This window comes from Myotis lucifugus, unplaced genomic scaffold (assembly GCF_000147115.1).
Source record: "Myotis lucifugus unplaced genomic scaffold, Myoluc2.0 scaffold_101, whole genome shotgun sequence".
Classification (NCBI taxonomy): domain Eukaryota; kingdom Metazoa; phylum Chordata; class Mammalia; order Chiroptera; family Vespertilionidae; genus Myotis; species Myotis lucifugus.
This window is the reverse complement of record NW_005871149.1, coordinates 1,412,433-1,477,934: the sequence shown is the minus strand read 5'-3', so window position 1 is coordinate 1,477,934 and position 65,502 is coordinate 1,412,433. Positions and strand designations below refer to the sequence as shown.

General features: G+C 43.1%; 1 protein-coding gene across 2 annotated transcripts; it reads left to right on the top strand.

Moving 5' to 3' along the window:
• Positions 1-7,873: 7,873 nt before the first annotated feature.
• LRIG2 (leucine rich repeats and immunoglobulin like domains 2) lies at positions 7,874-52,169 on the top strand. 2 transcript variants are annotated; one of them, XM_006092509.3, is made up of 18 exons: positions 8,014-8,304; positions 26,970-27,035; positions 28,944-29,018; positions 29,195-29,329; positions 29,852-29,995; positions 30,114-30,257; positions 30,765-30,908; positions 31,114-31,257; positions 32,355-32,435; positions 33,346-33,417; positions 33,555-33,623; positions 39,126-39,289; positions 39,749-40,069; positions 41,054-41,335; positions 42,660-43,109; positions 43,732-43,881; positions 45,447-45,737; positions 47,159-52,169. In XM_006092509.3, exons 1-18 carry the CDS (start codon positions 8,069-8,071, stop codon positions 47,383-47,385), a joined length of 3,195 nt encoding a protein of 1,064 aa, XP_006092571.1. In that variant the 5' UTR covers positions 8,014-8,068; the 3' UTR covers positions 47,386-52,169. The 2 variants fall into 2 exon arrangements, with proteins under 2 accessions (XP_023612822.1, XP_006092571.1); XM_023757054.1 differs by lacking the exon at positions 29,195-29,329 and having other exon boundaries at positions 7,874-8,304.
• Positions 52,170-65,502: the final 13,333 nt, after the last annotated feature.

Sequence of the window (65,502 nt, the reverse complement as noted above, 5' to 3'; positions counted from 1 at the left end):
AGCCGAAACCCGGTTTGGCTCAGTGGATAGAGCGTCAGCCTGCGGACTGAAAGGTCCGAGGTTCGATTCCCGGTCAAGGGCATGTACCTGGGTTGCGGGCACATCCCCAGTAGGAGATGTGCAGGAGGCAGCTGATCGATGTTTCTCTCTCATCGATGTTTCTAACTCTCTATCTCTCTCCCTTCCTCTCTGTAAAAAATCAATAAAATATATTAAAAAAAAATAGCCAGTTTAAAATAATCGCTATCCCAAAGAGGCTTCTTTTGGGATGGCAAACTCTCTTCCTCCTTAGTCCTAAATTAAACTGTGCCTTAACACAAATGGTTAAGAGTCAGGATATGCATTTAAAAATATTTTTAGTGTCATGTGGAAAATATGGCTCTAGGCTAGGGGGTATAATTAGGACAAAAATGTTGATCGGTATCAGCAAAGACTTGATACATAGAACTGTCCCAGAATGGACTGAGCTGCTTAGGAAAAGAGTGTGTGTGCATGTGTCCAGGCTCTGCGTGCTGGGATGTGGCGGTGACCAAAGTCCCCGCCCTCAGGGAGTTTCTTGACAGTGTTTCAGAGTTTCTTACAAAGTGTATTTAAGGTAGCTGGTGACTCACTCTGGATTCCTCCCAGGAGTGATGACATTTGAGTTGGGTCTGTACTAGGTGGAAACTTGGACTGGTGAATTCTATGATTCTTCTTTGTAAAAAGTTAGATAATTTGATGTTTTAAGGTTTTATGCAAATGTTAGCTCACATTGTTACCACTATCACTCTAGCCACATTCCCTCTTTAGTCATTCACAGATGTTGCTGTTTTTGTTTAACAGTTATTCAAATAAGATTGGCCTATATGTCTACATGATCTTTTTTAAAGATTATTTATTTATGTATTTGTTATCCTTTTTATTGAATTTATTGGGGTGACGCTGGTCAACAAAATTATAAAGGTTTAGGTGCATAACTCCACAACACATCATCTGTACACTGTGTAGTGTGTTCACCTCCCTAAGTCAAATCTTCTTCCATCACCTTTATCCCCCCTATGCATACCTCCCCCACCTCCCCCACCTCCCCTACATAGTCTTGTACACAAACATTCAGAGCAGTTGTATTTGTAATCGACAAAAACTGGAAATGCTCAAATGTCCATCAATGATAAATAAACATATTGAGGTATATCCCATACCATGGAATATTACTCAGCAATAAAAAGGAATGAAATATTGATGCACACAATAGCATGATGGACCGCAAAATAATTATATCACATGAGAGAAGCCAGATTAAAAAAAAGTACATGTTGTGCTATTTAATTTACATAAAACTCTAGACTATGTAAACTAATCTATAGTGACAGAAGGCAGATCAGAGGTTGCCTGTGGACAGAGTTGGTGGGTGTTGGGAATGGATTACAAGGAGCACAAGGACACTTTGGGGAGTAAGGAAAAGTACATTATCTTTTTAAAAAATGTATATTTTTATTGATTTTAGAGAGAGGAAGGGAGATGCAACATCGACGAGTGAAACATCCATCAGCTGCCTCCTGCACGCGTCCTACTGGGGATTGAGTCCTAACCTTCTGGTTCATGGGCCAATGCTCAACCATGGAGCCACACTGGCTGGGCAGTACATTATCTTGATCATGGTTATGGTTTCACAGGTGTATATGCATGTGTCAAAACTCACCCAGTTGTAAACTTTAAATATGTAGGCAGTTAATGATATGTCAATTACATCTCAATAAAGGAAATTTAAAAAGGAAAATGTGGGAAGGGACAATATAGGACACTGTAAGCAGCAATGACCTCTGAAGTTAGGACTGGGGAAAGAATTCCTTAATTTTCCCTTTTTATGCTGTTTAAATTTTTATGGGAAAAATAAGTAAAAAATGAAAAGTTTAAAAATAAAACTATTTACACAAGCAAAAATAAATAAATAAAAATCAGGCTGTTTGGAGCCCAGAAGTTAATGGATTTGGAAAAACTTCAAAATGGTTGCATGTAGAACAGAAAAGCTGCTATAAGATCTGTTCAGAGATGACCTAGTTACCGAGACTGCAAAGGCTGAGCTGGAAGCTCTTTCAAAGGTCTCCTCTCGGTCCTCTTCCCTTGGAGCAAAATCTTTGGGACTTAGCTGCAATGAGAGAATAGCCGCCTGCCTCTCTGGGATTGCGTTAGAGGTTTGGGGGTTAAGAAACCTGGTCATTGTTCAAGTTCAACAATGAGTAATTAGCACTTAGAACTTAGAGAATCATTCATCAGCTGCAGGAGATGAGAGAGAATCATTGATTGGCTGCCTCCTGCACACCCCACACTGGGGATAGAGCCTGAAACCTGGGTATGTGCCCTTGACTGGAATCAAACCCAGGACCCTTCAGTCGGCTCTAGCCACTGAGCCAAACCAGCTAGGGCTTAATATATTTGTATTGATTTCAGAGGGAAGGGAAGGGAAGGGAGAGAGAGGGAGAGAGAGAAAGATCAATGATGAGAGAGAGCCACTGATCGGCTGCCTTCTGCACACCCCACACTAGGGAACAAGCCTGCAACATGGGCATGTTCCCTGACTGGGAATCGAACTGTGACCTCCTGGTTCATAGGTCGATGCTCAATCACTGAGCCACACCGGCCAGGCTCATTGGTTCTTAGTAGCCCCCAAACTTCACACTCATGGCAGCCTCTATTTAATCCTGTGATTCTCAGCTCCTCAGAGATTGTGATTTCAGTGGCCTAGACTTCAGTGTTCTGATTTCAGCTCACCCGATGATTCCAGTGGGCAGCTGGGCTGAGGACCGTTGCTTTACTCTCATTATTGCCACTTCTTCAGTCATAGTTACGAGTTTATGTAGCTGAACTATGTTGAATGTAAACAAATAGGAAGAATTTGGCCAACATATTGAAGGGACCAAAGTTCTGCCACCTAAGGCTGCTTTGGGGAACATTGATTTATGCTGTTTATTAAGAAATGAGACTCAGAAAGAACCTTTGACCCTCTCCCCTTTCCTGCCCAAGAGATTTGGAAAGAGAAACTGCTTCAGGAAGGAGATCTTAGGATGTCAACTCAGCTTAATTTGAACTGAGTTTGGTAAATAGAGGGCTTCAGAAGGGGGCCCATTAGCTAGACACCCCTTGTGTCCCATTGTTCCTGAGTCACCCAGCAGGGATTTTCCTGCCCTGTGTGCTCTTCCTCTACTTCCTCTGAATCGCACATTCTCACTTCTGAAATCTAATACCCTCATTCCCTTCCTCTTCCTCCTTTGTCCAAAACTGTCTTATATACCCAGTGTTATCTCACTGTCTTTGGAATTTTCATTCCCATGTGAATTCCCCATGCACATGTATTAAAACTTTGATTTTCTCCTGTTAATCTGTTAATTTGATTATCAGTCCAGCCAGAATTTAGAAGGTGGGAGGGAAAATATTAATATTTTTTTATCCCCCACAATATACTTAAAATTAACAGTAACAACACTTATGGAGACATATATATTCCAGGCACATTGCAAGGTGTTTTACATGCATTATCTCATTTCATCCATTCAGCAATCTTATGATGTAGAGAATATTATCTTTTTCACAGGTAAGAAAACTGAGGCCCAAAGAACTTAATTTAATTGTCCAAGGTCATGGATCTAGTGTGTGCCTAAGATAGGACTCGAACCCAGGTGTTTCTGACTCCCAAATCCCTTGCACTTAATTCATTTTACACAGTGTATGTCCCAGAATCATAACTATAAGAGATTAATTTATAGTTCATTTCCCAATCCTTTCTGGTCTCTGACACTTTTGTAAGGGATCTGTCAGGGCCTGCAAGGTGACATTCACTGAGGTTTTGTTTTTAAACGACCTCTTAGAGTCTCCTGCACCATCTACCACCTTTTATACACACTGTATTGTACTCAAGGTAATCACGACTAGTATTTATCTATAGGTAGAAAATGGGGTGTGATCCAAGTATGCGTTCACAAATTACACTTAGCGTTTATATCTATACACACCCCCTGTATTTAAATACATATAAAAGTTATGGATGTAGTACAAGGGACAGAACGTTGATTTAGAGTTCCGCTTTTGACTAGCACTGTGACCTTAGACAGACACCCATATTTGTTAGTCTGCTTTTTATCATCTCTAAAATGGGGAGACAATGCTTGCTTTTTCTAACTGTGACTATCTGAGGTTTGAATGAGATCCCAAACCTAGCAAGGAGTCTCGACCATACATTTTTTTTTGCCGGCTAATGAGCTGTCCATGTGAACTCTAGTAAATGTGGATGACGTGTCTTCCTCACCTTTTATAGATAACGTTGCATCTCTGTGCATCCCAGTTGATGAGCCATAAATTTCCCTCCCCTTGTTTACGGACAAACCTCTGGAGTTCTGTGTAATGTGTGTGGGTCAGGCGTTGCGAGTTTAAATAGAAAGCAGGGAAAAGAACAGAAGGAAAGAGTGGGAGAGGCATTTTTACAACTTACAGACTAGCATTTTTATTTTTAATTTTTATTTTTTACTACAAAACAAGTCACTGTTGGCTGGGATGGGAGAAATGGGCCCTTTATACACTGTTGGTGGGAGTGTTCATTGGTCTACACTTTTGGAGAGCTCGTTATCAAATTAAAGACCAACATATCAATCCCATTTGTACTAGATAATAAAAAATTAAAAAGTGTAAACTCATATTTAAACCAAGATTTAGTAGAGAAAAAGGTATGAGAAGATAGACAACAGATAGTTAACTGTGGCTAACCCTGGGAGAAGTTCCACTTCTTACTTTATATTCTTCTGCCCAGTTTGAACTTGCAGACAAGCATTTATTATTATTATTTTTTGCAAAAAGACAAAAGAAGCCCGGAGCAGAGCCCAGTGGATGTGCGCAGATCAGCTGTGCTCCGGTGTCCTTACTCCCTGGCCCACAGTCCCAGGAGGGCGCTGACCCCTGCGGGCAGGCCCTCCGCGTGCTGTTTTGCAGCCCATTACCAGCTGCTTAAGCAGCAGGTTCCCGGTGGCTGGTCAGCTGGAACCGGCTCCTGGAAGACAAACAGGAAGGACGCAGCTGTCAGTGCCCTCACTGACAGGAAAATAATTTAAATCTTAAAACATTGAGGAAAACTTCCTGCCTCTGCCTGGAGACGGGAGTGAGCCAGACAGAGGAGGCCCTGAAGGAAGCCTTGCATGTGCGGGTATGACCAGCTTCCAGCCTCGGGTCCTCCGCACGTAGTGAGGCTGCGGGTCCACAGGTGAAGTCTCACTGGGTCCTGATCCCTGAGGTTTAACTGGAGATCTCTCCTCTTATGCAAGACCAGAGGCCCGGTGCAGCTCTCTGCTCTTATGCAAGAGGCCTGCAGGACCTCAGGGCAAAGAGAGATTAGGGGAGGCAATACAATAGCGTAAGACTCAGGTAGGTGGACAGCAGATCCTTGCTCTGACACTTTCTAACTGGGTGGCCTTAGGCAAATTATTTCACCTCTCTGAACCTACATTTCCTTACCTATAAGATAGGGAAAACCAGCGGACTTGTATTATAGGGTTGGAGGTGCTGCTACCTCTAAAGGGCTTAGCTCTCTCTGCCTGATATAGAAGATACTCAATTAATGGCAGTTATGTTTGCTTGGAGCCTCATTTCCTACCACTCCCCTCAGTGGCTGTGATTAAGAATTTGGGCTCTGTTATTTATTACAAGTGTGACTTTGGACGGACCCCTTTGGGCCTCAGGTTTCTCATGGGCAATATGAGCGTAAGGATTCCCATCTCATGGCCCTTGTGAAGATTAACGGAGATGGGCACATATAACAGTGAAATGCCTGGAACACAGGCTGTTAGAATTTGCTGATGAAATATTAGCATGTTTCCTATAAAAAATACAAGTTTCATAAAACCATCTTCCAAATCCCTGCCTGCCCTGGCCCCAGACTCTCAGAAAACGAGCTGCTGGTTCCAGTCTGAAGGTGTCTTGAGCTCCTGTGTTTCAGGATGTTCCGGTCTCAACCGCTTCCTTCTCACTCCTCCGGCTTCTCTTTCCCTCCCTGCCAGGAGGCCTCTCATTAGTCCAATTAATAAACCGCTACTGTCATCTCCGTTTGGTCCCAAGAGCAGGGTCCCTTGGGGATGTGCATTATGCTGGGGAAGTGAGGTGGGGGAGCTGCAGGGACACCCTCATTTCCACTGGGGAGTGGAACCAGGAACCAGGATTGGCAGCAGATGGGCCTCCCTGGGGGCGGGCGGGGTCTCCTGGGACATCATCAGGATAATCAGTGAGAGCTTCATCATTCAGAATGAGAGTCTGGCAGAGCACCAGGGTCCCTTTCAGGGACCGGAAGGTTCTGCCCCGGAGATAATGACAACCCTGAGGCCTCTGGCCTTCAGCTCTCTCTTGGGCAGGCGCATACACACATGTGCATGTGCCGGCATGTGCGCCAGCTCCCTGGGCTTTCACTCAGCTAGAGAGTTTGTGGGTACATTCCAGGCCTGGAAGGTGGCAAACAGGGTGAGCTTGGAGGGCCCAGAAATGCACGCACGACTGCTCCTGCTGATGCTGAGAATATCAAACCCCGAGGTTCCCAAGGAGCTATAAACCGTCACAATGCCTCATCCAGAGTGCCAGCTCGTCTCTCCCAGTCTTAGAAGGATAAAGGATAATGGGACTAACAAGTTAGCTCAGAAGCTCAGGCCGCCCAGGGACAGGCTGGTTTGTTTGGTGCACAATGGAGTCAGCATTTTCAACCCCAAAACGAGATTACGCTGAGGCTGGGGAGAGAGCCAGGTGTGTGTGTGTGTGTGTGTGTGTGTGTGTGTGTGTGTGTGTGTGAGAGAGAGAGAGAGAGAGAGAGAGAGAGAGAGGTGTGTCATGCGGTCATGGTTTGTTGGGAAATCAGCCCAGTTATTCCCGCAATCAGTTACATTGTACATACCTGTTCAGGCTTATATTTAGGCAAAAGGGGGTTCATATCAACTTGTTCTGCTCACACCTGGCTCCTCCTTGCTGCACTGTCAGCACTCCTGTTCACGACCTAGATTTATGAGCTCCAATGCTGGCCTCATTCCCAGGTGAATGTGGGTTGTGTGCCTTTATCTCATTGATTTGTAGGCTTTTTTTTTTTTTCAAATTCTGGGTAATTTGTTGGTTATGTACATTGCAAATATCTTTTTGTGGTGTCTTTTGTGAGTGAAATTTTATTTTAATCTGTTCAAATTTATCCTTTTCTTTTATGGTTAATGATTTTTTTTTCTCTTTTCAGATATCCTTTGCTACTCCAAAGTGAAAAAGATAGTCTTTACTATTCTCCTCTAAAAGCTGCATGGTTTTGCCTCTCATGTTTAGGTCTTGAATTGATTTTTGAATGTGATGTGAGAAAGGATCCAGTTTCATTTCTTTCCATATGATTATCTAATGATCTCAGCCCCATTTATTGAAAAGCCTGTCCTTTCTCCCCTGCTCTGAAGTTCCACCTGCACCATAAATCAGATGTCCCATGAAGTCTCTGATATGCACCCAAAGTCTATTAAACTTACGCTCTGGTGACACTACACTCTTTAATTATTCCACGTTTTAAAAATTCTTGTGGCACACGGGTTGAAAACCGCTGCTGTAGCAGATAAACTCCAAGTCGGGACTTCCAACTCCCAGCGCTCGGGCGCTCCTTGCTCCCTCTTAAGGAGCAACTGCGCCCTCCTGCGGAGGAACGGTGGGGAACCACCGAAGGGCGCCCCACAGTGCCAGACACCTAACGTCCTCCTTAAGGACCTCCTGGTTTCCGGCCCCGCCCCCTCCACGGAGTCCCGCCCCCTCCACGGAGTCCCGCCTCCGACGCGATCCCGTCCTCTGGCACCGATTGGTCGACTCCTGTGCGTGAAGACGTTGCGTCGCGGGGCGGGGCGGGGGGGGGGAGCGTTGTCTGTAGGGCTGTTGCCGTGTGTCCTGGGTCGCCGCCCCCGCTGCCTCGCAGTGTCCGCCCCTCGCCTGCCTAGAGGATACGGGCGACAGCAGGGCTCGGGGTGGTCGTGCAGCCGACAAACGTCTCCGCGAAGCCGTCCTTTCCAGCTGGCGGCTCTTCTCGGCCGAGTCCGGGTCGGGGAGGAAAATGGCGCCGGCGCCCCGAGGCGTCCGGGAGGCGCCGCTGCTGCAGTGTCGGTGCGGACCCATTTGCCGGCTCCTTCTCCTCGCCCAGGCCTTCCTCCTGCTGCCGGCCGCCCGGGCGGGCCTCTGCCCCGCGCCCTGCTCCTGCCGCAGCCCTCTGCTGGACTGCAGTCGCAGGAAACTGCCGGCGCCGAGCTGGAGGGCGCTGTCGAGCCCCCTGCCCCCCGACGCCGCCAGCCTGTGAGTAGAGCGGCCGAACGGGGGTGGGGGCGTCTCAGGAGAGGGGCGCTCCCCTTCCAAGGTGGGGACAGGCTTGGTCGGAGGGCGCGGTCGGGAGCCCAGGTTCTGAAGAGAAACGCCGTTAGGATGCTGTGAACTTTGGCGACGGGGCTCCGAAACCTGCAGCTGAGGTTCTGGAGACTCATGGAGACCCGCGTTAAGGTTCCCGGGGCCCGGGAGGCTGTGGGCCCCGAGTGGGTGGAGCTGGGGCGGGGGTATTAGGGCTCCACGGGCCTGGGCACCGGCATTGACTGTGGACGCGGGGGGCGGGGGGCCCTCGCCCACTTCGGGCTGCCTCATCCAGTGTGTGCTCAGCTCGGATGGTCCCGGGCGTGTGGGTTTTAAAACACGGCCGCCGAAGACCCCAGCTGCCTTTTGTCCCTAGTTCGCATTTTGGCTCCTTCTGTGCTGCAGTTTTGATACGTTACAAGGTTAAAACTAAATGTGTTCGGAGAGCCAGTCCTACCCCGAACAGATACCTTTATTAGTAGCATTCGTGGTCTCTTTTAGAAAAGGAGTATTCTTTCCAAAATCATGTTGTGTTTTAATTGTTTTCAGGTGCATTTCTCGTGGCAGAGAATCTAAAAAGCAGCCCTCTGTTTATGTATGAGAAGCAAGTGCAGTGATTGGTTGAATTCTTGCGGAGACTCCCTGCCTGCGCTCCTTTTGACAGGCCTGTGTAGTGGCACTGACTGGGGAGCTCATGGGTCCGAGTCAGCCTGGGGCATTAGGAGCCACAGTCGCTACTAAATGCTGAAACGATGGGCCTTCTTAACCTCCAGCGTACAGTTATTTCTCTGCCACTAACTGAGTCATTCATTTATTAATTGGCGGACTTCCGGTACAGCTGTCTCCAAAAAAGAGTCACAAGAAAGAATAGCTTGAGGTGCAATTAAAATGTGAGGGTCTGTTTGGATTTTCAGTGGAAAGTAGTGTGCAAATTGAAGGTCTCTCTCTGCCACAGAGGTTATTTACACATTTGCAAATAGGTTAGGATAGATGGGAAAGACAGCTACCTCATAAATTCCTTGAGAAAATGAAGTAATTTAAAAAACCAAATGCTGTAATAGCATAGGTGTGCAATATAATAAAATGCTTTATGTTGCTTTAAGATGTGACACCGGTAGCTAGTTTGGTTCTCTTGATGCAAATAAAATTTAAACATTTATATCAATGTTCAGCATAGTCTTTTTAAACCCAGCACAGCATCGTTGTAATGCAGCAAGTGCCTTTTTCTAAAAAATTCTTGGAACAGCTAACTGATTATGATAGAATAAATTTGGTGCAGGTTTCAAAACAACACAACTTCATTCAGCTGTAATTGAAATAAATATGCCCCACTTTTTAAGATGAGCCATTGGTAGGTAAACAATAATTAGAAATAGTTTTATGTAAGAACATGTATTTTGTGTCTAGGTATGATTTTTGTTTAATTGAGATAAATTTCCTAAAGCCAGATGACATTCAAAATTTTTAAATGTTCTAGAATGAAATTGACATTTTTCAGTTGAAGTGAAATGCCTTGGAGAGCAATTTTGTTGTAGAAATGTAATTGGAGGGAAGTCTTACAAAAGCAGAACAACTCTTAACATTTTAAAAGGTGGGCTTGTGCTGTTTTAAACTGAGAAACGTAACAGTCTTCGTAAGTTGCCTTCAGCTATAAAATCACCCGATACACATAGGTTTCTTTATGTAATTTTCAAACACATGCAGTGCTTAAATATATTAGTGATTCAAACTCCAATGCTCAAATTTGTGGCCATTATCAAAAAGATCGTGGACAAAATTTATTAATCCTGGTTTTTGAAATATGTCTGCCCCTGGTTCCTGGCACAGAGCTCCTGAAACCCTTGTAATTTCCTAAGCGACAAGAGTACTAGAAGCTTCTTTCTTTTTAATATTTGGTCTTTGAACTTGTTTTCTGACACAAGGCTCTTAAATCCTTTGGAATTTCCTGGGTGATAGGAGTGTCTTTTGATCTAAAGAGACACCTCTTGGTTGGCTCCTGGATAGGTAGCTTCAGGATGGGGTCTGGTCATCAGAAAGACCGATCTGTCATAAGCAGCTTGGGACTTTCAGCCCCTCTCCCCTTCATCCTGGAAGGGGAAAAGGGTTGGAGATTGAGTTCATAGTTGAATGTGCCTATGTGATGAAGTCGCCATAAAAATCCCCAAATCTCGCCCTTGCCGGCTTGGCTCAGTGGATGGAGTGTCAGCCTGCGGACTGAAGGGTACCAGGTTCGATTCCAGCCAAGGGCACATGCCTGGGTTTCGGACTCGATCCCCAGTAGGGGGCGTGCAGGAGGCAGCCAATCAATGATTCTTTCTCATCATTGATGTTTGTATCTCTCCTTCTCCCTTCCTCTCGGAAATCAATAAAGAAATATATATATTTTTAAAATCCCCAAATCTCTGGGGTTGGTGAACAGATCTATGTGCCAGGAGGGTGGTGCACCCCACCTCCACAGGGACAGGAGCTCCTTTACTGGACCCTTATAGGTCTCACCCTATGTATCTCTTCACCTGCCGTTTGTGTCCTTTGTCGTATCTTTTATTATATAATAAACCAGTAAATGTAAGTGTTTCTCTCAGTTCTGTGAGCTGTGCAGGTGATGGAATCTAATGTCGGGGTCATGGGAATTCTGGGTAACATGGGGTCTTACTACCTGTGATTAGTGCCTGAACTGGGGGTGCAGTCTTGTGGGACTGAGCCTTTACTCAGTGAGGTCTGCACTAACTGTAGTTAGTGTTGGAATTGCATTGAATTTCAGGACACCTGGTGTGTTGGAGAAATGATTGGTGTGGGGAAGAGAAAAAACTCTCACATCTGGCATCAGAAGTATTATGTGTGTGAGTAAAGGAAGAAACAGGTGATAAACATTTTTTGCTTGATCAAAGTTTAGCCAGGTTCCCGAACCTTCTCCTTGGCCATCTATGCATGTCCTTGTAAAATGCAATTTTAGCAAGAACCCTGCCATGTCAGTTTAGCAAGAAGCCCCTATCCTCGATATTGGATTGGCGTCCTTCCCTATACCATGTCCCAGGTGATGTCTGATCACTCTGACCTTTTTATTTATTTTTTATTTTTTAGCAAGAATCCTGTTAGGTCTGTTTAGTTAAAGCCTTCTTACCCCTGATGTTTTCTCTTAGTATTTTTTATCCACTGACCCAACTCTGCTCCTTAGCTTTAAATTCCCATATACACAGGCAGCATTCGGCATTGAGCCCAGTCTCTTACCTACATTAAAAAATTTCATTGCAGTGGTCCCTATGCCTAGCTCCCCATTCCCCAAGGTCTTTCTTACCATGCGTTAACAAGTATCATTGAATATTATTTTCCTTTTAACAGTTATGTGCCACAACACCCATAGGATCAGATTCATCATTGGACCCCCGGACCTCTCACCCAGGACCCTAAAAGTGCATACCTTTGAAGCCTTTATCTTCCTCCTGACTGATGGATCGGGGATCCATTGGTGAGTCCGACTCCTGAACCATTGCTCCGGACAAACGTCCGTGGAAGCTGGTAAGGACAGATTGGATTCTTAGATTCTGTGTATACTCCAGAACAGCGGCCGCCAACCGGTGGTCTGCGGACCACTGGTGGTCCATGAGGTCCGAAAGGTTGGCAACCGCTGCTCCAGATGATGGGATGGAGTCCTAGATAAACACAGGCTGGGTTAGAGTCCCAAGCAAGCAGCTGTTTGAAAAAAGATGGGTTAGAGTCCTAGGCTTCTTTGTTTGAAAAGTAACAACTGGGCTGGGAGACTCTTCTCCCTGGCTCTCTCTCTGGTTGAACCCCTGTTCCACCAACTCTGTCTACCTCCATTTTTGTTGGCATGCTTTTGCTGAGAATAATATGAAACTTCATTGGCCTCTTGGGGAAACTTGCCATCTCAAGCTGGCTCCTCTAAGACCTCTCCCTTCCCATTGTAGAAGCTGTTCCTTTCTCCTCATACCACCTTCAGTCTTCCCTCCAGTTCCCTTGAGTCCTCCCTTCAGACCCTTTCTCCTCCATCCCTCTGTCCACCAGACCAGACCTTTTTCCCTGCCCATCTCTATTGTCACTTAAAGTTGGGGCTCCTTGCCCTCCACTGGGGGCTGTCTAGGGACTTAGGGACCTTCAGAAGGCTGAAAAACCTGGAATAGACTGGATGTTTTGGTTAGTTAGATGGGCTTGGAGACATCCAGACAACTGTGCTAGATATCTCCTTGGTCACTCACCTAAAATTTGGTCCACAGCTTTCATTAGATTACATAACAGGGCACCACTTTGAATAAGGTCTTCCTTACTGGGTTTTAACAAATGATATTTTTTTCTTTTAACATGGAATTTTTCCTGGACATTTGGTGTCACATAAGTGAGATTTGCTAGAATAACCCTGGCTCATGGAAATGTAGTTTGGGGGGAAAAAAAGGATAAAAGAGTGGGGAATGTGGGACCTTTGATTCCTCGGTGGCCATTTGGTTGCCCATGGTATGGAGCAGTAGCTGTGCTGCTCTTAGGTACTAAAGATAAAAGTCACCAATGGAGATTAGAGATGGATCCAATTACCAGGACATTGGTTCAATCCCTTGGCTATTATCTGTAATAGCTAAAATGAAACTAAAAGAGTGTGCTGAGTCAGACCTTGATCCTAGACCAAACTCAAATTTCAGTGAGTCTGAGCTTTGGCCACTAACCCCAAGGGAAAAATTAGGTAAGGACAACAGAAAGTACCTCTAGACTTTTGGTCACTAAGAAGGCACTTGGTGTGAGGTAAGGGCAAAACCAAGAAACTATTTGAAACCAGGGAGTATAGTGTGAAGAAGATGTTTCATATTGTGGATCAGTAATAGCTTTCTGAAGAACATCCTTTAGTAAGATGTTCTGTGAGAGTAATTAATTTAGGAGCAGTATCTGGTTTTAAATGCCACAATAGGGGAAGAGCATGTTTGGGTTGATGCAGGATTTATAGTTCGTTATGGAACAATCACAGATGGCTATATGTGATCCAGACACAAAGCAGGTCATTCCCAAGGGAACAGCCAGCCTGGTGGACTGTGTAAAAGCCACTGTAAGATCTGTTTACCCTGAGGAAGGGGACTAACTGCCCATTTCCCCCATAAATGTCAAGTGGAACACCCCAGATGAAGTAGATAATGTTTTCTGTATAAACCTTGTTGGATTTTTATGATAATCCCATAGGCACTTGCTGAATGTGCCTGTTACTGAGTTCATGGTAAATGCTGTGGTTAAGGGGAACTCTTTTACATGGACACCCCATGAAAAAGAGTCCCAACTGCTGTAAAACCAAGGGATAGTTGGGGAAGCCTTGTGAATTTGCTCTCTCAGCTTTGCTTCTGGGTTTCATAGATGCTAATAAAAATATTAGGTTAATTAATAGGAGAATGAAGAAAAGCAAAGGACAGAGTCAGTAGACTGGTCTTAGCAAGGCAGAAAAGTTTAAATGGTTATTAAGAAAGAAGGTGAGCCCATCCAGTGTGGATCAGTGGTGGAGCGTCCACCCATGAACCAGGAGGTCAGGGTTTGATTCCCAGTCAGGGCATATGCCTGGGTTTTGGGCTCTATCTCTAGTAGTGGGCGTGTAGGAAGTAGCTGATTGATGATTCTCTCTCATCATTGATGTTTCTGTCTTTCCCTCTCTCTCTTCCTTAAAAGCTATAGTGGGCACTAGCCGGTGTGGCTTGCTTGGTTGGGCATCATCCTATGCACCAAAAGGTGGCCAGTTCAATTCCTAGTCAGGGCACATGCCTGGGTTGCTTGCAGGTTTGATCCCCTGGAGGGGCATGTAGGAGGCAACTGATTGATGTTCACTCTCACATCGATGTTTCCTCTTCTCCCTTCCTCTCTGTCTAAAAATCAATAAAAATCATTTTTTAAAATGCGGCGGTCTTTTTGTGCTACCCAGGGAAGGGCCCATTTGGCTTTGGTCTTGGTTCCCAGGTAACTTAAGGGAAACTTTCACAATGCTCAGACCCCTTGATGTCCTGCAAATGAAAGAAGAGGCTGTCCTCAAATTGCTTGCAGCAGGAACCCACTTTGGTGGCATCAGCCTTGAGTTCTAGATGGAACAGTACATCCACAAAGGAAGAGTGATGGCATCTGCATCATAAATCTGAAGGGAACCTGGGAGAAGCTTCTGCTGTCAGCTGCTGGTGCCACTGTTGCCATTGAAAACTTCGCTGATGTCAGTGTCATATGGTCCAGGAATACTGGTCCCTGAGCTGCGCTGAAGTTTGCTGCTGCCACTGGAGCCGCTCCTCTTGCCGACCACTTCACTCCTGGAACCTTCACCAACCAGATCCAGGCAGCCTTCGGAAGCTGAGACTTCTGGTTGTTACTGATCCCAGGGCTGACCACCAGCCTCTCACAGAGGCGTCTTATGTTAACTTGCCTACCATTGGTCTGTGTAACAGACTCTCCTCTGCACTGAAGGACATTGCATCCCTCAGTGGGTCTGATGTGGTGGATGCTGCCCTAGGAAGTACTGCACATGCATGGCACCATCTGTGAACACCCATGGGAGGTCATGCCTGATCTTGACCTTTACAGAGATCGTGAAGAGATTGAAAGGCTGTGACCAAGGAGGAATTTCAGGGTGAATGGATGGCTCCAGCTCCCGAGTTCACTGCTGCTCAGCCTGAGGTTGCAGACTGAGGTCACAGATTGGTCTGAAGGTGCGCAGTTTCCTACTGAAGAAGCGTGTTTAGCCTGCCACTGAAGACTTGTCGGCAGCCCCCTTGCTCAGGTCACCAAATGGGTAGGAATAACCACTGAGTGGTCTTAAGCTGTTCTTCCATGGACTCATAACAGAATGGAAATAAAATTGATAGCAAATAAACAGTTTCTAAAAAAAGAAAAATGGGGTGAATAAAGCAGACATTGAGAGGGTAAAAACAAAGGTTTTTATATAAGACTACCTAAGTTTGAGCGGGCCAAGAGGCTCTCTAACATTACAGAGCCCTGGATAGGTCCGCTCTATTTACTTCAGTTTGGAGAAATTTAAAAATCCAAAGGCAGAGGTTACCATGAGAAACCTGACCAGCAATTTCTTGAGGCATTGGTAAGGCAGATTAAATTAGATAAAAATTGACTAAAGGGCCAGGGTCCCTTGGTTCAGCTCATGAGGGTGGTGGTGGTGGTGGTGGTGGTGGGGATCCAAAGCTTCTTGCATAAGAGTGGGTACGATGGTCAGGAATTGGAGAAGTTTTCAGGATTCCCTAATACGGGAACCTCTTATGCCGTGGTACCAAACCCATTGGTGAAACCATGATATAATTGAGAGGATGTTATGAAAGTTGGAATGTTTAATTTATATGTATGTATAAATACATACATATAAATTAAACATTCCAACTTTCATAATATATTATTGATATCAGAGAGGAAGGGAGAGGGAGAGAGACAGAAACATCAATGATGAGAAAGAATCATTGATTGGCTGCCTCTCGTGTGCCCCACACTGGGGATTGAGCCTGCTACCTGGGCATGTGCACTAATTGGGAATCAAACCGTGACTTCCTGGTTCATAGGTCAACTCTCAACCACTGAACCATGCCAGCTGGGCAAAAGTTGGAATGTAAATAGACTTTATTTAAAGAAGTTATGTCTCCTTTATCTGAATATATTGTGGGAATGGACATTAGGTCTGGCTGGGGAACATTACCCTTACCTGGTATTGTAAAACTAAAGCCTGTTAATAATGTCCTAAAGGAGGTTGCAGTGAGGAATGTAGGTACAAGTTTGTAGGAGAAGTGGTTATGGAGATGGACACTGTATCTGACTGGGGAATGTTTTCTCTACTCAATATTGTAAAATAGAAGGTATGTAAATCTACTCTTCAGGCACTATTGGTTGGACATTCTAAATGGGAACCAGTAAGATTGCTCTAGCCTACACAGTGTAGAGTAGAAACTGGAGTGCTGGTATGGACAAATTCTCTGTGGATAGCTCTATGCATACGGTAGGCTGGGCTTAGGGCAAAAGCCTGTGAGTGCCTACTGGCAACGACTCCTAGGACTTTGAACTAGAGCATTTCCATTTGAAGGGCAGTTATTGGCTTGCTATTGGACATTAATTGAAACCACCATCGTGACTAAAAGTCATAAAATAATCTTGAAACCTGAAATACTCATGACGTCTTGCATAATAATGTCAGATAACACTCCAGTAGGGAGGACAGTGCCCAGGAATTTCCATAATAAAACGGAAATGGTTTATGCAGGATCATGCCACCTGGGGAAGGCAAGGAGGAGATGCTCACGAGCAGAGAGCCTTTTCCCCTCGACTGACTTTGGAACTGTGTGAGGAGCTGCTAGATTCTAAAGTCCCTTGGGCAGTGTCCTACAAACAGCTCCTAACTGACCAACAAGGAGCTGCTTGGTTTGTGGATGGCAGTTCCAAGATGACTAGACAACATCCTGTTTGAGGGAGAGGGAGAGAGAAACATCCATGTGAAAGAGAAACATCCCTTGGCTGCCTCCTGCACACCACCTATTGGGGATCGAGCCTCATCCTGGGCATGTGTCCTGACTGGGAATTGAACCGGTGACCTTTTGGTGCATGGAACAAGGCTCAGCCAACTGAGCCACACCCACCAGGGCAATGTTTGGGTTTTTACTGACTCATGGGCAGTGGCCAATGGCCTGACTATATGGTCAGGCAGAAAAGCAATGAAAACCTGGCTTATTAAAGGGCTACCCATATGGGGCACAGATAGTCCTGTGGAAATCACTGTGAGACTTTGAGGGGTGCATTAAAGTAGGACATGTTGGTTACCATCAGACCCTTTCCAGGTTCAGAAGATGATTGGATTCAACAAGTAAATATCCCTGTGTGCTTGCTTGAGATGGCCACCTGGGTCTGTGAAATGGGTGGATATGGAGGCACTGCAGCAGTGCAAGATGGGCCGCATCTAGACGTGCTCCTCTTACACCCTTTGAGCTCAAAATGCCAGTAAGCTCTCTTCTGTCCGCTGGGGAAAGATACACCGCAGATGGCGATGTGTCACATTCCCGGTGTGAAGGCCCTGAACATAGCTGGCATGTGATACTGATGTAGCCCTAGGCGGCTGCAAATGGGTCCTGGCAGGAATAGTTACTGACTGTGGACTGTCTTTGCTTGTCTGATGGTAGATGCAAATGCTCAGAGTGCTATAAAAGAACCAGAACAGAAGATAATTGTACCAATTTGGATGGCTGACCATCACTTATGCAGACCAGGGAATACACTTTACAGCCCATAATGCTCAATAGTGGGCAGACAGGTATCCTCCTTAGAGTATAGTAAGTCCTCAGTTAATGTCATCGATAGGTTTTTGGAACATGGTGAAGTAATGCATGATAAAACCAATTTTACTGTAGGTTAGTTGATATAAATGGCACTTCATCAATGCTATAAAGAAATGATGTTTTTTGAGGACCTACTGTACTAGTTTTTTTTTTTTTAATTACATGTTTTTATTAATTTTTGGAGAGGGAGAAAATGAGAGGGATAGAGAGAGAGAAACATCATCAATTGGCTGCCTCTGCACCCCCTTTACTGGGGATCAGGCAGCAACCCAGGCATGTGCTTTGACTGGGAATCTAACAGGCGACCTCTTGGTTTATGGGTCGACGCTCAACCACTGAGCCACACTGGCCAAGCTGCAAAAGTGTATTCCCTGGTCTGCATAAATGATGGTCAGTTTGATAGAGAATTGGACTGGGCAGTTAAAACATTGGTTGTCTTAAAGGGAAGAGATAGATATGGGAAGGACTGGCTTACATACCTTCCTGTTAGTGTGCTCACATTCATTGTCAGGTGGTGCTAAAGAAGTGACCCCACTAGATAGAGGCCTCTTTTTCTGGTGGATATGGGGAAGAGGGAGTGGGGAAGGATGCTGGAATGACGATGCAGTTCTTACCAAGGGAGGAGTATGCTGGCATAATGACTACTTTGTTCTTCTCCGTACACCTCAACTGTTTTTCCCCTACTTGTTGAACTGGTTATAGCATTATGGCTGCAAATACAGGTGCCAGAAACAGTAATGTTTCCTAAGCAAGAAAATTTATTTATTTATTTTAAAATTTATTTATTTATTTATTTATATTTTTTTAATGTATTTTTATTGGTTTCAGAGAGGAAAGGAGAGGGAGAGAGAGAAACATCAATGATGAGAGAGAATCATTGGCTGCCTCCTGCACGCCCCACACTGGGGACCGAGCCCGCAACCCAGGCATGTGCCCTTGACCGGAATCGAACCTGGGACCCTTCAATCCGTAGGCTGACGCTCTAGCCATCGAGCCAAACCAGCTAGGGCAAGAAACTATATTTTTAAACTTTGGGTCAGAATTCCTAAATGCCTAATGGGGTAGATTGTGCCTGCACCCCATCTACCAAAATTGAGGTTAATAATGAATACCAGTATATTGCCAGGTAGTAAAAATAGCTCAGTAGTTCTGCACCTCTGTAACCTTACACTAACTGAATAGAGTGAATTGAGGGGGAGATACTTGCTACTGGTATTGCTGTTTGTAATCTAGACCAGCACAGTGCTGTACCTGATGTCCTATCCTAAGGTGGAAGAGTTTGGGTGTAAATGGAGAGGAGGAGCAATAGCAGCTGAGGGTAAAGGAATGGGTAAATGGTTTTGTAATGAGGGAAATTCAATACTAATCCCTCGAGAGAGGCTCAGATTAAGATGGTATTGTCTGTTAATTCAGTTATACCAGTTGACTGAAAGGGTGAAACCATGTGTTTGCTTAGACCACTACTGCTTTGGAACTTGACAAGATTGAGTAGAAGGAAGCCTGCAAACCTGAGTGGCCTTGCCTGTACATTGTTTTGCTGTAAGGGTGTGTATGGCCACACACCAAGAGAGGGTGCACTGTGGTCTCTGCCCCGGGTTCCTGGCACAGAGCTCCTGAAAGCCTTGTAATTTCCTAAGTGATAAGAGCACTATAGGAGCATCTTTTGTTCTAATATTTGGTCTTTGAAATTTTTCTTTCATTGCTTCAAACCACAAGGTGGTGAACTGAAAGTGAGTCCTTTTAAAAAAGATACAGATTAAATTTTCCTTCCACTTAAGGTCCCTCATGTTTACCTCAATTGTTAGTACCTACCTTTATTTTCCATTTCCTCCTTTCATTTGTGTCATATTTTCACCATAATTCTTACAGAGAGTGAGATTGGCCATGGGGCTGAGCATACTAGTACAGTGGGTTAGAATCCGGTTCACTCTGCTCAGCATGGGGTAGGCCTCTTCTCTCTTGGCCTCTAGGCCTCCATAAGCAGAAATCAAGAGAAACTTCTTGCTTTGGATAATGCCACCCTGTTCCAAGTCTGTACTCCAGAGTAAAGAACCGTGCTTATTCCTGGAAAGATTCCTCACCCCCTCTTTGCTTAACCCTCAGATGCTCAGTACCAACCAGTATCTGCCATGAGACTATGAGCACCGGTCTCATTATGCCCTCTGTTCTTCTCTAACGGGCTCCCCAAGAATCTCAGGATTATCTTGCCGCTTATCTGTCTCTCCCAGAGAAATCCCCGACCCTCTTTGTGGCTTTATTTTTGTCATTAGTAGGCATCATCTTTTGATATGCTACATATTTTACTTTGTCTTCTTTTCAGTAGATTATAATATAGCTTAAAAGCATGAATTTTTGTATGTTTATTCATTGCTGTAGATCAGCTATTCTCAACCGGTGTGCCCCAAGAATTTCTAAAACATGGAATACCTGACGATTTAGCCAGGGGCACTGACCTCTTTTCCCTTAGATTGTCAAATAAAAAAATGACAACAATCAACACAATAGCTGTCCAGTGTGAATGAATCAAAATTATGCTTTTGTTTTGGTCAGATCGGCAAAAAATACAACATATTTTTTGGTGTGATGCAGAATTTTAGTAATTAGTTAATGTGTGCCATGAGATGAAAAAGGTTGAAAATCGCTGCTGTATATGAATGGTGACCAGCAGTAGATACTAAAAAATATTAGTTGAATGAATGCAGTAAATTACAGAAAGTGTGTGGCTATGTCTTTTGAGGGAAATGAGGAGAAACTCTCAAAGCAATTAAAGCAGTTCTTTCTCATTTGCTTCTCTAATATATATTTTAAACTTAAAAAAATGTTTTATTTATTTTTAGAGAGAGGAAGGAAGAGGGATAGATTCAAACATCAATGAGAGAGGAACATCATCTATCGGTTGCCTCCTGCACAACTCCTATTGAGGATTGAGCTGACAATCCTGGCATGTGCCCTGACCGGGAACTGACAACTTCTTGGTTCCTGGGTCGATGATCAACCCGGATGGGCTCTCATATCTTATTAAGTGATTTTTTTTTTTTAGGGTACCTCATTCTCTGTAGTAAACATTGTGAATGAATCTGGGCATTATCTTAGGTAATTATTTGTATTTTAAGATCATCTTTTTTTTTTCCTTTATTGATTAAGGTATTACATATGTGTCCTTATCCTCCCCATTGCCCCCCCACCACTCATGCCCTCACCCCCCCCCCCCATGTCTGTGTTCATTGGTTAGGCTTATATGCATGCATACAAGTCCTTTGGTTGATTTCTCCCCCCATCTTTCTTTTTAAAATATATTTTTATTGATATCAGAGAGAAAGGGAGAGGGAGAGATAGAAACATGATGAGCATCATTGATCGGCTGCCTCCCACACGACCCCTACTGGGGATCGAGTCCACAAACCGGGCATGTACCCTTGACCGGAATCAAACCTGGGACCCTTCAGTTTGGAGGCTCTATCCACTGAGCCAAACCAGCTAGGGCTATTTTAAGATCATCTTTAAAAATTTCTCAAAATATGGGCACATTAAGTTACTTAATCTAGTTCCCATCTCACACTATCTGGAATGTTTTGTTTAATTGCACCAAAATGCACAAAAACTTTTGCATGCACAAATAATTTTCATTATTCTGATCATCTTTGTTTTTTTGTTTTTGTTTTTTAAAATATACTTTTATTGATTTCAGAGAGGAAGGGAGAGCGAGATAGAAACATCGATGATGAGATAGAATCATTAATCACTGCCTCCTACAAGCCCCCAGGGCATGTGCCCTTGACTGGAATCAAATCCGGGACCCTTCAGTCCACAGGCCAGTGCTCTATCCACTGAGCCAAACCAGCTAGGGCTGATCATCTTTGTTTTTAACAGGGCTTTGCAGCATCTATTAGGTATTTACTAAGTATTATTGAATAATCAGTTGACTTCAGAGTGTCATTATGGCTTAGAGCTGTAGTTTGAGGAGTTTTTAATAGTCTACAACTTTGTTCCAGCCTGTATACCAGACATGCATTTCTAAAGTTGGGATACTTCAAAGGCATTGTGGATGGCTTTCACATACCCATCTTTCGAAGCACTAGCAGAAACACCAGTTTTCTTTAAAATAGACAGACCTACTGGTAAATGTCTAAAGCACATTTGGGGGGAAGGGAGATGCACTACCGTGTTTGCAGGATCTAATGTCTGTTGTGCTGGGCTTGCGTACTGTTCTTATACTGTTTCACTTCCAATAATCATTTCAAAGCATGTACAATGTGCTTTTCTTTCATTGCATTAAAGATGTTAACATATTTCTTTATCCTGGCCTGTCTGGGGAAATGGTAAACAGAAGAAGTAAGCTCATGAAATTGGAATCCAGAAGCAATAATTAGCTTACTACTTTAATTTATTGTAGAGGAGTAGTTCCAATCAATTAAGATTTTACCTTTGGAAGTGGATTATGGATGCATGTACAATAGATAAATACTCAGAAAAGGTGATTGTACTGGGCCATCATCCTATTTCAAATCTAGTATTATACAATAACTTACTATTTACACACTGACCTGTATGCTAAGCATTTTGTTTATACCTTTTAATTTCCTAAGCTATCCAGTGAGGTTTGCTATTCTCTTTTAACAGTAGAGGAGACTGAAGTTTAGAGAGGTTAAGTGACTTGCCCAAGGTCCCAGAATTGGGCATGCAAAACTCTATTCTTAAATGTAATTGTAGAATTTATATTTCCTGTTTTGTGGTTGTATATTTTCGATCATTAAGAACTCAGGAAAGATAATGGAAGAAAATAAAACATGCCTCTTATTCTTGAAATGAATGCTCTCATCTTCCTACCACCTTCAACTTTTTGGATTCATAGACGTGTTATACAGTGTATTACAAATAAGTAGTACAGATGAATGGTAGAAAGTTTAATTTGGAATAGCATTATGCTTTAATAAAATCTTATTTATCCTAAATATATTTACTTAATGTTTCCAGCCATCTCTAGTTCACCCAAAAAACAAGTATGTTTCCAGGAAGCATTTATTCATAAAGGAGCCTCTCAGACTCAGATTTCATTTACTCCTATTTCAACAGGCACTGGGGTTTCCTAGCTATGACAATTGATTAGAAGCAACAAATCTAGGACAATACCAAGCAGCGCTGTTACAGATAGAAGGGCTGACTTTTGGTATAAAGGTCTTAGTGGTAAAGAAAAAGCAAACCTAAAAGACAATTTTAAGAGTTGTTTTGCAATCCTTATCTTTAGTGCACTCCAAGAGTAGTACTCATGATCATCAGCCGATTAAATCACAGTACTGTAATTGATCAGAATGATAATCCTGAGTATTTCTTTTGAAAGTAAATTATGCTAGACAGACTCTAATGAGATGGGTTTTCATTTACAAAAGAAGGCAAATTATGCTGGATAAATGCATGAAGCAGTATCATACTCAGTTGGGTACAATATGTCCTTATCTTTTAACTTTACAAAGGGCTCCTTTAAAGAAGTTTTGCTATTGTTGAAGTTCACAGTTTGGCCTATCAGTGCTGTAGATGACTCAAAAGTGTATCTATGTGACTGGGGAGAAGAAAACCCCTACATCTCCTTGCTGCTGGATTTTGCAATTAGCTTGCAGAACCGATTCTCCTCAGACTGTGGGGATTGCTCTGTACATCCTATAAATTATTTACGCCCTGATGGTACTAAATGACTACATTAATGGCACCTCTGGCTCCACATGATATCAAGAACCTTAATAATTCATCATTTATTACAGATACATCCCTGTAGGTTAACATGAGTGGGAGCTGAGTTTACAACACTGAGATAAGGCCTTCTCTGAAACTTTTACTTTCCAAACATTATATCCGTAAATATTTAGTCGTATTTAAAAAATAAGGGAAAGACTATTGACTCTTACACAGCTTTAGACTCTTTAGGGGATTAAAAAAAAAATATATATATATATATATATATTATTGATTTCAGAGAGGAAGGGAGAAGGGGGGGGGAGAGAGAGAGAGAGAGAGAGAGAGAGAGAGAGAGAAAGAGAAACAGAAACATCAATGATGAGAGAGAATCATTGATTGGCTGCCTTCTGCACGCCCCCTACCAGAGATCGAGCCTGTAGTCCGCGTATGTGCCCTCGACCAGAATCGAACCTGGGACCCGTCAGTCTGCAGGCTGACGCTCTATCCACTGAGCAAAACCGGCTAGGGCTCTTTAGGTGATGTTTTTCAAGCATAGATTACTTCAAGTTTTTTAGTATATTTTAAGGATATGTCAGAGGGGAAAAAATCTTTGAAAGACAGTTTTCCATTTCAGGACTCTTGCTTTAAAAACAAACAGGCAAACTAGCATTAAATTATCCAAAGTAAATGGAATTAATGATTGGCCACTGGGAAGAAAAGTGAGAGACTTTTAAAAAATTACCTAAATTCTTTTCTCTCTTTATTTTTTTCAAAATTATCCAAATTCTTAATCTAAGAGTTTTATATCTGATATTTGAAGTCTTTGAATCTGTCTTCTTCAGCCTTTTGGGAGTACTTTTAAAAAAAGAAATAGGACCCAGTGCACCAAGGTTGCAGGTTTGATCTCTTTCTGGTCAGGGCATATTCAAGAAGCAACCAATGAATGCATAAATAAGTGGAACAACAGATTGATGTTTCTCTCTTTCTCTCTCTCCCCCTCCTCCCCTTCCCTCTCTCACCCACTTCTCCCTCTCACTTCTCTCAAATCAATCAGTAAATAAAATTTATTCAAAAAATAGAAAGAAAAAGAAATAGGAAAGGCATGCCATAGAGAGCAGGAGTGTGTTTGTATACTCATATATGCACATGTCATATAATTAAATTCCAGGGTGAAATTTAGCTATAAAAGAAAGTTAATCACGTTTCCAGTGAAGGGTAATAGTGGAGTTGATGTTGAATTTATGTTTACAGTTTGGAGTGACAACACTTCTTAGTACTATAAATATTGCTTTCAAAAAAGCCATAAAGGTTAGTAACATTGGCAGTGTTTGTAATCCTAGCACTTAGCACAGTGCCTGGCACATGGGTCAGTACAAGTTTGCATAAATACGTGATGCTGAAATCACCCCATATAATTCTAGTTAGAAATCTGGTGTTTTGATAAGTTAAACAGCGACACCGATTTATACTAGTTGCTTTCTACGATAATACTACTTTGGGAGTATATTCCTGTTCACTTTTAGTGTTTTTTTAATTTATGTAATGTGGATTCGTTGCAGAAGGGTCCAGAGAACCTCATTATATGGGGTTCTGACCTATGAAGCATATATTTTTAAGACAACATTGTTCTGTAGAGAGGCTCCAAAGTGTTTCAGGTATCCTTTGGGTTCCATTGACATGCCTTAGGAGTTCATTAAAGATACTGAGAAAATTGCTTTTCCCCCAGTAGAGACACTGGCCGGTTTTTGCTGATACTAAATTCAAAGTGGTTTATACCATGTTGAGTTTACCAACTTTATACCAAGTTGAGTTTTAATTTGATTGCTTTCTATTTCTGTAATAATGGTTTTCTTTAAAACTGATTATTTAGTCATCCTTGACGTCCAGATGTCAGTGATGGGTACAGTCAAGAGTTACACTGACAGGGAGATTAGAGTTTAGAAAGGCATTAGAAGCACTGTCATTAAAATGACAGCCCTTAATCTGTAAAAGAAAAAAAATTAAATTTCAGCAAGCATGTGATGTAAAATTAAGTCATAGTATGCTAGTCTTCTATACAGATAATATTAGTTCTGTTTACCAAACCAGCCACCTTGTAGCAGAATATGGAATATCTAACTTAAATTAGAACAGTTGTATTTCTCCTTCAGTTGAAACATTGTAATAAACATCTTTCAATTGTATGAAATTATGTGTTTGTTGTTTAGTAGCAAATATGATTTGGATCAAGTTTCTGAATATAAGATTTTTATGTGGGACGAATTCATATATTTTTCCCTTATATTTCTCAACACTCTTCTCCATTCATGAGTGGTTTTCAGCTGATACCCAGTGCCAGATATCTTGGAATAAAGGTTTTAGAACAGTTGTGGAAAAGTGATGGTTTGATCTAGTCTTAGTTATGTTATGGTGTAAGTTAAGCTCTTAAATGAAGGTGACTGGTTTTATAGATGGGCAGACATGAATCTAGCGGAGAACAAATTATTCCGTGATAAAGACATTGTTCAAACCTGCATGCATCTGTCAACTGCCTGGGTGGCAGAGCGAGATAAAGTGATCTGTAATGTTTCTCTGGTGTGCCGCTATTACTAGCCATATTGTAATATGTAATGAATCTCTTGGGCAGACAGCTTGTGTGGGCTGGATTCCACCTCAGTCTTGTAAAGATGCCTGGAAGCATCAAGGCGAATTTTTTAAAGCCTATTTAAATATTTAGACTAATGGCTAATTTTAGTGAAATCTCTGCTATATTTAATAAACTATTTGCTAGAAGTGAGATTTCAAGTTTATGCCTTCCTCACTTATCTGCTATGTGACCTTGGATTGACAAATTATTAATCTCTGCCCATTCTGTACCAGGAAGGGAAGATTATAAGAGTATTTGCCTCATAAAGTTGTGTGGAATTAGGCAGTTCATACGTATAAAGTGTATGGAAGAGTGAGTGTCTGGCACTTAAACATTAGCTGCCGCCACTGCCATCATCATCTACATATTTGGGAGTGAGATAAATTTACCTTCCCTGAAGCTAGATTGTTTTTTTGTTGTTTTTTTTTTAAAGGAAGACCACATCTCTATCAAGGATGTGGTCAACCCCAATTCTAATATAGAAGCTCACTGTCTTGACTTGTGAAATCTACAAGTTTATCTTCAGCTAAAGTGTGATATAGTATAGTACAGTGTTATATATTATACTATATATTATGTAAATATTACTTTAAAAAGTACATATTACTTTATATTATATTACTTTAAAAAGTATTTATTTCAAAAGTAAAGTATAGTATAATAAAGTATACTATCACTAAAATGGATGAAGAAATTTATAACATTCTGTGAAGTGATCTACAAAATGTATTGTTAAGAGAAAAGAGCAAGGGCAAAGTAGGGTACAAATTATTCTACCACTTACGTAAAAATTTTCTGGTACATGCATAAACGTCCGTCAGGTTACACAGAAATGTGATATTTTCATTTGTTGATGTGGGTGAGCGAAATTGGATGGCTGGAGACAAGGTAAATTTTTATTCATCCTTTATAAACATTCTTTTTGTCTTTCCTACTCAAATTTACATTTGATAGGGCTTTTAGATTCCTATTTTAGTTTTTTTCTTTAAGTCTGCTTTCCAACACTAACTTAAGAATATTTTTTTGTCCTCTATTAGGGATTTGAGTCATAATCGGTTGTCTAACTGGAACATCAGCTTGGAATCTCAGACATTACAAGAAGTGTAAGTTATTTTACTTAAATTTACATTAAATTCGAGGTGATTTAGAAATGCTGTCAAAAATTTGAAGGAAAAACATTTACATTAAAAGACATTGTTTAAAAATATAAACTGACATCTTTAGCTTTATTGTCACAAACTCTCGGCATTGCCATTGGGTTGGGTAGGGATCACCAACCCTAAATTGCAAACTGTAGAAACAGTCTTCCTTGGGCCCAAAGTAAGATTTTTCCTCTTTTGAGAGTAAATATGCTGGGTTTGTTTTTTGCCATTAAAACTCTCTGTTGTATAAACTCTTTTTTATGTCTTTTTTGTCTTGTTTTGTTTTAATAGTTTATTGATTTTTAGAGAGAGGGGAAGGGAGAGAGAGAAACATCAATGTGAGAGCGGAACATTGATCGGCTGCCCCCTGCACGCACCCTACTGAGGATTGAGCCCTGACTTGGAATCGAACCAGCAACCTTTCGGTGCATGGGATCACGCGCTATCATGAGCCACACCGACCAGGGCTTTTTTTTTTTTATGTCTTGACTCATCTAAAATGGGAGCATCATGTCTAAAGTAGATTTACATGAAATATACTGTTGGTATCATTTGGAATGTGATGGTTAATAATTCAACTTTCCACTTTACTGAAGTGCTTCCTTTAATACTGAGATGTATTATTATGTATTCTTTGGAGGAAATTTTCTAAAATAGGTATTATTAATATCAGTTATTGCATTGTAATGTTCCCAGAGGCACAAGTATCGAGCCTATTGTACCTTTCTTTAAACACCCCTAGAACCCTCAGATTTATTTTCTTTTTAGTTTCCTGCTGACAGGGTAAGTCGTGCACTCATTGTTCCTGCGTTCTCTCCTTGCCTGTCTCGAGGTGACTGCTTCTGTTCTGCTGCAGAGTGAATAGGCTTATTAGCTGAGAGCAGCACTGAGGAAAGATGTGAAAATGCTTCAGTAGGAAGTGCATGAGCTTTCATTACATGGGCTTTGTAACTTCAGTGGGTTCTTTGGAGGCCTTTTACTTCAGGTTTTTTCCTGTATTTTTTATTGTTGAGGTTGTTCATTGATTGAAAACTGGTTAATGGAGTGTGATTATATTAGATTTGCTACAAAAACATTTGATACGATCTGTTCTAAAGAGCTGCTGGGATCAGATGGTGACATGTCATGCCATCTGTAAAATTTAATCACAGTCTCTCTCTCTCTGGGTTGGTTAATTTCATCTTTCTCAAGCAATTCTCCCTACTTAGAATAACTTTAAAATATATATGTATTTTTTCATATATGTGCATGTGTTTGTATTTTTAAAATTTATAATTCCATTATAAATACATAAAATGGATATGGCTGTGTTAATTATTCTTTCTTTGTTTAAGAAGGACCCAGATCAACTGTCATAAACATAACTATTCAAAGACTCTTGGTGGGATTAAAAATATTTAATGTGCAAAATATTTCCTAACCTTTTAAATACTGAGATCAATCATAGATGTATACCATGAAAAAGCATTTCTTATTAAAACCTCTAATTTCTCAGTATAAGACATTTAGTCTAACTCATTCTGAGTCATACAGGCTTCTTTCAGACGTGGCACCCGTCCTAAAGAATATGTATTAGGCCAGCGGTTCTCAACCTGTGGGTCGCGACCCCTTTGGGAGTCAAACGACCCTTTCACAGGGGTTGCCTAAGACCATCGGAAAACACATATATAATTACATATTGTTTTTGTGATTAATCACTATGCTTTAATTATGTTCAATTTGTAACAATGAAATTGGGGGTCACCACAATATGAGGAACTGTATTTGTGACATTAGGAAGGTTGAGAACCTCTGTATTAGGCAGTAAACCAGAACTGAAGACAACATTTCTCTCACTAAACTTTGAAATCTTATTTTCCTTCTGACTAGGAAAATGAATTATAATGAACTAACAGAAATCCCATATTTTGGAGAACCAACCTCCAATATTACTGCATTGTCATTGTAAGTAAATAAGATTTCAGATCTTTTACTTAAATTATAAATAGTACACAGATTTTTTTGTTTGTTGGTTTTTTTTGTTGTTGTAAGTACCCTTATTGTTGATCCCAATTATTTAACATTCTTGTGGCCTTGGGTGGATCACTGGCAGTAGCTTCAATATATTCTTTGTTTTGTAGAGTCCATAATATAATCGCAGAAATAAATGCAGAGGACTTCCAGTTTTACCCTGCTCTCGAGAGTTTAGATCTCAGTTCAAACATAATATCAGAAATCAAGACAGCTTCATTTCCTCGAATGCAGCTTAAATACCTGTAAGTGAAATAGAGTTTAAACTGGATTTACTTTAAAGTGCATTTCTGTTACTGTGATTATGATACGCTTACGTGAATCAAACCTACGGTCAGTTTTTTGGGGTTAGGGGGAATGTTGTTTTTTTTCCTCTCTCCCCTTAAAGAAAGAGTGCATTATTTTCAGAAAATATTGGTAAGTATCCAGGATAATTTTAAATTCTGGATTGTGTTTATTAACAGCTTTGTAAAAGATAGCTAGGAGTAGTTTGTTAAACAGCAGCTTAACCTATGTAATGATGATGATAATTAGCATGTGCATTAGTGTTTTACAGTTTACAAGCATATTCACACAGACTGTTTTAATCCAAATGAAGTAGTTATTATCCTTATTTTGCAGTTGAAGAAACAGAGCAGTTAAATGATTTGTAAAGTTGTGCTCAGCTGCCTAGTGGTAGAGCTGGGGCTCAGTCATAGACTTTGGGCAGCTTTCCTCTGGTAGAATTTTTGTTCCACTAATTTTTTGTTAATCATTTTTCATTTTAGGAATTTGAGTAATAATAGGATAACCATTTTGGAGGCTGGTTGCTTTGATAATTTATCGAGTTCCTTATTAGTGGTAAAGTTAAACCGTAACAGAATTAGCATGATTCCACCCAAGATCTTCAAGCTACCTCACCTCCAATTCTTGTGAGTAACTAAATAGATTATGAGATCATTTTTTCTTACAGTGTCTTTTCCTTTTTAATTATTATTTAGAACAAATCAGCAAACCAGTCTTGTAATTGTAAAACTGTTTTTGTTAAAGGGAGCTTAAAAGAAACCGGATTAAAGTTGTGGAAGGTCTAACATTCCAAGGTCTGGATTCCTTAAAGTCTTTAAAAATGCAGCGGAATGGAATTAGCAAACTTAAGGATGGCGCTTTTTTTGGCTTGGATAACATGGAAGAATTGTAAGTACTATGAACTAGCATAGGAGATTGTTAGGAATGGGGTCTGACTGGGACTTTTTAGTGTCAAACAGCTAGGATAGCTGCGATAGTTATACTTAGGTACATTAGTTCTTTTTCCCTTCTCTGATGTGAAATAAGTATACACAAAGCTCTGTAAGTTTTATTAAATAACTGGCATTTTGCCATCATTCTCATAAACATTTTCTCTAAATAGTTCATGTTCCTTTACTGTTTTGGCTGATGAAATTCATTAGAATTTACCCAGAATAGGTATACTATACCTCTTGGTGTCTTGATTTTATAGATCTGATATTTTAGACAGTCTTATTACCTTCTAGCACTAAATCTTAAGTAAGATCTAAATATTAATTGAATAGAACTCGTTGGCTCACTTGGGTTGAAGAAAGGTATATGTTTCTTTGAGTAAGACTTAATGAGTTTTGGAATCTTCCTATTGCATTGCTTGTTATGAAACATACTTTCTCCTTTATTTCTCTAATTCTGCAGAGAACTGGAGCATAATAACCTTACAGAAGTGAACAAGGGGTGGTTGTATGGCTTGCGAATGTTACAACAGCTCTATGTGAATCAGAATGCTGTTGAAAGGATCAGCCCTGATGCATGGGAGTTCTGCCAAAGACTGTCTGAACTGTAAGTGTTGGTTGGCATTTCAGCGGAGTCTCTGAGGCTAGAGCAGGTTGGAATAAATCATTCCCACGGCCAGTAATAAAATCTGACATCCCTCTTTATTAGAAGTTTGTTGAAAGCTCTAAATTTATCATGTAAATAGAATTAGCCTATGAAAGTTGAATTAAAATAGAGTGAATTCCTTACCTTTCATGTGTCCTGTTTTCAGTGATTTGTCCTATAACCAGTTGGCCCGCCTGGATGAATCTGCCTTTGTGGGTCTGAGCTTACTGGAGAGATTGAATTTAGGGGACAACAGAGTCACTCACATTGCCGATGGTGTATTTAGGTTTCTCTCCAATCTTCAGACACTGTAAGTACACCTGTCCTCTTTTTTTATTTTTTGCTAATTTTTTTTAAAGTAGTAAAGCAAATAAAACAATCAGTCTGCAAATTTATACATGGTAATATTTTGTGGTTCTTTTGTTCTATGCCTCAGTGGAAGACAGTCTTACTTGTCTCTATCTCCACGCCTAAATCTTACTTATCTCTAGCCAGTTCTGTCTGTACTTTAATTCTGAATTAACCAACTAAACAACAAAGCATCTCTTGTGCCCGTTACTGTGGAACAAAACACAGTTGCTAGTGTCAGGAATGCACATTTTCTTCTTCCTCTGACCTTGAGCCGTGTTATTTCTTAGAAAATTAAAATGAGCTTTGTTAGCTTTCACCTCAAGTAAAGATATAGCTAAATGGGAAGAGTGATTTCCTATCTCCTTAGTGATATTATGTATGTCTTGTAAAGAGAAAAGCTTTATGCTTTAATATGAGACGACTTAAGGAAGCAAGTAATCACCTTTAACTGGTATTTCTTCCATCAGGACATGGTGTGGTGCAGTTGCATTTCCTCTGAGAATTGAGCAGGGGATTTTAAAAGATCCATACTTTTCCTTTTAAAGAAAACAGTGATTCCCCCTAAGCACATGGGTATATCATACTTGCTTCCCAGGGGACATGTTTAATTGCCGAGGAGAGGTGAAACTATATGGACATGACTCTTTGTCAGCCATTTTAGGTTAAGGGCCCAGGGGAAGGCTTGAATCGCCCAGAAATCCCATTAGTCTGCATCAGATTTGTAGGCTGTATCTCCTGTATCTTGAAATCCTCCTGCTTTTTGCAGGATCCTGACTATAACTTTTAATATGCTAACACATTTAGTGGCTATTAGCTAGTGCGATTGATACTCTTAGCAGGTTGCTTAATTTATTAAGGCCAGCTTAATTCTTATTAGCTTATGAGAATCAGTTTTATATGCTTATCAGAGATACTCTTTTTTAAAAAAAGAGTTATTCATCATAACTTAACTGGTAAAATAAAGATAAAAATTATCATTGCCATGCCAGAATGGTGCTCAGTGTTATAATGGTCACGTTGACTAATATAGCCTATTTTTCCCTGACATTTTTTTAGAAACTTAAGAAACAATGAAATTTCATGGGCCATAGAAGATGCTAGTGAAGCCTTTGCTGGACTCACAAGTCTCACTAAATTGTATGTATTTAAAATATTTATGTATATCGATAAGGGTATATTGTCAGGAACCCATTGTAAATGTGATTGGATTATATCTGTTTGCTGTGGCTGGGAGGTCTGAGCCTTTTGATTTATTCACTAAAGGAAGAAGCTTTTTAAAAAATCCAGTATGATTTTATTGATTTTTAGAGAGAAAAACATTGGTGTGAGAGAGAAACATCAATCAGTTGGCTCCAATACGCACCCCAACCGGGGATCAAACCTGCAACCTTTTCTATGTACGGGACAATGCTCCAACCAACTGAGCCACCTGGCAAGGGCTAAAGGAAGAAACTTGGTTGATTATTAAGTTTCTTTGTTTTGAGGTTTTTTTATTTTTTTAATTTTGTTTTTTTGTGGTGGGGCACTTTCTAACAAAAGAGCATTCCTATGGGCACATAAAGAAAAGTTGTTTATGGAACTAGAATTTCTGTTTAAGTGAAAAAATGCACTGAGAAACAAGAGTTGAACCAGTAATCTACTTAATCATGTGAGATTGATGGGTAATTTAACAAGAGAGGATTCTCTCAAGTAAGATTTTAGCTATTCTCCCATGAGAATTTTTTCAAGGCTTCACACCTGTCTGAATTTCTTTGACCTGGTGATCTTTCCCTAAGAAGGGAGAAACGGGGACTGTCATTCAGTTTCTTACATGAAAACTGCCTGTGTGTCAGTGGTCAGGAGGGTCGTTCACAGGTACCTCATTGAGTTCTCACATCTTAATAGATACCTTCATTCTCTGCTTTGCATTGGTTAGTCATAAATGTTTGCAGCTTTCATAAAAATGCATGTTTAGCTTATTTTCACCTTTTATAGGTAAATGTTTGATTTAATGAATTTAATTTTGTTTAGTGGAGCACTTTATTAGAAAGGTCTGTTTGTATTTCAGAATCTTACAAGGAAATCAGATTAAGTCAATTACAAAGAAAGCATTCATTGGTCTTGAATCCCTTGAGTATCTGTAAGTATTTTGCATATGTTTTTCTACTGTATAAATAATTTTTGCTATTAGCAGAGGTTTTCATGACTATTTAAAGTCTTTATAGAACTTAATTATAGAAATGGTGACTAATAATGTTTTGTTTCTCTTCATTTCAGAGATTTGAACAACAATGCTATAATGTCTATCCAAGAAAATGCTTTTTCTCAGACTCGCTTGAAAGAACTGTACGTAACTGAAGTATTTTTTTTTATCAATTAGGTCATTATCCATGCTTGTACTTAAAGTGAGATGAATGTGACCCAGATGTTTTCAAAAGCACACAATTCAGGCAGGAAAAAAAAGTGTCAATATGCAATTATTTTAGTGGCTGGATATAATTTAAAAATAACCCAACATTGAAAAGCGCAGTGTGGCACCAGGACCTCTATTTGCCTGTGCTTATAGTTGGCACTGATTCTTGTGCTTTATGTATACCTGACTGTTCCTTTCCTCCCTTCCCCCCTTTCTTTTTGGATTATTAGAAACATGTATCCAATCCTTACACCTTGGGGTGGGTTACACTTAGGGATTATGTCATTTTTTGGAGATGATCTAGCACTTTCAATAGAATGGTCAGAAAGGATGTCTCTGATCTGTTCAAGCTACTGAAATGTTCAAAACTGCATATAGTTGTTATAGAAAAATACATATTATACCTTTTTTTCATTCATGATTTTAAAAAAAAATTGCTTTTAATGGTTTCGAGATTTCATTGGGATGAGGTAGGGTGGAGTGGTAACTAATTCGACTATTCGGCCAGTGGTTAGAATCAAGGGCCAATAACATTTATCTTGCCCTACCTGAAAGCTATTTAAAGGAATGTCTGTAGACCAGAACTGGTTCATGATGGGATATGGATAGAAATGTGTTTTAAAACTTTTAAAAGAGTTTGACATTACTGTGACACTTGTTCAACTTTATAAAAATGTTGATCTATAACAGATGGGAAATTTTAAGAACCGGTTCTTCACCAGCTAGTTTGAGATGCACTGGAAGTGTGCTAGTTCAAACTGCCTGCGTTCAGATTCTTGCTCCATTACTCACAACTATGTGACATCAGATAAACTGATTAGCCTAAAACTGTTTTCCTACTTAAAATGACAATAGCACCCTCCTCAGGGCTGGTGAATTTAATATGAGATTAATTTAGTCACTCAAGGAGTTTATTGTCATCTCTGTTTCATAGTATATTACAATAAACTCTAGTAAGGAAGATAGGTAATGAATCAGTGGATATCTACACTAATAAAAGAGAGATGCAAATTGACCATACCTTCATGACACCTACCAGCCAATGAGGAGTGAGTATGTAAATTAACCCAACAATGATGGCAGGTTAATTTGCATACACAGGCGCCGAGTGTCCAGGGGCAGGACGGGACAGGACGCTTGTGTCATCACCATGGCGATGACACAGGCGTTCCGCGCTGCCCTGGGCCTCTGGGCAGCGTGGGAAGGCTGAAAGGCGGCTCTGGCTGGTGCAAAGGCAGTGCCGGCAGCCAGGGGAAGGAAGGCCCATTCTTGCACGAATCTTGGTGCATCCGGCCTCTAGTATTCATATAAGGTCATAAGTGGCTTTTGCCAACTATAGTGCATTATATTATCCTACAGTAATACACATTCAGAATTTTGAATAAACAGTATCCTATCTAATAAAGAGGTAATAAGCAAATTGACCATCACTCCAACACACAAGATGGCCGCCCCCATGTGGTCAAAGATTGCCGCTCCCATGTTGACACAAGATGGCCGGCAGGGAGGGCAGTTGTGGGCGATCAGGCCGGCAGGGGAGGACAGTTAGGGGTGACCAGGCTGGCAGGGGAGGGCATTTGGGTGGACCAGGCTGTCAGGGGAGGGCAGTTGGGGGGGAACCAGGCCGGCAGGGGAGGGCATTTAGGGGCAGTCGGGTCAGCAGGGGAGCAGTTAGGCGTCGATCAGGCTGGCAGCGGAGTGTCTTAAGGGGCGTCAGGCAGGCAGCAAGCTTTTGAGCTATCAGTCCCGATTGTGAGAGGGATGTCCGACTGCCTGTTTAGGCCCGATCCCACCGGTATCTGTGCCTAAACGGCAGTCGAATCTCTCTCGAGGGTCCCAGATGGGAGAGGTGCAGGCTGGGCTGAGGGACGGACACACACACACACACACACACACACACACTGTGCATGATTTTCGTGCACCCGGGCCTCCTAGTCCTATATAATAAAAGCCTAATATGCAAATCAACTGAATGGGGGGAAGACTAGTTGCTATGATGCTCACTGACCACCAGGGGGCAGATGCTCAATACAGGAGCTGCTCCCTGGTGGTCAGTGTGCTCCCATAGGGGGAGCGCCACTCAGCCATAAGCCAGGCTCACGGCTGGCACGCACAGTGGCAGTGACGGGAGCCTCTCCCGCTTCTGCTGCAGGCAGGCAGGCAGTAAGGAGTGATGGGTCCTGGACTGTGAGAGCCCTGGACTGCAAGAGGGATTTCTGACTGTCAGCTTAGCCCCAGGGGGGACCAGGCCTAAGCCAGCAGGTGGACATCCCTCGAGCTGGACTATGAGAGAGGGCTCAGGCCAGGCTGAGGGACCTCCCCACCCCCAGTGCATGAATCTCGTACACCAGGCCTCTAGTGTATTATATTATCAGGTAATAAATGTTCTGATGAAAAGCAAAGCTGGGTCAAAGGTATGTAGAGTGGCAGGGATTGCTATTTTATATGAAGTAGAGAGAAAAGGCTTTCTGAAGATAACAGCATTTGAGCCAGGGATGAAATGGCAAACCATTGAATACTGGCCAGAGGGCATCCAGGCACAGGGAAGAGCAATTGAAAAGGCCCTAAGGTAGGAGCTTGCTTCTTGTGCTTGACACTGGTGTGGCAGGAGTGGGAGGAGACGAGGTCAGGGAGTTAAAAACAAGAGCGAGGGCATGTAGGATGTAGCACCTTATAGGTCATGAGGAATCAGGACCCCTCTCCTCTCGCCCCCCAAAACATTAGTAAACTTGGGAGAGTTTTGAGATGCTCAGCACAGAGCCTGGCACATTGAAAAAATTGAATAAATAATATTAAAAATACAATGTTATGGTAATTATCATTAGTTATTTTCTGCCAGAATTTTTAAGTGGCCTTTTTTTTTTTAATTCTTGTATATGAGCTCAGTTCAAAATGTAATTTAGGTAGTAGATGAAAGCACATATTACAGTTCATTCTTCAGAGAGTCATTTTAGTAATATGGGAATTGATTTGAACAAATTGCTAATGCAGGAACTATAATACAGCTTTTTTTACTGAGAAGTTTTGGTTACTTTATTTAATTTTTTAAAATTGATTTTAGAGAGAGGAAGGGGTGGGGGATGGGGAAGAAGGGAAGGGGGGAGAAAGAGAGAGAAGTCGATCTATTGCCTCCTGTACATGCCCAGACCAGGGATGGAACCTGCAACCTGGGTATGTGCCTTGACCAGGAATTGAACCTGCCACCTTTTGGTGTATGGTTACTTTAAATCTAAGTCATATTTATAATACTTTTTACATCAACACTTATTTAAAACTCTACATTTTTTTTTATATTGTTTACAATACTTTGTGAAAATTTGAGGGGAGAGTTGCATATAAATTGAAAATATTTTGCATTGAAATGATCATGGTAGAAAAATTAGAAAGTACCGTTAAATCAAAAGGGAGAGAAAGATCCCAAATCCCTACTACTTAAAGACAAGGACTGTTAATGTTTTGGTATCTATCTATCCACATACTGAGAGAATGCCAGGTACTCTCTTAGGCACTTGTGGGCAGGGTCCGTTAGCATGCAAAGGGTAGAAAGATGCAGAGAAATAGAAGTGAAGGGAACTAAAGTGAATTCAGTGGTTTCTGTGGCCAGGCACTGTGCTAAATACTTTATTTAAAATTGTTTTTGAGGTAGGCACTTTCAGTCCCATTTTCCAGAGATAGAAACAGATTTTGGAGACATTCAGTATCTTGCCTAATGTAAGTAGCGGAATTAGTCCAGGCCTCATGGGTCCAGTTTATACCTAAGAAACCGTAAATCAGACATCGTTCCTCTGTTCTTAACCGTCCAGTGGCTTCCCATCACACATAAGGAAAACAACAACTCAAGTTCTTAGTTTATAAAGCACTTGCGTGGACTGGCTCTCCCTGTCCAGCTCTCTGACCTCATTCTGTCACCATCCCTCAGTTTCCTCTGTCTGCGACACACTTAACCACAAGTCTTTTTGCTATTTGCTGTCACTTTTCTTGGGTCGTTGTCCAAATGTCATCTCTTCAAAGAACCTTTCCCTGACCACTCTACCTAAACTGGTAGCTGCTATCTCAGGGTCATTGCCTAGCTTTGTTTTTCTTGATAGCACTTACTTTCTGACATTATACTTGCATTTATTTGTTTTTTGCTTGGCTTAAATACGAAAGCTCTGTGAAGGATATATTCCCACAGCCTACAATATCTGGCATGTTGTAGACTTCAGTATTTCTCTATGATTGAATGAATGAATGAATGTAACATAAGAATTCTTAAATGCATAAGGTAACTTTTGGCCTGCTTAATTAAAATTATCCTTGATAAAACATGGCTTTTGTTATATCCTTAAAGACTGAAACTTCTTTGGAATCAGGTCTTTGGTATTTTACACCAGACTTTAAAAGTAAATGAGGGACCGTTAAAAGAAAACACTGATTTTTTTTATATACAGGGTGGGGCAAAAGTAGGTTAACAGTTATAGTACAAATAAATAATAAGTAATATAAGAATAAATTTTGTTTCGCACACTCAAAACTTTAGCTACTTTTGCCCCACTCTGTATGTTTTATAGGCCTATTATAGACCACAAATGATTTTTCAAAGATTCTCAGTTTAAGTTATAGCACACATTGCCACAGGCTGAAGTGTGTTCAGTCTCGATGAAGTAATTTGAAAAAATTATATCTTCCACAACAAAGATGTGTTTATGCTCCAACATATAAAGCTTTTTTCCCTAAACTTTTCTGGGGGAATTTTAAACCTTAAAGATTTAAAGAAAGGTAAAGGAACATTCAAATACCCTTTACCTAGATTCACCAATTATTAACTTTTTGCTAAATTTGTTATCTATTTCTCTCTCTCACCCCCTCCTTCTCTCTTTCTCTCCCATTACATCTTTGTCTATCTCTCTACACACAGAGAGATAGATACATATACATACACACTGCAATTTTGCTAAACCATTTGAAAGTAAGTTGGAAACATCATGACAGTTCACTGATAAATATCAGTCAGCATGTATTTCCTAAAAACAAGGATCTTTTCCTACATTATTACCACAGCACTGTTGTCACACCCAGTGAAATTAACATTGATAAAATAATATTATCTAATATGCAGTTCATACTCAAATTTCCCCAGTGTCAGAAAATGTTCTTTGTAGATTTATTTTTCCAGTCAAGGATCATTCGTTTTATTTTGTTGTGATGGTTCTGTAGTCTCCTTTAGTCTAAAACGGCCCCTGTCCATTCCCCCCTCCTCCCCATTAGTATCTTTCATGACACTGACAGTATTTGAGGAATTCAGGCTGACAGTCTCAATTTGTTTTCTCATGGTTAGACTCAGGTTAAACATTATTTTGGCAAGAAAAATGCATAGGTACGTAGTCAGCTTTTAATGGTTGAAGAAACTTAGAATGAAAAGTAAAAAGCACTTTTTTCCCTCTTTGTTTCTACAGGATTCTGAACACAAACAGTTTGCTCTGTGACTGCCATTTGAAGTGGCTGCTTCAATGGCTCGTTGATAATAACTTTCAACATTCCGTGAATGCAACTTGTGCACACCCCGAGTGGCTAGCAGGGCAGAGCATCCTGAATGTGGATCTGAAGGATTTTGTCTGTGGTTCGTATTTTTGTCTTTTAAATTTTCTATATTACACACTTATATCTTAACAATAGAATTTTTTATAAAGATGGTTATAGGATTAAGAACTTGTCTTGAAATTTTAATATATGCTTTTCTTTTATTCCCGTTAACTGCTAATGCTTAGGAAGTACATTCTAGGCATAAGTGTCAGTAAGGGATAGTGGGAAGAGTGCTAAACCCTGAAGTTTGAAAACCTGGGTTCTGGTCCAGGCTCTGTTACTGACTTACATGTCTCTGAGCAAGTCATTTGACCTTTTGGGCCTCATTCTTCCATCTTTAAACGAGGCATTGGATTCTAGCTCTATAGTCTCTTTCAATCTTAATATGCCATCTTGTAAACAGAACACACAATTTTACATTATTTGTTTTAAAATTGAATTTGTAGAAGCAAAAATGAACAGCTGACTTGTCTCCTGCCCTATTATTTTCCCTTAGATGATTTTCTCAAGCCACAGATAAGAAGACATCCTGAAACCACAGTTGCTCTCAGAGGTGTGAACGTGACTCTGACGTGCGCTGCAGTGAGCAGCAGTGATTCACCCATGTCTACTGTGTGGCGCAAAGACAGTGAAATCCTGTATGATGCTGACATTGAGAATTTTGTTCGTTTTCAACAGCAAGCTGGAGAAGCTCTGGAATATACTAGTGTCTTACATCTTTTCAATGTGAATTTCACAGATGAAGGAAAATACCAGTGCATCGTTACTAATCACTTTGGTTCTAATTATTCTTATAAAGCCAAACTGACTGTGAATGGTAAGGAATTATGTACCCTAATAGTTTTCTGTAGTTGGGAGGATTTTCCACATTCCATTTTGAACCATTTGACTCAAGAAAATTAGGCGAAACCTGACATTTGAGGAGGATCTTACTGTTTCTGTCTTTAGGGTTGTGATCATGTATAGACTGGATTGTCAGTTTGTCCACTTCCTATCCCTAATTGGTCATTGGTTGAGGGGTAAATGTGAATTCCATGTCCCCAGGAGAGAAGCTGCTCTCGCTGTTATTTATGCTTTTGAAAAAATCCTTTTGAAATTCTCCATTTTCTTTCCAGACCATAATTCTTTTCTGAGAACTATGAAATTTATTCCTGGCATTGTTCACAGGGCCTTTCAATAGCGGAGTATTCAGCACATTTCTAGGTCCAATGATGATCATCATTGTCTTAATATAGTCACACAACAACCATTGTTGAAATTAATGCTGTCTTCACTGTGGCTATAAAAAACTTCTCCAAAACAGCTTGATCTATTTATTACCCATTAGATTGAATAACTACAACATTTTAGACTGTGCACTCAAAAGATATACTTACGTTTTGCTTGTGTGTTGTTTTATGAGACTTTTGAAGGCATAATTTTTTTTTATCATACAGTTCCTTTGACAGCACTGTAGAGGTTAGTGTGAGAAGCACCGTTTAGTCTCTTAAGTAAGGACGTCAGTAAATACCAGGTTCTAAAATACGGAGTTCAGAAAGGTTTGTGGCCGTCTGCTTTCCCTGTCCCCTGATGGGGACAGGGAGGTGTGTCATGTACTCTAGAAGGGTGAGTCATCACTGTGCTGCAGATATTCAGGTTGAGAGAAAAGATGGCCTCTGAAGTTGCATTTACTGTCAGTCCAGAGAGCATGTCTCTCTGAGAAATGCAGCCTGATGACAGTTGTCATTTGGCCTAACAGGTTCTCCCTGTTTGTGTGTGTTTTCCCTCACCCACTTTTTCTTGGTGATCTTTCTTGGAACAGAGATGCCTTCATTTCTGAAAACCCCAATGGATCTAACTATTCGCACCGGTGCCATGGCCAGATTAGAATGTGCTGCAGAAGGGCACCCTGCACCTCAGATTTCCTGGCAGAAAGATGGCGGGACTGACTTTCCTGCAGCCCGAGAAAGACGAATGCATGTCATGCCCGAGGATGATGTCTTCTTCATCGCCAACGTGAAGATAGAAGACATGGGGATCTACAGCTGCATGGCACAAAACATAGCAGGAGGCCTCTCGGCAAATGCCTCACTCACAGTGTTAGGTATGTTTACTGCCGTGGGTCCCAGCTTTTGTAGGAGCCTTTTTATTAGGGACCTAATCTCGGTCTTAATGACAAGAAAAGTCTGATATTTCAGCTGTGATCCTTACATCTCATCACCTTGTTTTGTCAGTTTATGCAGGGTTATGTCAGCCGAGGGCTATGGTCGGCAAACCGCAGCTCGTGAGGCCCGCGTGCGGGCGCGCACGTACAGTGCGATTGAAACTTCATGGCCCATGCGCAGAAGTCGGTATTTTGTGGAAGAGCCGGTATTTTGTGGAAGAGCCACACTCAAGGGGCCAAAGAGCCGCATGTGGCTCGAGAGCCGCGGTTTGCCGACCACTGGCCTAGGGCATTAGTGGATCAGGTAGCTGAAATCTGGGGGAATGCTGAGGGCGGATTTAGAGAGGTTTACCACATGAAATGAAAATTCAAGGCCCTAAGTGTATCCTATTATATCTCCCTCTGTACGGTGCCTGCTTCATACACATGAGTTTCAGTTATTTTATAGGGAACTTGAGACAGTTTAACTGTTTTCCCTCCCTGTCATTTAAAATTTTTTAAAATACAGAATGACCTGTCCTCTAGTTAGATTTCCCGTTTTCCATCCAGTGCTCCTTTTAATTTTATGCTCTGTGAAATGTCTTTCCCCTAAAGATTTCTCCTGACAGGCCTGTTTCTTCTTATGACAATGCTTTTCTTCATGGACTTTACTCCCCGGGAAATTCTATTTTTAGTTCTCTATTCCCCTAGATGTTAAGGTTTTTAAAAGTTTATTGGTTTGTGTTATTTACTTGTATAATAAAAAAATAAGTTTATTGTGTTTAAAAACATTAGCTACACAGAAAATTAGAATAAAGGAGGGAAAGTCACTAAAACAGTTGTTAAAGATTTTGTCATATTCTGGACTTCTTTTTAACTCATTTTTATGTAGTTATATATACCTGCTTTTTTCCACTTAATATTTATCACAGGGTTACCCTGTTATTGGTCTTCATAGAATATCACGTTGCTGTGTACTGTAATTTAATTAATCATTTTCCTGCTAGGTTTTTAGATTTTTCCCTTTATTTTTAAAATTACAACTAATTTATAATAAATACTTTTGTGTAGAAATTTTTGAATTCCTTAGCTTAGGATAGCTTGCCCAAGGTGGAATTACTGAGATAAGATTTAGATTTTTTTGAGACTTTTGCTTTTCTGAAATACTAACTTGTAATCCTCCCATGAGTATATGAAATTGCCTATTTCATTTTCACCTCATCAATCCAATAGGATTTAAGGAATAAAACTGCTTAATATGATTTTAATGTAATCTCTCTGTTAGAGACGCCCTCATTTATTAGACCCCTGGAGGACAAGACAGTAGCCCGAGGTGAAACTGCAGTATTACAGTGCATAGCTGGAGGGAGTCCTGCCCCTCGCCTCAATTGGACCAAAGATGATGGACCACTGCTGGTGACAGAACGGCACTTCTTTGCTGCAGCCAACCAGCTTCTCATCATTGTAGATGCTGGGCTAGAAGATGCTGGGAAATATACCTGCATTATGTCTAACACTCTTGGAACAGAACGTGGTCACATTTACCTAAATGTCATCTCATCCCCCAATTGTGACTCTTCCCAGAGTAGCATTGGGCATGAGGACGATGGCTGGACCACAGTTGGCATTGTCATCATCGTTGTGGTCTGCTGTGTTGTGGGCACCTCTTTGATCTGGGTCATTGTTATTTACCACATGAGAAGGAAAAATGAGGACTACAGTATTACGAACACAGGTGAGTGGCACCAGTTGACACCTTTGGCTTGTACTTGAATCGGGAATGTAGTATAGTATTTACTGTAAAATATAAAAATTGGGGAACTTTGTTACTTTATAGTAGTATGTAGTAGAAGGAAGAGTTTTTCTGTTAAAATATCCAATTTCCTTGATATAACAGAACCTCTCTAATAAATAGTTTTAAGAATTTGTGGACACTCCCTTAAAAGTTTACTCTCCTTTTTCTAATGCCTACAGCTCATTTCCATTGTAGTTTCTCTGTGGGGAAGAGGAGCCCTTATGACTGATCAGTCTTTCATACTCCTCACTCTGAAATTCTGTGAGAGGAGTTGCAGCCATAGACTGTGAAAGTACCCACAGATAAGATTTCCGATTTTAGGTTTTGTTTCTCTTGGTAATACTATTACAATGAAGCTTTGAGAAGAAGTCTAGTGAGATGATTTTAGGGGAAATTCTAGTGAGAAATGATTTTAGGGGAAATTTTAAGTTCCTAGGTATACATAAAACATTTTCCTGGCCAATAGAATCCAAGTGGAACACATTTATAAAGTGGTCTTCTGAGCGTTGGCTTAAATTGCCTAACTTTATTTGTGAGTTACATACAGATTTCTCTTTTGCAGAGGAGCTTAACCTGCCTGCAGACATTCCCAGCTACTTGTCTTCCCAAGGAACTCTGTCTGAGCCACAGGAAGGCTACAGCAACTCTGAGGCAGGCAGTCATCAGCAGCTCATGCCTCCTGCCAATGGATATTTACACAAAGGCACTGATGGTAATGACTCTTCGTTATGCTTACACTGCAGCCCTACCCGCTTGAGTTTATTTTTTAGTGTCTAGTTTTGCCCTTTAACCTGAAGCAGTATTTTAAAAGAGATACTCAAAACATTTGGCCCCATGCAAAATAGGATAAAAATTGACTAAAGTCTTAAACAGAGAAGAAAGTCACCTGACAGGTAGGAGAAACACATCCTAACGGGATTGAGAGTACTACCCAGCACAGTCTCCCACACCAGTGTTACTATGGGAAGGAGAAGCTCTGGAAGTGTTTTTTTGGTGTCTTTTATCTGATTTCAGGCGTGAACATCCTTCAGACCATGTTCAGGGGAGGTTTGTTTCTCCTGCTGACAGGTATATAGTCACTGAAGTTTAAACGGTGATGATGTTTTTCAGCATATATCAGATAGAGATGAAATGTTCCCAATTGAACCCACCTTCTCAACATAGCTATTCTTCCCATTCCGTCCTTCCCACAGGAAGGTCAATGAAGGGATAGAATCGGGTTTGATTCCTAGTCCCTCTTTCCAGCTCTGTGGCCATGAACAAGTTAACATCTGAGCTTTAATTTCCTCGTAGCTAAAATAAACTATTTTATAAAGCACTTTCCTCGAGTTTTAGCAGATTCTTTCAACAAATCTGTGTAGTACTTCAAGTCCTATACAAATGAAAGGTCTATTTCATTTCTAGAGATTTTTTATGCTGGGTGTTGACAGAACTTCTCTATGTAATTGACAAGTTGGATTTTTTGGTTCTCCATGAAAAAGGGGGTATTTTTAGCTTTTAAAAAAATACGTAAAGCCTTCACTCTGAAATTTGTGGGAAATAACACTGCTTTCTGGGTTAAACAAAATTACATTTCGATTTCTTCCAGTTCTAAAATCTTGTTGCTTGATTGTGAATTAAGTACCTCGCGCTTTATTCCTCACTCTCTTTCATCATTCAGTTTTCAAAGCACATAACAGCCCAGGGAGCTCACTGTTACTTTTACTTCTGCCAAACACATATTTGTTGGGCAGGACTCTTGGCTTTCTCAGGGGTACTTTCCGCAGCTAGTGTTGCTTAACCTCTTGACTCATGAAAGTAATATGGGCTTTTGTGAAGTGAAGCGATCATAACTCCTTGTTCTCTGCTTCAGTTTGCTTAAGCCAAACATGTCTTGTAGCACAGTGCCAGCCTTATTTTGGCTCCCTTGATTTGAGCATGACCTTATCCAGGCTGGACAAAGATGGCTTAGTCAAGAGCACGAGCTGGAGCCAGAGTGCCGAGTCCAGATTTCAACTCCTCGCTCTGGCAGTATGCTTGGGCCAATTACTTAACTTCCCTGTGTTGTAGTTACTCCATCTGGAAGATGGGGAAATAATAGTACCTACCTTACGGGGATGTTGTGAGGATTACACAGTTAATTTACAGAAGACCTCCGAACTTCACCTGGTCTGTAGAGTAAGTGTGGAATAATTGCCAGCTCTGATGATAATGACGGCAACTGTAGGAGAAAACTGATGATGGTAAAGCTGGTTCCTTAACTGAAGGCTGTTCGGCTTCTATCCCCTGTTGACCTAGGTGGCTCTGGAACCCGGGTTATCTGCTCAGATTGTTACGACAATGCCAACATCTACTCCAGGACGCGAGAATACTGTCCGTACACCTACATTGCTGAGGAGGATGTTCTAGATCAGACACTGTCCAGCCTCATGGTCCAGATGCCCAAAGAGACTTATCTGGCACATCCTTCCCAAGATGCCACAACGCTGGAGAGCCTGGTATTACCAGCAGATAGAGAGACGTCTGCCTTTCCCACCAACCACGAGAGGGTGAATGAGAAGACACTCGCCTCCACACAGATGAGCAGTGGTAAAGGGCACAGTGTTTTTTTGTTCAATTTGTTTTCACTTTCACCTACTTGATTTTTTTCTGTCATGTAGTTAGCACTCTTATTTGACAGGAAGCAGCAGTCCAGTTGGTGTAATGGAGTCATTAGCTGCTATTACATGGTATGAAGTAGAGCGAGAGATTTTGAGAGACTAGAGTTACAGAGAAGTCTGTATCTTTTGGATGAAAATAGCTTTTGTGGAAATAGCAAGACCACGCCTCTAAAAATTCAGAAGCCATATAGCAACAGTTTTTAAAAAATTTCACATAGGTGTTACTTTTCTCCTTTCATCTTACTTAAATGATGGAGATCTGAAGTGCTAAGGATATAATTTGATGAAAGTTTTTACTGAGAAAACTTTTAAATGCTTTATTTGGTTGCTGCACTATCAGGTAAGCATTGAATGCCAGCATCACTTGGCAGGTGTTTGCTTTTGTCTGTGAGGTATGATGGTCAGGGCCATCAGTGGGAAAGCAGTGAACCAGAGTCTAGTTTAACTGGACCCCAGCTTATTTGTATGCATATAAAGCTTGAGAAACCCTGCTGGCGTTTACTCTTCACGTGGGTTTTTAAAAAATTTTATTTCTGAGCATTTGTTTCCAGAATATTTGAAAAAGCTTTTTCCAAAATGCATCCCCATGAAGTTAACTTAACTTTCAGTAAATGATCTTTGGGGAGAGAGCTTACCTTGCAGTAAATAAGGAGAATGAGAAATGCACACTTTTGAACTCAGAGTACGAACAATCTGATTTAAAATCGCTGCTTTTGGTTATCTTATTGTTGGAATTATTAGAATGCTAGAAGCTAGAGGGAAATCGTTTATTTTTAAGATAGTTTTTTAAAACATAGGCATTTAATTGTTATTTAAAAACATACAGGGTGGGGCAGAAGTAGGCTTACAGTTGTTCCTAATGAAAGTAATACAATAATTAATAAATAATAAAACAAGAATAAATTCTGGGTTTCATGTACTCACAACTGTAAGCCTACTTTTGCCCCACCCGGTATGGCTTCTCTGAATTTTTATTACGCATTCCATTACAGTGTGAATACTATTAGTCCCTTAGTCTGTTTCCATGTGTCTAAAGAGTTTTATTCTCAAATTTTGTAGCAGCAGAGTCATTAACAAGAGGCAAAAGTAGGAGACATATCGCATGGATTCAGCAAATAATTGGTTAAGTTTGAGTAGAAGGGTTTGCATGACCATAGTTCCAGTTTTCGTCTTGTTTCTTTTTTTAGTGTTGCTAAGAAGATGGCAAGTATATATTTGATCTCAGCATCCTTATACAGGAATATTGGGTATCTTTATTTCTTTGAGGATTTGGGTAAAAGAAAATTAAGTTTTAGGAAATTAATTTTGAACTTGTATTTGCCACTGACGATTCTTGTCTTTGATTCTCAGAAACATTGCAGCGGCCTCTGTGGAACGTGAGCGGAGAACTGGGCCTGCCTCCTGCTCCCTTTTCCCAGCAGCCCGGCCCTGCGTCACCACAGCCTCATCAGCACGAGGGCCTGGCGGAGAGTGGTGCCGCTTGCTCCGCTTCCCCCACGCCCTGTCACAGGTTGCACGACCACGCTTTTGATTTTAGTAGGACTCGGAACATTCAAGAGGGAAGCGAGGGCACATGAAATATTCTAGGATGCAATCTGGGCAAAGACCCAAATTCATTAATTTTGTATTTACTACCTCAGAGTTCAGAAGAAACCCCAAAGTCAGCATTTGCTTCACTCTTTGTCTACAATTACATTTGACCACACCAAGGTGGGCTAGGCATTTGTTTGGGCTTCCACCTGACAAAGAGAAGATAATGGCTGACAGACCTGGGTACATGTACTAAACAGTGTGCCACAGGGGCAGAGGACGGTACAGGACAGATGTGCTTCCTGAGGGTCCGGGGGAATGTGCATATTGGGAAGAGTCTCATTGCTGCTTACCATGCTGATTGTCTCAACCCGCAGAATGATTCTGAGAAAACAGAATCTATTTTGCCTTCCAAAGAACAAAAATAACTCTGGTCCTTGCTTGGACGTGTTCGGGGATTTGTCAGTGGTTTTAGCAGGTTTTAGCGAGCCAGTCGTTGAGGCTTTGATATTCAAAGTCTTTGGCAAGTATCCCAGGCTTGACCAGCTGTTACCAGGTCAAGGAGTTTTGTATTCATGTGAATCATTTTTTTTTTTCCTTGAGGGGCGAGGGAGAAGGGGATCCCTATCACCCTGGAATCTCATTGTAAATATATGTGCATTTATAAATAATTTTTTGTATTCATTGACCATAAGTGTTGGCTGCAATGTAAATATTTTTGATATGCCAAAATTATATATGACATCTAGTTATAATGTTGACAGCAGCTTCTCAGACCACAGATTTTGTATATCTTGGTTTAGTGATTTTAAAGGCTGTTTAAAGTTTTAAAAATGTATTTGTTAAGAAGTCTATGTATAGAGGCAGGGTACCCAGTGATTGGGTGCACACAAACACAGTCTTGGTGTAATTAACCACTTACTTCGTACCTAAAGGTTCATACATCTACTCATTTGCCACCTGTTTACAAGTGCCAGACACTATTACCTTTCTAGGGTAGAAAGGCTCTTTGAAAACACTAGCAGTCCTGTCATCACCATATGTACGTAAATAAAGGAAAACTCGTTTGGGGAATATCTTCTTTCAACAAAGGATTTAGTTGACGAGGAAACCAAAGATTGTTTCTTTTCTGTTTGTTTTTTTATAATGTCTCTTCTACCAATGCACAGTACATCTTAAGAAGGGAAAAGGGCTTTTGGAAGTAGAAGGACATGCGGAAATGTTTACACTATAAAGCTTTGGAGTGGTCCTTGTTTAGTACAAGTGATTATTTAAGCCAAAAAGTTTTCCTGAATTTCTGATAGCGTTACGTAAACAAAGGACTTAACACTAATGGAATGGACTGAAGTTGTTTGTGCTTTCAGATTTCCTTACATAGGCAGGCAGGCGGTCAGACTCTGTCCTCTACATATTGTAAGTGCTAGCTAGCTATGTACTACACAACCTGTCACTTCAGTGAAAATAAGTCATTGTGCATTTCAGGGGTTCTAAACTCACATAATTTCCTAGCTTTTTGCTAGAATTTCATGCTTGCTTTCAATCCTAAATCTCCCATAGGCAGCAGCACCTCTTGAGCTGTTTCGTACCATCATGCCTTTCTCTTTTTCCTTTTTAAACTATCAGCCTTTCTTCATTTTCACTTTGAACTTCTTAAATATCCCCCCCCACCACCCTTCAATTTGTGATCCCTCTTCCTGCTTACTAGGTTGTAGTGTAATTTGTACTGACTTAGAATCAAGAGACCTGATTGCATTCCCTGCCCTGTACTTACTAGTTGTGTAATCAGGGCCCAGTCCCTTTACATCTCAGCCTGTTTATGAAATGAGGGCGCTTTACGGATGCTCTGAAGCCCTTTCCAGCTGTAACATTCTATGAACCTGTGATCCCTCCAGGAACCAAGGAGGGTTATGCTACTCTAATAAAAAGCTGCTTTCATGAGATGTTTGTTAAGTAGAACAAGAGCGATGCTGCTTACTCTGACTTGAGCCAGACTTACTTCCTCTATAGCAGGAGAAATGGTATAAGCTACACTCCTGGGAAGAAATATTCTGCTTCTAAACAGTGTCAGTAAACAAGGACACTGGACTGCATTGACAAGCACCAGTGCGCTCTAGCACAGCAGGTCTGAGCGCTGGTGTTGGAATACTCCACAGAATCTGAATCAGTTGGAGGGTGTGCCACCGCTAATTTGTAACTAGTTTGTGACCTTTCTGCTGTGTTCAAGGTTATCCCAATAATGATAGTACTCTTTCTCATATTCTGATAGACTTTCTTGGGTGAAAAAGGTGGAGATAGAGCTAGACTGCAAGTGAGCATTGGCTGTCATGTGTGAGAGGACAAAACAGGCTGGACCAGTGCCCTAGGAAAAATAGGTACATGGTGCTGCCGTGGTGTTGGCAGTGGCCGTTCTCTGCAGTATCAGTCTGTCTCCTGATGGCCAGGGATTCCGTTTTGTCAACTCTCAGATATCCCTAGCCTGTCTACTGGTACATAACTAAAAAACTTAACGTAAATACTAGTCAGGAATTTGTTTAAATGTGAATAGCCTACCCCTGGTCTTTAAAGAAGATAATTTAATAAATTCTAATCTTAGGAGGAATACCTGAAACTTTTCATTATTGCATCTGTTCTTGACCAAGCAGCATTTAACTCTCTACTATAACCCGGATTAGTGGCTCAGCAGTGTTTCTTTCCAGCATCGTAATGTCTGCCTGTTGCCAATTTAACAAGGGATGTGGCTGACCCAGGCAAACGAAAATGCTAGGACCCAATTACCACTTCCTCTCAGGAGCGATGCATAAATCCTCTCATGTGTTGGTATCCCTCAGGCCGATTCTTCAGGCTTGCCTGGAAGAACTAGCCTTGTCCTTGAACTCCAGCCTCACTGGCACAAGCTCCACACCTAAGCCACTGGCTTTCTGTCCTTGGCAGCTTCTAAAGTGCTTTCCCTAGAAGGCACAGTACTCCGAGGACCCAGCCACGTGCACTTCCCTCCAGGTGCCATCTCAGAATGCTTAGGATGCATGTTTCTCTGTAAGGTAACTCTCATGTTTAAAAACAGTTGCCTTCACATTACCCATTTGGAGGTTGTAAAAGAAACACTAAGATGTTAAGCAACTTAGACTGAGCCATTTTCCTAAGAAAAGGGAGATATGATAAAAGTCTTTAATTACTTTAAAAGGTTGTCCTATGAGATTCACTGTTTTGATTCCAGAGGACCTGGGTCATATCAGTGGGGCAGCAGCTACAAGAGGTGCAGAATACACTGGCCAGTAATCTATAATAATAAAAGCGTAATATGCTAATGAGACCCGGCAGCCGAAGGATCTTCTGGATGAAGCCAGGGCTGCGAGGGCCAAGCCCCTTGCACGAATTTCGTGCATCAGGCCTCTAGTTCTATATAAGCTCACTTGCTAACCTAACTGTTAGATTTATCTGACAATTGGAATAATCAGCCTTTGGGGGAAAAGTACACACGGAAGCTGAATAATCATTTGCTAATAACTTTGAGGAAATTTCTGCCTTGAGATGGAATATGGGCAAGATGACTTTCATTTTATCATTGGAAATCTCCAGAAAAACCGTGCCCTTCAGAATCATTTATATAAAGTATAGAGCACTTAAGAATTTTTTTTAAACTAAAGAATTTTGTGTTTTGGCCTATTCTGTGTTAATGGCTGAAAACATGAAAGTCTGGGCTTATTCTGAGGAAATCTGTAACTAGTAATTAACACAGACAGCACTACCATAATAAAAAGTTTAAAGCCTATCATGTATTATATCCCTCCCTTTACTCTTTATTTAATTTTGATCCCTGTTCTTATCAGTGGGCTCCATATAGAATGGGGTTGGAATTGTAGTGTTTAATTTTACACCGAGTATTTCACTCAAGTGTGTGGTGGCCTGTTCTAATCACTTGACTATCCACAGAAATGCCAAGAGGGTAATGGAGCTACAGAGGTAAATTTGCTGTCATTTTATGCTACGTCTTCCATTTCATATTTTACTTCTTGATGCAGATGACAGGTAATTGTGAAACAGTCGAGCTAAGGTTTTTTGGCAATCTGCAAGGAATGTTTCATTTTTCTATTACATGGTCTCTTTCCAGTTCAGTTTGGCAGATGTTTCCCCCTCCTGCTCTTCTAACCTTTTTTTGGGAGTACAAGCTACACCAACATCAGTCAGCTTTCATTTTCTTTCTGTTTTGGACACTGCCTTGTTTGTTGCAAAAATAACAAGTTCTGAATTGAGAGATCTATTATAAGCTGCTCTTATCAAAACAACACCTGAAAGCCCATGAGTCATCTGAAGGTTTTATGGGTACTAAAGGGTGTGTGTGTGTGTGTGTGTGTGTGTGTGTGTGTGTGTGTGTGTGTGTTTTAAGAGTAATATTTGGACCTGTTCCCTCAAGTTTGTATTGTTTATCAGTCCTAATAATCTTCACCAACGGGTGGGGTGAAGGTGAAAAACAGGTGTAAGGAGTATAGTTATCAGCTGTAACTGTCTTGAAAGAGAAATTGGTCATCGTGTGGTCAACTGCTCTTAGAATTTTCCTTCGCTACTGGAAGTGGCCTCTTGATCCGTAGACTATTTCTATGTTCCCACTATGCTCCCCCTGTGTTTCCCCACCCCCATCAGAGGATGTCAGTCTGAGCAGCCCTGGTACTAGATGTCCCTGAGGAGAGTTGTAAGCCAAGTTGTTCAGTGTGGCCCTTTCCTCGTATCTATTTATATTTTCTCACACATGAGAATGTATATTTTATAAAGCATGTGTTTGTCTACTTGTTTGTTTACTGTGATATGTCTTCAATAAAGCTAAACTACATTATGATTTTCTGGTCTTTTCTTGCCTCAAGTACAGGACGAAATGGTGCATTACGCTTTATGATTCCAAAGCACAGCTTCTTGCCCCTTCCTTTGTCACGTAGTCTTTGTTACGGCCTGACTTGTGTGCCCCCAGTAAGAAGGGAGAGTTTAGAGCCCAGACCTGCATTTGCACAGAGGACAGTGAGTAGACAGCCATCTGCAGGCCAGCAAGAGAGGCCTCGGAAAAACCTGCCGACATTACCGTGGACTTGAGCATCTGGAAATGTGAAAAAGTGTTGTCTACGCCCCGTCTGTGAGGTTTTGTTATGGCAGCCTGAGCAAGTAATACAATCTTCCGATAACCGAGCCACGTTGGTAGTTTTCTTATACCCCAGGCTGTGGGATTTGCCTAAGGTCAGAGGCTCCAAAGCCCATGCTCTTTGGACTGAGTCATACTGTCTTCTGGCCCCAGCCGGAGCCTTTTATACTGAAAAGCACTGCAGAGATGAACACACTGGCTGGTGTGCTTGCAGTTCCGGCACTGCACAGCCCCAGCTGCACAGAAGTTTAAACGAAAGGCGGCCGCAGCACTGAACGATGCTGCCCAGAAAGCAAGAAGCTAATGTGCGTCTGCAGCATAAGTGCCTGGAGGTTGAGTGCATCTAGGAACAAAGGAGCAAGGTGTTTGGAGCAAGTGCTTTTAAGCTCCTGTTTTGTTCTCTTCCAAGGAGAAAACAGGTTTTTAAATCAATAAGTAGAATCCCAAATGTGGAATCACTGGCTATTCTGAGTTCTTTGGATCAAGTCGTTTAATTTTGTGTCCTTTTAAAATCCTCCATCAAGGCCAATGTGAATTCCTCCGTCTCAAATACAATGGGCATGTGGTTGAGGTCGGCCGTGATGGAGCCTAGCTTGAATTATTTATTCTGGTCAAGCTCCAGAGACAAGTGCTCGGGTCTGTTCCAGCCCAGAAACAGTGTAGAGCACTAGGATCGTTGTCAGCTGAATTCCTGCTGCTTCCAGGCCCTGCTCATGCATGTAACCTCTCTGGTCATGCATGTAACCTCCCTGCTCATGCATGTAACCTGGGGTGAGTGCTTCAGGGACCATCCAGACACACTCTTACTGAGATGGAGCTTACAGCTAAGATTCAAGTGCAGGGTGGAGAACTTGACGTGGAGAAGTACAGACTCACCGTAAATTGCGGATTTGGGGGAAGGCAGCATCCTGCTGGCACGAGTTTTGCCTCCAGGGCCCCACTCCTCCAGAGGCACCAGCTTTTTCTCTTTCCTTTTCTAGTCGCCTGCCCCACCTGCCAAGTGTGTGCCAGTCCCCGAGGGTCCTTGAGAACAAAAGCCTTTGGTTCCTAGGGAGGTAAGAAGTGTGAAGACTCCCTCCTGTCTCCCCATTGAAGGTCTCTGTGGCCCATGGTCCTTCCTCTGCACAGCTTTCATGTAGAGAAGGCCCAAGAGCTGGCTGGCTCATTACTTTTCTCCCTCCTTTTCCTCCTTTCCTTTACAAAAGGGCTTCCATTTTACAGAGATGACTGGTTCATTTTGCCCAGAAGTCCTTTCTTGCATCTAATTTAAGTCCTAGCAGATGCAAGACTTGTTAGTGAAATGGTTACCGAGGGAGGTGGAAGAATGTGAGAATGTGTAGAATTTTTCCAGTAGCTCTGCAAGGCAGGGTGTGCCTTTTAGAATACCTTTGGTTTAGAAAACAAACCTGTTTTGTCCCCACTAAACAGTCCTGTTTACTTCCTTATTGCTGTCCTTCCTCCTTTCCTACCCTCCCCCTTACTGCGCCCCCCCCCCCCCAAGAGTTTTGGCAGGAGAATCAAGAAACTAAACTCCCAGGTCCCCAACCTGTCCTCCGTGGTGGACCTCCCCTTTTGGTAGCCTGGCTGCAGTTTTGTGCTGGGACAGCTGGCTGGTGTCTGAGGGTTCCCTATGCTCAGCCAGAATTGAATTGGAGTTTCCTTGGGCCCTGCACACACCACACAGTGATTAAAAGTCAGTGGGTCAGAGCACTGCCTTGGAAACCGCTGGGCTCCACTCCTGCCTGGACCTCTTACCAGCTGTGGGGCACTTAGGCCAGCTCCGTAGGAGCTTTGTGCCTCAGTCTCCTCATCTGTAAAGTGGAAACACTCATGTCCACCGTACATGGTTGGTGAGAGGATTAGATGCGCTAATGCCTGCAGAGTAAGTGCTAAGCACAGTGCCCAGTTCAGCACTAGGTGACTTTTGGCTGCTACTGGCTGCTGTTATGGGCACTTGGAATAGAGCCTTGCACCTTCCTCCCCTGCTGTCCCCTGCCCTCCCCTGCTCTCCCTCCCCTCCCCAGCACATCTCAAGACAGGAATGTCAGCAGTTTTCCCAAAGTCACTTTAGGAGTGGCCCTGGAGATTTTGTTCCCAGCTGGGCTTTATTTAGAACCAAGATACAATCTCCTGAAACTATGATTAAGTGAAAAGTGCCTTCAGTTCAGCTCTGAGTCAGGGACAGGGATTCTGACCAGCTGCACTCACTGACCATGTGCTCTTGGCTGCTGGGTCTTGGTGTCCTCTGCTAAGAGAGCGTTTGCACTGTCATCAGAGGCTCGAGGAGGCCCTTCCAGCTCTGAGGTGCCGTGGCTTTTCCAGGCAGGGAGCCGTCCTCACCCCCCACCCCCAACACTGGCGTGGGTTTTTACAGGGACCTGAAGGAAAGGAGTGAAGCTAAGAAGCAAAGTCAGGGGAAATCTTTCAGTTTAATTGTGAAGCACTGAGCCTCTCCAAATGTGTATTGTGTGAACTGACTTCCAATGAGCATTGTTCCTGATTGAGGGTCCACCTTGGCCCACAGATTCCACCATTACAGTGTAGTCCTAGTGATTGTGTAAGAATTCTTGCAGAAGGTTCTAGCAAACTGAATGGCTTTTCAGAATACTCTCCGTACTTCCCATGTTGGCTTCATGCCGAGAGAGATGGTGGCATTGGAAAACTGGAACCGGAACATGAGATCAAATCCTGTCTATTCTGTGCACAGAAAAATTACTCAGTCTCTCCAGTGGTTCTCAACCTGTGGGTCGCGACCCCTTTGGGGATTGAACGACCCTTTCACAGGGGTCGCCTAAGACCATCGGAAAACACATATATAATTACATATTGTTTTTGTGATTAATCACTATGCTTTAATTATGTTCAATTTGTAACAATGAAAATACATCCTGCATATCAGATATTTATGATTCATAACAGTAGCAAAATTACAGTTATGAAGTAGCAACGAAAATAATTTTATGGTTGGGGGTCACCACAACATGAGGAACTGTATTAAAGGGTCGCGGCATTAGGAAGGTTGAGAACCACTGCTTTAGACTCTGTCTCCTCTACAAGACTGCAGTGATGCTGATGCTCACGTCCAGATCTCATGGGAAGACTGCTGTGAGCATCAGCGGAGTCGTTTCTACTGGAGGAGCAAACACTTCCGTTTCAGTAAACCTAACTTATCTGGGAGTATGGGCAAAGGAAACGGCAACTCACTGTCTGGGCCCTCTGGCCAGTCAGTGGACTGCACTTCATGCATAAGGAACGGCTGTAGCTTCTTAATAGATCCAACCAGCACTCTCCTTTTCCCGAGGCTCCTCAGGGTTCCCATAAAGGGAGCCCCTTGTCTGAATTGTCATTGGTCTGAAGAGGGGCCAGCAGCTGCTTGCAGGCAAAGACTTGTCACCTCTGGTCACTCCCTGGGTACCGCACACAGCTGCCGCCCCCCAGCAGTGTGAACGAGGATGCTGGGTGGGCAGTGAGAGCTTGGATATTTTATGGACCTTGTTTTCCAGTTACACATAACAATCCACTAAGCCTCGGAGGAGGAAGCTAAATTGCTGGCCTGGCAAAGGGTTGCACAGAAAAACCTAAAGTAAGAGGGTGTATAAAAAACCCTCCTTGCTCAGTTTGGGTGCTTGGGAGCTTGGCGTATTCTTCTTGATGCGCTGCTACCATCTGGCTTGGATTTTCTTCAGGCAAAAATAACTCCATGCTGATTTGAACCATTGGCGTATCTTTGATGCCGTTGTAGAACCATTCCAGCTACTTCTAAATAAATGGCGCATGAAAATGTGTGTTCATGCTCAGCGTAGGGCAGCCAGTTCCAGAACTGTAAGCAGAACCTGCAAACTCTCCCCCAAAGGAGGCCTTATCCACAGAAAACCCCTCTTTCCCAAGCTGGCCAGGGCGGCTGAACTTTGGGGTAAAGAGCAGATGGGTTGGGGTCTGAGCGGCAGGGCAAGCGAGGGTTTTCTTGGCATGTTTGCTCTTCAGGTCTAGATTTTCAGTTTGTGAGAAGGTGCCATTCTCACTCTGGTCCCTGGACGTGGAGGAAATCCTGCCCCAAGAAGCTGAGACATTTCAGCTCTTACTGTCTGATCAGCGAGCATCAGGGGAGTTGGTGAAAGGACTGCTGGGGTCCTCTTAGGGCTCCTCTGCCATTTTCTTGCTGTTTAGTTCTTTGAACATCTTTTCCTCTTTGTTTCCACCTGCCAGGCAAATTGTAAAATATCCCTACACCTTCGTTTGAGCTAGAACTGGCCTCAAGGTGGCGCCTCAGCACAGAGAATGGCAGTGGCCGGCGTCACCGGGCCACCATGTCTTGGGGATCTCATTATATAAGGGAATTCACGGGATTCGGGCTTCTCATCAGGGGGAAGACTGGCCTTTGTCACTTCAGTGGGACAATGGGAAGAGGTCAGGGGTCGGTGCGGGGCTGCACAAGCACTTAGTTCCAAGCAACTTAACACGGGCTCAGGCTCCTGCCACCACCGAGCCCAGAGCAGCGTGGCCAGGGCAGAGAGGTGTGGGCCTGGCTTGCTGGGAGGGTGAGCCCAGAGCTTCCGGCTTTGTCCTGCCCAGGAGGCCTCGCCCAGGCTCACGGCCGGACTGGGCACTCAGCTTGGCCCTCTGCCTGCACAGGTCTCCAGACCTGGAGGACAGCTCCTGGCTGTAAATCCCTCCCCTCCTCCCTACACACCCCATTCTCACCCTCCGCTGTTTACAAAGCACTTTCCCAGTGTGATCTCATTTGCTGCTCATCAACCCCCAGGGGAAGGAAGGGCAGGGTGGGAGGAGGGACAGGGCGGGCTGCCCTCCCTGGCTTGCTCCTAGGGCACTGCATCCTAAACCCACTCTCCCCATCTGTCTGTCTTTACCCGCAAACAGCCAGTTCCATGGGGGCAGCTCTTGAATTCAAATTAGTGTGTTCAGGGCTTCTACTTGGCCCTTGGCCAGGAAGGGTGCTCACAATTGTTTGGTGAATGAGTAAATATTTACTGATGCAAAAACAATGAAGGGACAGAAGGGTCAGTCTAAGAGTTGGGCTTCAGGCTTCTAGGACCAGCAGCAATGCTGCAATAGGTACTAATTACATCATGTGGTTTCCCCGTCAAAGGCACAGCTTGCTAGTGACGGAGGGACCGTGCAGATGCATCTCCACATCTGGCACTCAGGCCTTGAAAACTGTCGGTCAGGGTCAGGCCCTGGGGCTCCGGTCTGCTGTGTCAGGGGCACGAGAGAGGTGTGTCTGGAGGAGTGGCTGGCCTGTAAGGGGGGAGGGGGGAGGGTTGGCACTCTGAGCTTCCCATTTATAACCTTTCTATTTTATCTGATAGAAGTCTGGGGGTAAAAAAAGAAAAACAAAAAACTCCATCCAGGTATTACTCAACTCATCCCACTCCAATCCATGATCTGTATATATTGGTTTGTTGTATGTATTTCAGGTAGCTTAGGACTCTGCTGGGAGATTACATAGGTTCAAATCCCACCTCCACCACTTTTAGCTGCTGGCCTTGGGCAAGTCATTTTACTTCTCTTTTTTAAAAATTTAGAGAGAGGGACCGATTTGTTGTTCCACTTATTTATGCATTTACTGGTTGCTTCTTGTATGTGCCCTGACCAGGGATGGAGCCCACCACCTTGGCGTATCAGGATGATGCTCTAACCAACTGAGCTACCTGGCCAGGTCTCATTTAACCTTGTTGTGCCTCTGTTTCTCATCTTTTGAATGATGATAATAAAAGCATTTAACTCATAGCGTTATTGTGGGGACTTAGGGAGTTAATGTATATAAAACTAAACAGTCCTTGGCGATCAGCGGAGGCTAGGAAGTGTTCTGCTGTACCCTCTTTATAGTGTCCTGGATGGAGAACGGGTTTATGTTCACCCTATGAGGGCTTTTCATTATTTTGCAGAATTCCCTGGAATCCCTGCATTTTAGCTGCCTGGCTCTCCATTTTCTCCAAACTCAGTTTCAGCTCTTTTAAGACCCAAGGAAGAGAGGAAGCAACCGGAAATACAGTATTCTGCTGGTCAGAAATACAGTTTTCTGTCTATAATCTTTGTTTAATAGACAACCTTCCCCCGTGGCTCCAGAGTTCAAGGGCTTTCTTCACAGTAGGACTCACCACGTAGCACATCGTAGGTGTTTAATAAGTGCTTATGGCAGGCAGGCAGGAAGATACTGTACAGAGGATAACATTAGCACAGAGCAGTGTATGCGGACAAGGTCCCTATGGAATACGCACTTGTCCCCTAAGACCTACTGACTAAGCATGAAAATCACCAAGGAAATGTGATCAGCGTGGAGGGGACGGAGGGGGAGGAGAGGGAAGAAACTGGAGCAGCCTGTTATCTGACTGAAGGTATCAGTCTGTCCACGGCCCATGGTTCCATTGCACATGGTTCCATTGGCTCAGGCCAAGTTGAAAACCCTGCCGCTGCTGGGGACATCGTGGGCATCTCCAATTGCTGTCTGTCCGGAGATGCATCTTCCTGGGGGTAGTTTGCCATTTATTTGGTAGCCTCAGATGCTCTTCTCTATGGCCGAGTCAGCTCACCAGATACCTCTGTGGGTTTGGGTCAGAGAAAAATGGGAAGTGGGCAATGCTCTAGAACAATTCTTGGTAGAAGCTTTGCTGACCTTGGCAGTCTTATTCCAGTTCTTATGCCAAAGTAGACTTCTAATGGATCCTTCCCCACAACCCAGATTCTCCCCCCTGAAAGGCCTGAGGTAGATAGGATGTAACTAGAGACTACTCTAGTTTAAGGTTCCATAAGGGAGCTGAAATTGAAACCTAACAGAGCTTTTCTAGTAAACACATTAGCTATTTAATCAACTAGGTCATTGATGGTAAGTAGGACTGTCTCACCTGGCACGCCAGCTCTGATTGATGGATAATAGCTGCCCGGGGAATTGTGTTGAGAAGGATCCCGAGTCTACAGGATCACATCTGGGCGAGCAGGGTCTGTCACAGGTGCAGGGAAGGGAAATAGACCCGGGAGGGGTAGGCATTTTCCTGCTTGAGTTGCTAATGAGAAGAGGAAGCTGTTTATTTGGAAGTTGAGGAAAGAGATGGTGGAATGCTTAACTATGCTCATTTAAGCAAACCAAGATGGTCCATGAGTCTCCTCTTGGGGGAATGTACCAGCTCAGGAAGGAAGGTGAAGAGGAGAAAGGGTGGGTACAGAGTTCTGTTCTGGTTCCACGTCTCTGTAGAACCTGACAGTTGTCCAGTCAGATGGAGAGAGAGCTGGCGCCAGAACCTCAGATGGTGGTTCTGAGTTGGAGCTCAAGACCTGGCCAGATCCCCAAAACAGAGAGTCAAGCCATTGGCAAGTAGACAGAAGAGCATAGAAAGTGTTTCCCAAACCGAGTCCCATGAATGAAGGGGGGGGGCGGTTTGTGGTATTCAAGTTTGGGAAACCCCCTGTCAAAAAAATTCAAGAAGCTAATGGTAGCCCAAGGTGGCTCTTTGCCAGCAGGGTTATAGGAGAGAGACAACTTGGCTAGGCCGAGGCTGCGGGATTCATGTCGGTCCATGTCGGGTCCACGGCTGAAGGCTCACCGCCTCCTCCTGCCGGCCGCAGGGCGCCTGTGCCCAGCGGTGAACCCTGTCCCTTGCCTGTGGGCTTGTCTAAGTGTTATTTAGGTTTCCCACAGGTTCCCCTATGCTTTCTGGGAAGCCGACCTCCCCCTGAACTTCAGAGCTGGTCTTGATTGGTGTAACCCCAACTCTCTTGCCACCCATTGGCTGGGGAGCTCAGGTGTGCACAGGTCAGCAGAGGGCGCGGGTCCAGCCTTGTGCTCAGGGAGGGTGTGTCCATCAGTCAGGTTCTCAGCTGCAAAAACAGGCCACCTCTGGGTGATTCAGCCTTTCAGAGGTTTATTGAAAGGACATGGGGATTGCCGGGAGCCGGGCTGGCCCAAACCATTCCACAGGTCAGAGGTGACAGGAAAACCACCCCGCCACCAAGTTCTGGTGCTGTGGGCTGTCTTCCCGCTGCTCCTGTGCCGGGAGGCTGACCACCACAACCACGGAGAACTGGGCTGTGTGAGCGGGAGAGGAGGGGCCGCCTCTCTGTACTTTTGTCCTTGCATCACCAATTCTGGAGTAAAAGCCCCATTTCTGTGCCAGGAGAGCAAAGTCTCTCTTCCACCTCGGGGAGGTGGGGCTTATGATCAAACTTGTCCTAACAGAGGGAGAGACAGATCTGGCTTCCACCTTGGAAAGGTGGAACTTATAATTTCAAACTTGTCCCAACAAAGGATGAGCGTTCAAAAGAGCCAGAGTGACCACAAATATGACAGATGCCGACCACAAGTTTGCTCCCGTTGGAGAGAGTGAGGCACACGGGGGTGTTCGTTGGGGCTGCCTATAGAGACTCTTCCTAATTCGTAAGAGGCGCAGGGCAAGACCCTGCTTCTGCTCCCTGGATGTGTTGATGCGGAGTTGGGAGTGCAGTGAATCATTTTGGCATGAGCCAAGCCAGGCTGACAGTGAAGTCACCGCACGCAGGAGAACAGCCAGGGAGGGGCAGCGAAAGCCCAGAGCCGGGGCTCACGGTGATTCTGAAGCATCCAGCCCCTGGGCACTTGGGCTTCCTGTTGCTTGCAGCCAAATGCATCCTAACCGAGGCCATAGTGGTTCCACATATAAACTACCAGAGACAGCGGAAGGCAAGGAAATTGCTGAGAAGACCTGGGTTCTAGCCCCATTTCTGCCATGTGCCTCTTGGCCAAAGCACTTCGTCTCTGGAACACAGTTTTGCTTTTTTCAGCGTTGTTGTGGCATGAAACGAGGGTGCCAGAGCCGTGTGTAGACGATTAGAAAAAGTGCAAACATTCTTCTTCTTCCCCACAGGCTCTTGTCATCCAAAGAGACAGGGGCAGAAACATGGTACAGGAACAAACAAACAGCTGTTTTCTCAAAGGCTTTAACGTTCCCGGCGCCCATCGGGCCCAAGTTTTCATGTCGTCTCTGTGCTTGGCAGCCTGGTGGGAGGTGGTGGGAGGTAGGAAGGAAACGCTTTGAAGTGGAATTAGGTCAAAGCTGATCATTAAACAGCGTGTGGATCTGGGAGTTTGCTCTTCCTTTTTCTTGTCTTCTTAAAAAAGCACAGTAGGCTCTCGTTCAACAGGGGAAGGAAGGAGGCGGCCAGATGTGCCAGATGTCTTACCTGTATCCTCTTCTAAGATCCACCCAGCAGGCCTGGGAGGTTGGGATGTTTGCCTCCATTGCTCAGAGGGGGAGATGGGGAAGAAGACACAGACCGAACTCCCCACAATAGAAACCAAATCCCATCCTGCACTGGACGTCTGTCTTCTCCACCACCTCCCCTTCCCAGTGCCTCTTCCCGGCCAATCGTCAACTTGCTCCTCCTCCTCTTTAACTTGCACAACATCCTGAAACTCCCTGGGTTACCCAGAGCAGTTCATCTCTACCCTTGGCTGCTGTGCTCCACTCAGCAAAACAAAGGCCAAGCATACACCACCCTTTTGGTTCCCTGAATGGGTCTCTTTGGAGGTGGCACAGGAGACGGCTAATTATACAGGGGGGTTAATTATACTTACCTTCCAAGCCTGTAGTGAGGATGAGCAGAGTTGGAATTCAGGCCCAGGTTTCCCGACCTGGAGTTCAGTATCTCTTCCCATAGCTATCTCCAGACAACAGAATGGTGTAGCATCTCAATGAATAGAAACTGACCTAGCTGGAACCCTCTAGTTAACTTCATTATTATTTATTGATTACATTCAACTTGTAGGAGTGACAAAAGGTTAGGAATATGAAAATAAAAATTCAATTTCCCAGGTATGTGCCGGGGTCAGTACAAACTCATGCCAACATCGTGTCCTCTCTGCCTCGGTGGAGCCAGCCAGGGAGACTTGGATTCCCAGTGATGACCCTGGAGGCAGAGTGACATCTCCATCATCGAAGAGCCATCTTACCATGTTCACTGACCTCTGCTAAGGAAGAACGGGGACTGAGATGTTTCGAAAATCATAACGCAAGGTTTGACATAGGATGAGGTTTGTTTCCCAGCCTGACTCCCCACTTTTTTAAAAAGTATATTTTATTGATTTTTTACAGAGAGGAAGGGAGAGGAATAGAGAGTTAGAAACATCGATGAGAGAGAAACATCGATCAGCTGCCGCCTGCACAACCCCTGCTGGGGATGTGCCCGCAACCAAGGTACATGCTCTTGACCAGAATCGAACCTGGGACCCTTTAGTCCACAGGCCAACACTCTATCCACTGAGCCAAACCGGTTAGGGCATGACTCCCCACTTTTTAAGCCTTCTAGCAAGTTGGGGTTTCACTGTATGTGACCTCCCCCAAAAGGAAAGGAATCGGGGTGACAGAGCCCGTGAGGAGGGTCAGCAGAATGGCCAGGAGTAGAGTGTGCATCCGTTTCCCAGGGCGCCCATAGCAAAGTACCACCCACGGGTGCCTCACAACAATAGACATGTGTCCTCCCGGTTCGGGAGGCTGAAATCCACATGAAAGTGTCATCAGGCCTCTCTGACAGGTCCAGGGGAGGGTCCCTCTGGCGTCCTAGCTCGGGGTTGCCAGCAATCCTTGGTCTTCCTTGGCTGGTAGACACATCACTCCAACCTCTGCCTCCCACATCCCAGGGAGCACCCATGTGTCTTGATGTCTCTCACCGCTTCTCACAAGAACACCAGTCCTTGGTGCAGGGCCACCCAATCAGTATGGCCTCACCTTAGCTAACACATCTGCAAGACCCTCTTTGCAAGTAAGGTCACAGTCACAGGTCGCAGGGGTTAGGGCTTCAACTGATTTGGGGGTTAAACATTTCAACACACCACAGAGTGCTCCCCCTAGCTTCAAAGTCTGCCAAGCAAGGGCATCCGCTAAAACGACTTAGTAATCGAGACACAGCTAACAGTAACGGGAGCGGGGAGGGTGTGGGAAGGTGAGTATGTGGGCAGCAGCTTCCACATTCCCCCCAAAATGGAGGCATGGAGCCTTGCGCGCCAACTCAGTCCTCATCCCCATCCCTGGTGGAGGCAGATTTTCAAAACATCAGAAGTGCAGGCTGCTGTGCTCGTGTTAACCTGGCCCATAGCTTTGAAATAAATGCTGGCAGCCTGGCCCTGGCCCGTTCATCATTTATAAGACTCAGTTTCACATGGTGGGTAGCACCCCGTCCCACGGTAGATGTGCGGGTAATTCATCCCAGTTTTTAAGGGCGATCTCCCACAATTCTGCTCAGATTTACTGACAAATAACAGTTCCGAAAGATTGCGTCTGCTGCTGACTGCGGCCCGGCAGGGAGAGTTGCTCTGGCATTGATTTGTGACCTCCCAGCGGGGCCTCAGGAGTGGAAGCCCACAGGCCTGATGCCCTATTGGATTAATATTTAATAGGGTGACCGCCCCCACTCTGCCTGCCAGCCCGGATCAGTGCCACAGGCCACGGCTCCGCCTTGCTGTGCACGAGGGCCGCACAGAAGACTTGGCAACGTTTTAATTAACTGAAGACAAACATACATGGGGAGCGCGAGTCCATTAGCTGACACCACCACCCAGAGAGAACAGGCCTCACTCATCACAGGCCACAGCAGGTGAAATGACCGGCAGGCTGGCAGCGTCCATTTGCTCCCAAATGAAAAAACATATTTTCAAAATAAATACGTGTGCGGCCTCTGTTTGTCGTGCTGTTTCTCCTGAAAGGCAGGAAAGCCGGGGTGTTAATAAAAAACTGTTTTCCATATTTCAGGCCAGGAAAGCTGAAAACGCAAGTGCAGCAAAACAGGCCGGAATGGCCCCTCCCTTGGTGGGAGAAGCCGGGGAGCCGAGCCGAGGCGGTGGGGAGCCGAGGCCCGTCCAGGGAACAGATACAAGTCACACAGTCAGCCTGGGCGGGATCACGAATGTGGACCATCCTGGGAGGCAGACATGTGCTCGTCGCTCGGCATCCAGGGGTCAGCGCGGCTCGATCTCGCACTGCGTCTGTGATGCACCAGCCGAGGTTTGGACCGCAAGGCAGCGAAGCCACAGGCCTGGAGCTTCCGTTGACCACATTCCAGAAGGGAGACCTTACACAGTTTACACTTTACAGCCTGGTCAGAGAGTGGGCACTTCATCCTCCCGTTCACTCATCACTCACCTTGCAGGTCGGGAGGCGCCAGTGAGGGCCTCCCCCGTCTGTTCTCACGCAGCTTTTGCGTTCGAGTTGGGGGAGGAGAAGGAGAAACGCTCAGGGAAAGACCAGGTGGCAGCCAAGTGCAGGGACCTGAATGGTGAGGAAGAGCTGGCGCTGGGAAGACCTGGAGAGCATTCCAGGGGGCGGCCAGGACAAAGGCCCCAAGGGAGGCGGGAGCGTGGTCTGCTGGCGGGATGCAGACAAGGCCAGAGTGGTTGGAGCCCAGGGAGAAAGGTGGTGAGCAGCAGCAGAAAAGAATGGCAAGGGTAAGGAGATGGGCTTTTATCCCAAGTGCAATTATGCTACGAAACCTGTCCTTCTCACTAGATGACAAGCTTCAAAAGGGCAGAGCCTCTGTCTGTCTTGTTCTTTCAATACCTAGTTTGCATCCCAGGGCATGTACTGTCTTTTCATCATCATTATTGTTATTATTCAGCCTCTTTGTATTATACGTACAGGTATGCAAGATTTCTGCCCCCCCCCCCCCCCCCCCCCCCCAGATAAATTTTTAAGGACTTTTTGTTTTGGCCGGGGCCTTTTTTTATGTAATGATCTGTTCAACGAAGAGATACATCTCTCCCCACGCGCGCTCCAATTGGGGAGGGAGGGGGAAAGCCTTGATTCCTCTCCGCCTGTTCCTTCTTCACAAAAACACAAAATATACTTTATACTCTCAGCCTACTTTCAAAGGGGGACGGGAGAGGGGAATATTCCCCCCATCACCTCGGTGCGAGAAAATAACAAAATAGCCCATTTGTCAACCGATCCGTAGCCGGAGGCGGGAGGAAGTGATAACAACAATCTATTTTTTTAGCCCGTAAAGAAACCGGCGAAGTTCACCGTTACCCTTGTTGTCTTAGAGAAGGTTTTGAAGATAC

Bases quoted from the DNA above. Each gene is read 5' to 3' on its own strand.
- LRIG2 (XM_006092509.3), top strand. From the start codon at position 8,069: ATGGCGCCGGCGCCCCGAGGCGTCCGGGAGGCGCCGCTGCTGCAGTGT. The intron at 30,909-31,113 runs GTAAGTGTTGGT...TCCTGTTTTCAG, and splicing joins TGCCAAAGACTGTCTGAACT to TGATTTGTCCTATAACCAGT. The intron at 31,258-32,354 runs GTAAGTACACCT...ACATTTTTTTAG, and splicing joins CTCTCCAATCTTCAGACACT to AAACTTAAGAAACAATGAAA.